The following is a 72089-nucleotide window of genomic DNA, read 5'->3' on the forward strand; positions in this document are numbered from 1 at the left end:
ACCCTTGTATCCTGAGGGCCACCCTAAGAGAATTGAGCAAGATTCTCAGAGAACTAATGTTGATGCACCTAGTCCTTCTAAAAGGAAGAAAAAGAAAAATGATAGGACTTTGCATGCTTCTAGTGAACCTGTTGTTGACACACCTGAGAATCCCAATGATATTTCTATTTCTAATGCTGAAACACAATTTGGTGATGAACATGAACCTAGTGATAATGTTAATGATGAAGTTCATGTTGATGCTCAACCTAGCAATGACAATGATGTAGAGATTGAACCTGTTGTTGATCTTGATAACCCACAATCAAAGAATCAACGTTATGATAAGAGAGACTTTGTTGCTAGGAAGCACGGTAAAGAAAGAGAACCATGGGTTCAAAAACCCATGCCTTTTCCCCCTAAACCATCCAAGAAAAAGGAGGATGAGGATTTTGAGTGCTTTGCTGAAATGATTAGACCTATCTTTTTGCGTATGCACTTGACTGATATGCTTAAAATGAATCCTTATGCTGAGTACATGAAAGATATTGTTACAAATAAAAGAAAGATACCGAAAGCTGAAATTTCTACCATGCTTGCTAATTATACTTTTAAGGGTAGAATACCAAAGAAATTAGGAGATCCAGGAGTACCAACTATACCATGCTCCATTAAAAGAAACTATGTTAGAACTGCTTTATGTGATCTTGGAGCCGGTGTTTGTGTTATGCTCTCTCTTTATATCGTAGACTTGATTTGAATAAGTTGACACCTACTAAAATATCCTTGCAATGGCTAATAAATCAACTGCTATACCTGTCGGTATTTGTGAGGATGTGCCTGTTGTGGTTGCAAACGTTACTATTTTAACGGACTTTGTTATTCTTGATATTCCCGAGGACGACAGTATGTCGATTATCCTTGGTAGACCCTTTTTGAATACTGCAGGGGTTGTTATTGATTGCAACAAAGGCAATGTCACTTTTCATGTTAATGGTAATGAGCATATGGTACACTTTCCGAGGAAACAACCTCAAGTCCATAGTATCAATTCTATTGGAAAAATTTCAACCATTACTATTGGAGGTTTTGAATTTCCTCTTCCTACTGTCAAGAAGAGATATGATATTATTATTGTTGGGGATGTGCATATCCCCGTTGAGGTAACCTAGTGCTATTCGAAAATTCTCCGGTTTCATGCGATTCGGAATGAGTTTGTTAACAAGACTTGATCAGCCTTGTTAGTGGATTCCTTTTGATGAGCATGAGATGGATGAAGTTAGAAAGCACAACCTTCTGTACCCTCCTTTTACTTTATGTTATTTAGGTTAAATAAATCAAAAATAGTATATTCTGTCTGTTTTCTGAATTATCCTTGCAATAAAAAAATACCCCGAAAATAAAAGTTCTCCAAATGTCCCGAAAATGAAATAAGATTTTTTCTAGAATATTTGAGAATATCTGGCACTGAGAACACATCAGGGGGAGCAAGCACCTGGCCACGAGGGTCCAGGGCGCGCCCACCCCCCTGGTGGCCCCCCTCCACTTATTCCAGCCACCACACACTCCTTCTTCCTCCAAAAAAAATCACCAACCAGCTCAAGCACGAGTTCTAGCTCATCTTGCTGCCATTTTCGATCTCCTTGCTCAAAGCTCCATTCACAAAACTGCTTTGGGGGATTGTTCTTGGGTATGTGACTCCTCCAATGGTCCAATTAGTTTTTGTTCTAGTGATTTATTCATTGCAAATTTTTGCTGCCTAGGTGACCCTGTTCTTGAGCTTGCATGTCAAATTTATATGGTCCCAAGTAGTTCTAATGCATGATATAGTCTCTAGGCACTTGTGGGAGTAGTTGCTATCAATTTTGTTGAGTTTGGTTCACTTTTATTTTGAGTTACTAAAATTTCCGAAATTTTTCAGAGGAAGAAATATGATATACCAAGGTGGTTCTTCAAGGAAGCAAGGACCCAGGCCCGCAATGCGTGAGCCGGACCATGAACTACCAAGAGAAGCTCAAGTGCGGCCTTCTGAATGGCCGTCAGAAGATTTCATGGTTCGGGCAGGAATTAAGGAGGAATTTGACGCATATGTGCGTAATGCTGAACTCGAGGGCTTCATGCTAGATAAGTGCCCTCAGTATTATCACCTAACTGATTCCTTTGTGAGAAGGTTCAAATTTTCATCTTCACGCAATTCTCACACTGTCCTATTTGATCTCTATGGTAAATCTTATACTATGGACTTAGAGGATTTTAACACTGCTTGTAAACTTCCGCAGTGGGATAGTGCTAGTGAACCTCGCAAATCTGAGTTTAGGGATTTTCTTGCTAGTATCACCGTGGGGGAATCAAGAGAAATAACACAAGCTACCATAGGGAGCATTCTTTTCCTGCTATACATTATTTTGCTCTCTTTATAGGTAGATGCATAAATGGTAAGGATGAGCCATGCCACATGTGTGTTCCAGATCTTAGTGTTCTCAAGAGTGTTGTTTTAGGAGATAAACAATATAACTTGGGGGCCATTGTTGCATGAAGGTTGCATAATAATGGTTTAAGTGGAGACTTGCTTGGTGGAATTTATGCAACCCGTGTGGCTAATTTTCTTGAGATACCCATACATGAAAATGATATGGAATTGCCTCCCCCTTATCTAGGTTATGAGGCTATGGTTCGCCATCAGTTTATTGAGAGGAATGAACAACCTCTCCAGTACCGACTAATGTTTGACAGGCGCCGCATTTTTCATGTTTCTCTCCCTGCTCCTACTTTCTTTGACTTTCAGACAAAAGGGAGATATATTATAACCAGGGAGGAGGCGAACGAGTATAAGAGGAGAACTGAGGCAGCTCGCCTCCAAGCTGCAGCCCACGATGCAATAGCTGCTGCTTCTCAGTACGACCCCAGCTACAATTTTGGATATCCGCCAGGCCAGCCGTGGCCCTAGACCAACTTAGGCCAAAAGCCTAAGCTTGGGGGAGTATGTATTTCTCACCGACATTACATTCATGTTCACACACTCATGCTAGTTGTCGGTGCTCATACTTTTTCATTGTACTATCCATACTAGTTTATTTTCTTTTTCTCGCTTTCTTCTTGTGTGTTTTGAAAACCTTAAGAAAAAACAAAAAAAATTAGTTGCAGCTTCTAGCTAGTTTACTTTATATGCCTGTAGTAGTAATAATTAAAAGAAAACCCAAAAAGATTTCTTGTTCTTCTTTTGCTTGTTGGGAGCTTTCCCATGTAAATAGTTTTATTTCTTTTCTTTTCTTTGGGGGTCGAGAGGAGAAGACCATAATGAAAATGTTGAAGTGGCTCTTATATGCATTATCGTTGATTTAACAAAGAGCCCATATTACCTTGTCTTCTCCTTTGTATCAGATGCTTGCAGATTCCAGCTTAGTCCAATGCACGTGCACTATTATTATTACACACATCGTTCGGTCGTGCAAGTGAAAGGCAATAATGACGATATATGATGGACTGGTTGAGAGGAGAAAAGCTGGTATGAACTCAACCTCTCTTGTTTTTGTAAATATGATTAGTTCATCGTTCCTGATTCAGCCTATTATGAATGAACAAGTTTGCAATGACAATTAGAGATTATAGTTGCTCATGCCATGCCTAATTTGCTAGGAGTTTATAATGGTTTACCTTGCATGCCAACATGCTATTAAAATGGTTGTGATGTGGTATGATAGGGTGGTATCCTCCTTTGAACGATTCGAGTGACTTGACTTGGCACATGTTCACACATGTAGTTGAAACAAAATCAACATAGCCTTCACGATATTTATGTTCATGGTGGATTATATCCTACCCATGCTTGCACTCAGTGTTGATTAATTTTAATGCATGTTCATGAGTGATGTCGCTCTCTAGTTGGTCGCTTCCCAGTCTTTTTCTAGCCTTCACTTGTACTAAGCGGGAATACTGCTTGTGCGTCCACTTCCATAAACCCCAAAATTATTCCATATGAGTCCACCATACCTTCCTATATGCGGTATCTACCTGCCGTTCCAAGTAAATTTGTATGTGCCAAACTCTAAACCTTCAAATGAAATTCTGTTTTGTATGCTCGAATAGCTCATGTATCAACTAGGGCTGTCTGTATCTTCCATGCTAGGCGGGTTATTCTCAAGAGGAGTGGACTCCGCTCCTCACTCACGAGAAAATGGCTGGTCACCGGGATGCCCAGTCCCATGCTCAAATTAAACCAAAATAATTGCAAACAAAACTCCCCCGGGACTGTTGTTAGTTGGAGGCACCCGTTGTTTCGGGCAAGCCATGGATTGATGCTTGTTGGTGGTGGGGGAGTATAAACTTTACCATTCTACTTGGGAACTGCCTATAATGTGTGCAGCATGGAAGATATCGAGATCTCTCGGTTGTTATGTTGACAATGAAAGTATGCCACTCAAAATATTATTTATCTCTATTTCAAAAATCGAGCTCTGGCACCTCTACAAATCCCTGCTTCCCTCTATGAAGGGCCTATCTATTTACTTTTATGTTCAGTCATCACCCTCTTATTAAAATGCACCAGTTGGAGAGCACCGCTGTCATTTGCATCCATTATTATTAATTTATATTGAGTATGACTATGATTGGATCTCTTTTACCATGAATCACAATGTCCAGTCAGTCCTTGATCTTTAGAGGTGCTCTGCATTTATGTTTTGCGGTCTCAGAAAGGGCTAGCGAGATACCATCTTGTTATATCATATTATGATTGTTTTGAGAAAGTGTTGTCATCCGAGATTTGCTATTATTGCTCGCTAGTTGATTATGCCATTGATATGAGTAAACATGAGACCTAAATGTTATTGTGAATATGGTTAGTTCATAATCTTTGCTGAAAACTTGAATGTTGGCTTTACATATTTGCAACAAGAAGAGCAAACAGAGTTTGTAAAAGTTTTTCTTTATCACTTTCAGTTTGTCAACTGAATTGCTTGAGGACAAGCAAAGGTTTAAGCTTGGGGGAGTTGATACGTCTCCATCGTATCTACTTTTCCAAACACTTTTTCCCTTGTTTTGGACTCTAACTTGCATGATTTGAATGGAACTAACCCGCACTGACGTTGTTTTCAGCAGAATTGCCATGGTGTTATTTATGTGCAGAAATAAAAGTTCTCGGAATGACCTGAAACTTCACGGAGAATATTTTTGGAATATATAAAAAATACTGGCAAAGAATAAAGACCAGGGGGCCCACACCCTGTCCACGAGGGTGGGGGCGCGCCCCCTGTCTCATGGGCCCCCTGAGGCTCCACCAACCTCAACTCCAACTCCATATATTCACGTATGAGGAGAACAAATTCAAAGAGAAGGATTCATCGCGTTTTACGATACGGAGCACCCGCCAAGCCCTAAACTCTCTCGGGAGGGCTGATCTGGAGTCCGTTCGGGGCTCCGGAGAGGGGAATCCGTCGCCGTCGTCATCATCAACCTTCCTCCATCACCAATTTCATGATGCTCACCGCCGTGCGTGAGTAATTCCATCGTAGGCTTGCTGGACGGTGATGGGTTGGATGAGATTTATCATGTAATCGAGTTAGTTTTGTTAGGGTTTGATCCCTAGTATCCACTATGTTCTGAGATTGATGTTGCTATGACTTTGCTATGCTTAATGCTTGTCACTAGGGCCCGAGTGCCATGAATTCAGATCTGAACCTATTATGTTTTCATGAATATATATGAGTTCTTGATCCTATCTTGCAAGTCATTAGTCACCTACTATGTGTTATGATCCGGCAACCCCGAAGTGACAATAATCGGGACCACTCCCGGTGATGACCGTAGTTTGAGGAGTTCATGTATTCACTAAGTGTTAATGCTTTGGTCTGGTACTCTATTAACAGGAGGCCTTAATATCCCTTAGTTTCCAATAGGACCCTGGTGGCACGGGAGGATAGGACAAAAGATGTCATGCAAGTTCTTTTCCATAAGCACGTATGACTATATTCGGAATACATGCCTACATTACATTGATGAACTGGAGCTAGTTCTGTGTCACCCTATGTTATAACTATTGCATGAGGAATCGCATCCGGCATAATTCTCCATCACCGATCCAATGCCTACGAGCTTTTCACATATTGCTCTTTGCTTAGTTACTTTACCGTTGCCACTTTTACAATTACTACAAAACTGCTACTGTTACTTTTGCCACCGTTACCGTTACTTCCATACTACTTTGCTACTAAATACTTTGCTGCAGATATTAAGTTATCCAGGTGTGGTTGAATTGACAACTCAACTGCTAATACTTGAGAATATTCTTTGGCTCCCCTTGTGTCGAATCAATAAGTTTGGGTTGAATACTCTACCCTCGAAAACTGTTGCGACCCCGTATACTTGTGGGTTATCAAGCGGCACTTCGTCTTTGATGCTTGAGGGGCACTGTTGGCCCCGATGTCTTGAAATACCAGGGGATTGCAAACTCTCTGTTTCCCATTGCAATAAACTCGGTCTCACCGAGATATGCGATCGGTCCCACCGAGATTGCAATGCAAACTCTCTGTTTCCTTTTCGTAACGTTTCGGTCCAACCGAGATGAGCGAATCGGTCTCACCGAGTTTGCCTGACCAACTCTCTGTTTGACTATTACCAAAATCGGTCTCACCGAGTTTGTGTAATCAGTCTCAACGAGATTACGTTATGCCCTAACCCTAATGATATCGGTCCCACCGAGTTGACATGTCGGTCCCACCGAAATGCCTAACGGTCACATTATGAACCAAATCGGTCTGACCGAGTTCTCTGAATCGGTCCCACCGAGTTTGGTGATTTGTGTGTAACGGTTAAATTTTGTGTGGAGGCTATAAAGACCCCTCCACCCGCTCTTCATTTGTGGAGAGAGCCATCAGAACATGCCTACACTTCCAATACATATTTTCTGAGAGAGAACCACCTACACTTGTGTTGACGTCAAGATATTCCATTCCAACCACATAAATCTTGATCTCTAGCCTTCCCCAAGTTGCTTTCCACTCAAATCTTCTTTCCACCAAATCCAATCCTATGAGAGAGAGTTGAGTGTTGGGGAGACTGTCATTTGAAGCACAAGAGCAAGGAGTTCATCATCAACACACCACTTGTTAATTCTTGGAGAGTGGTATCTCCTAGATTGGCTAGGTGTCACTTGGGAGCCTCCGTCAAGATTGTGGAGTTGAACCAAGGAGTTTGTAAGGGCAAGGAGATCGCCTACTTCATGAAGATCAATCCGAGTGAGGCAAGTCCTTCGTGGGCGACGGCCATGGTGGGATAGACAAGGTTGCTTCTTCGTGGACCCTTCATGGGTGGAGCCCTCCGTGGACTCACGCAACCGTTACCCTTCGTTGGTTGAAGTCTCCATCAACGTGGATGTACGATAGCACCACCTATCGGAACCACGGATAAAAAATCTCCGTGTCTCCAAATTGCGTTTGCACACTCCAATCCCTTCTCTTTACGTTCTTGCAACTTGCATGCTTTACTTTCCGCTGCTCATATACTGTTTGTATGCTTGCATGCTTGCTTGATATGTATTGTGAATGTTTAAACTTGTGCTAAAACTCCACATCAACTTAAGAGAAATTAAAAACTGCAACTTTTCTTGATTAGAGTCTATTCACCCCCCTCTAGACACCTCTTCTCGATCCTTTCAATTGGTATCAGAGCTTTGATCTCCATTGCCTTGGTTTAAACACCTTTGGAGGAAGATGGATGTGTCTACTTTGGGGAGTCTTAGACGTAGAGTGCCTATTCTTGATGGAGAGTTTTTTTATGAGTGGAAAAATGAAATGCTTGAGATTTTCAATGAATATCATTTGAACAAGTACATTACTAGCCCTTGTACACCTCATATTGATCCTTTGCATCCTACACCCGAAGAGGATCTTGACATGATTCGCAATCTTAGAACCATCAATTGTATCATTAGAGGATTGCCCAAAAATTTGATTGCTAATTTACCTACTCTTGATTGTGCCTATACTATATGGAGATTTCTTGAGGAACGATTTCCAGATTATTCCTTGAAAAATTTAGATGAAATCCTTCATAAATCAATTGCCTTGAGTAAGATGAATTCCAGTGATCCTATGTTTGGTGATTGTCTATTTGAGCTTACCAATCTCATGCGTGCCAAAGGAGATGTTGGAATCATTAGCAATATCATTTCCGAAGCCATTAGAATTCATAAAGATAACCATAAGAATGATCACTTATCTAATGAATTACCCTCTCTATGAGTTGATCAATCACAAGATGATGTTGAACATGGATACTATGATGAGGATGATGATTACAGTGACTATGATCTTGATGATGCAATGAGACACTTTGGTCTTATGGCAAATCTTCACGGCTATATGGCTGGAGGAAAGGAATGGGTCCTTGATAGTGGATGTACTGATCATATGACCGGAGATAAAGATATGTTCCGTGAGCTTGCTGAAAACGACGGCCCTCGAAAGTATGTCACCTTTGGTGATAACTCAAAGGGTAAGGTAGTTGGTCTCGGTAAGGTGGCCATCTCACATGATAGCTCCATACAAAATGTCATGCTCGTTGAATCTCTTGGGTACAATTTACTTTCAGTATCTAGACTTGTTGATTTCAGTTTCAATGTCCTATTTACTGAGGTAGATTGCCAAGTGTTTCGTAGAGACAATCGTAAAATGGTCTTTACCGGTATATGTAGAGGTGATCTTTACATTGTTGATTTCACTAAAAAGGCTCAACCTAGAACTTGCTTAATTGCCTAAGTCTTCTAAAGGCTGGTTGTGGCATAGAAGGCTAGGTCATGTGGGCATGTGAAATCTTGATAAGCTTATTAAAGGTGATCATATCCTTGGAATAAAAGATGTCATATTTGACAAGGATAGACTTTGTAGTGCTTGTAAGGCAGGAAAATAGGTTGGAGGAAGTCATCGCGCGAAGAACATCATGACCACTAGAAGACCACTCGAGCTACTTCACATGGATCTCTTTGGTCCAAATGCCTACAAGAGTCTCGGTGGTAACTCATTTGGTCTAGTCATAGTTGATGATTTTTCAAGATTTACGTGGGTGTTCTTTCTTGATGACAAATCGCAGGTCCAAAAGATCTTCAAAAACTTTGCTAGGAGGGCCCAAAATCAATTTGACGTGAAGATCAAAAAGGTTCAGAGCAACAATGGAACAGAGTTCAAGAACGCAAATGTGGATACCTTTCTTGACGAAGAAGGGATTTCACACGAGTTCTCGGCTACGTACACACCACAACAAAATGGAGTTGTTGAGAGGAAGAACCGGACTCTTATTGAGATGGCAAGAACGATGCTTGATGAGTACAAGACTCCAAAACACTTTTGGGCGGAAGCGGTTGAGACAGCTTGTCATGCAACAAATCGCTTGTATCTTCACAAGCTACTCGGCAAGACGGCATACAAGCTCCTCACCGGTAACAAACCCCAAGTTGGATACTTTTGAGTATTTGGCTCAAAGTGCTACATTCTTGATAAGCATCGTCGTTCTAAATTTGCTCCTAAATCTCATGAAGGTTTCCTACTTGGTTATGGCTCAAACTCTCACACTTACCGTGTCTACAACAATTTCACCCGAAAGGTTGAAGAGACGGTAGATGTGAAGTTTGATGAATCTAACGGCTCGCAAGTAGAGCAATTGCCAATTGATGTAGGAGACAAAGACCCTTCGGAAGCCATCCAAGACTTGTCTATTGGCAAGATTCGTCCAACGGAGGTGAAGGAGAGTACCTCGTCCGTCCAAGTGGAAGCTTCTACCTCACGACAAGGTGAACCAAGAATTGATACGGAAGCATCCACAAGTGGGACACACCAAGACGAAGAAAACGAGGAAGTACACCAAGATGAACATCAACAACCTCCTTCTCCACCACGACAAGAGAATGACAACGTCAACAATGAAGAAGGCCAAGAAGAAGAACAAGATGAAGAAGATGTTCCACCCCGAGCCAAGCCAAAGCTCCCACGAGTTCGAGCAAGAATCGCCAAAGATCATCCCGTCGAGCAAATCTACGATGATATCCAAACCGGGAGAATCACTCGCTCTAAAACTCGATTGGCAAATTTTTGTGAACATTACTCATTCATCTCTAGAATTGAACCTATGAAGGTTGAAGAAGCATTGGAAGATCCGGATTGGATAAATGCTATGCATGAAGAGCTACACAACTTTGAGAGAAACAAAGTATGGACATTGGTCGAGAAGCCCGACAACAACCACAACATCATTGGTACCAAATGGGTGTTTCGCAACAAGCAAGGTGAAGATGGTCAAGTCGTCCGCAACAAAGCACGCAAGTCGAAGGTATGGACTATCGTGAGACATATGCTCCCGTTGCTAGACTTGACTCCATTCGCATCTTACTTGCTTATGCTAATCACCATGATATCACCTTGTACCAAATGGACATTAAAAGTGCTTTTCTAAATGGTGAAATTGAGGAGGAAGTTTATGTTAAGCAACCTCCCGGCTTTGTCAATCCTAAGAAACCTAATCATGTTTACAAACTTCACAAAGCCCTTTATGGTCTTAAACAAGCTCCTAGAGCGTGGTATAAATGCTTGACCAAGTTCCTTATTGAAAAAGGCTTTGAAATTGGTAAAATTGATTCTACTTTTTTTACTAAAAGGGTTAATGGAGAACTATTTGTGTGCCAAATTTATGTTGATGATATTATATTTGGTTCAACTAACCCTCATTTTAGTGAGAAGTTTGGAAAGCTAATGTCAGAGAAGTTTGAGATGTCTATGATGAGTGAACTCAAATTCTTTCTTGGTTTGCAAATCAAGCAAACTAAGGAAGGTACCTTTGTTTCTCAAACAAAGTACACCAAGGACTTATTCAAGAAGTTCAATATGCAAGAATGCAAAGGTATGTCTACACCCATGCCTACTAGTGGACATCTTGATTTGACCAAAGATGGTGAACCGGTTGATCAAAAGGTTTACCGCTCTATGATTGGTTCATTGTTATATCTTTGTGCCTCCTGTCCTGACATTATGCTAAGTGTGTGCATGTGTGCACGATATCAAGCGGCCCCTAAAGAGTGTCATCTTAAGGCTATGGAAAGGATAGTGAGATACTTAATACACACACCAAATTTTGGCATTTGGTATCCTAAGAGGTCTTCTTTCGATATTGTTGGTTACTCCGATTCGGACTATGCCGGAGACAAGGTTGATAGAAAGTCCACTTCGGGTACTTGTCAATTTCTTGGTAGATCTCTTGTGTCTTGGTCCTCCAAGAAACAAAACTCGGTATCCTTATCCACCGCCAAAGCGAAATACATTACCGCTGGATCATGTTGTGCTCAATTACTTTGGATGACCCAAACTCTTAAAGATTATGGAATATATGTGAAACATGTTCCATTGCTTTGTGAAAATGAAAGTGCTATCAAGATTGCTCACAATCCCGTGCAACACTCTCGAACTAAGCATATTGAGGTTCGTCATCATTTCATTCGAGATCATGTTGCCAAAGGGGACATTGATCTTAAGCATGTTCGCACCGATAAGCAATTAGCGGATATATTTACCAAACCACTTGATGAGAAAGTCTTTTGCCGTTTGAGAGGTGAATTGAACATCATTGATGCTTCAAACATGGAGTAGGAACTCCATTTGGATACATGCAAGGCATGAGCCTTTGACTAATCCTTGATATTTCTTTCATGATGCTATCTATATGTCTTGGATATTTTTGCACCCTTGCATGCTATCTAAACCTTGTAGGTACTTGGATGAATCTAAATCCATGAGATTGCAACTCACTCACATCTTGAGCAATCTCTACATCATCAAGTCTCTACACAATGGTGGTTGAAGACAAGGAAGCACAAAACTCTTCAAACATATCCTTTGACAAATTCTACATTAAGATTTATGATTGTCATTTTGGATACACAAGTGCTCTTCCTTGCAAAGCTAACCCATGTAGGAAAATGAACTCAAATTCCAAGTGGTGCTCCCAACTCTTGATGAGCTAAATCAACCCTGAGCAACCCACACAAGTTCAACTACATGATCAAGATCAACACCACCACCCAAGGTACGTTATTCCATCTTAGAGAAGCTTTACTCCAAATCATGGGGCAAAGCAACTCAACAAGATGTGAATACATCAAGATGCTTAAACGAAAAATGGTAACCCCATTTTTGAGCTTAAACGATGAGTATGACCAAAGATCAAGTGACCTCATTTGACTCTTATGTCAATATACTCTAACATAGGTGACTTTGTCACCGCCCAATTCTAGATGAAGTTCTCTTGTGTTTCCTCTTGCACTTGTCTCATGCATATGTGTTTCCCCTTTCAAAAAAAACTTCATCTAGATCTTTTCATTTCTTCTTGTTCTGCATTCAATTCTTTGCAAATCTTTCAGCAAATTCCTTGCAAATCCTTGTGAGATCTTAAGTGCCTAGTGAGCTGAGGTGACAAGTGTTCTCTCTGTGATGGACTCGGTCACACCGGTTTGTTTCTTTCGGTCCAACCGAATTCTCTCGGTGCCACCGAAGCACACAACTCGGTGCTATCGATTTCACTACAGGAAAGACAACTTGCCACTTATTCCTGCAGTCTTTTTGCTCCAGCTCCACTAAATGACTCTTGTCCTCTACCAGCATCACATTTGACTTGCTTTGTGACTCAAGGGCCAAACCCTTTTGTAATAAAAATCCAGAAGAGCCCTTCTTGGAAATTGATGTCAAAGGGGGAGAGAGAGATCACATCAAAGCTTAAAGAGAGATCACATCAAAGGGGGAGAGGATACTCAGGGGGAGTGTGTAAGAAACCCTAGATGCTTGGTGTTCAAGAGGAGAGAAGTTACATGTCTTTAAGAGGGGAAAGACATGTTCATATTTGATCATATTTGATTGCTTGCTTTAGCTCTGTTGTCTTTTCTTTTGCTCTGATTTTCTATTCCCTATCTTCTCCCAATATCCCACGCAAGATTCAGGGGGAGCAAGACATCTAAGGGAAGGAAATCTCTGATTTTTTTGCACATCTTTACTTTTGGGGACATGTCTATATCAAACAGAGTACTCAGTACTCACTCTCTACATGTCATCCCAGTCTTGGTACTCTTGTGATTTCTTTTGTTTGCTTTGGCTAGTAGATGTATCTATGTTATCTAACCTTGTTTACTCAGGTTCATTTCTTCCTAAGCCAACTCAAGATCACAAGGTAAGTATATGCATCATAGTCATGTGTATGTGGATCTCTTGCTGTTGTACATACTGTTTGCAAGAAGGACTCATGAACATGAAGATATATTTCCTATATTTACATCATTTGCTCTGATGCATATAGCCAAGATACATGTAACACATGGTTTACTCTGTCATTCTTATGCATTCACATGCTCCTATGTTCCATATTTATATGATTACATACATGTAGGGGGAGCCTATGCATGTTACATGTCTTTCCAAAGCTTTACTTGTTGCTCTCTATATATCTTTATCTAAAGCTTTGATTTATGTTGTCATCAATTACCAAAAAGGGGGAGATTGAAAGCACAAGTGCTCCCTGGGTGATTTTGGTAATTAATGTCAACATATCTCTTGTTGGACTAATGTTTCTACCTAGTATGTTTTAGATAAGTTCAACAATGGAGTGGCATGGACTAGAGGATGTGGAACCCCTTCAATATGCTAAGGACAAAGGATTGGCTCAAGCTCAAAGCTCGGGACTCTACATTTTCTATTTTAGTGATCCAAGATCACATTGAGTCCATAGGAAAGCCAATACTATTAAGAAGGGATAAGGTGTTGCTTAATGGCTTGCTTGCTCAAAGTGCTTAGTGATATGCTCCAAAGCCCTCAACCACTTCCTCACTTCCAAATATGTCCCAAACCACAAGTCAAACTCGGACCCACCGAAACTTTCTATCCGGCACCACCGAGTTCAGTTGACATAGCCACTGCCAGAAACCCTAGTCTTTTCGGTCTCACCGATAGGGATCTCGGTCTCACCGAGATGGGATTGCAAACTCTCTGTTTCCCATTGCAATAAACTCAGTCTCACCGAGATATGCGATCGGTCCCACCAAGATTGCAATGCAAACTCTCTGTTTCCTTTTCGTAACGTTTCGGTCCAACCGAGATGAGCGAATCGGTCCCACCGAGTTTGCCTGACCAACTCTCTGTTTGACTATTACCAAAATCGGTCTCACCGAGTTTGTGTAATCGGTCTCACCGAGATTACGTTATGCCCTAACCCTAATGATATCGGTCCCATCGAGTTGACATGTCGGTCCCACCGAAATGCCTAACGGTCACATTATGAACCAAATCGGTCTGACCGAGTTCTCTGAATCGGTCCCACCGAGTTTTGTGATTTGTGTGTAATGGTTAGATTTTGTGTGGAGGCTATAAATACCCCTCCACCCACTCTTCATTCGTGGAGTGAGCCATCAGAACATGCCTACACTTCCAATACATATTTTCTGAGAGAGAACCACCTACACTTGTGTTGAGGTCAAGATATTCCATTCCAACCACATAAATCTTGATCTCTAGCCTTCCCCAAGTTGCTTTCCACTCAAATCTTCTTTCCACCAAATCCAATCCTATGAGAGAGAGTTGAGTGTTGGGGAGACTATCATTTGAAGCACAAGAGCAAGGAGTTCATCATCAACACACCATTTGTTACTTCTTGAAGAGTGGTGTCTCCTAGATTGGCTAGGTGTCACTTGGGAGCCTCCGTCAAGATTGTGGAGTTGAACCAAGGAGTTTGTCAGGGCAAGGAGATCGCCTACTTCGTGAAGATCTACCCGAGTGAGGCAAGTCCTTCGTGGGCGACGGCCATGGTGGGATAGACAAGGTTGCTTCTTCGTGGGTGGAGCCCTCCGTGGACTCGCGCAACCGTTACCCTTCGTGGGTTGAAGTCTCCATCAACGTGGATGTACGATAGCACCACCTATCGGAACCATGGATAAAAAATTTCCGTGTCTCCAAATTGCGTTTGCACACTCCAATCCCTTCTCTTTACATTCTTGCAACTTGCATGCTTTACTTTCCGCTGCTCATATACTCTTTGTATGCTTGCATGCTTGCTTGATATGTATTGTGAATGTTTAAACTTGTGCTAAAACTCCACATCAACTTAAGAGAAATTAAAAATTGCAACTTTTCTTGATTAGAGTCTATTCACCCCCTCTAGACACGTCTTCTCGATCCTTTCACAAGCTTTCACTTCCATCAATGTGACTTTATCATTGCAAAGAACAAAACAATGTTAACGTATACAATAATAATGCAAAATACTTTACACTTACATTTGTAGATGACCCCCTTGCTTCATTTAGAAAACCATATGACTTGCTATTCCAGATGTGAAGCTTGTTATAAGACCATACATGAATATACTCAATTAGCAAACCATGTCTTTAGTTCCTATTTCCCAAAATTCCAGGAGAGAGAGTTTCCACAAAGTATATTTCCCTCCGCGTGAATAATTGAATAACAAGAGTGACATTATAATATTCCAGTGAGCCGAATATCCTTACAAAGAAAAAACACTTCCAGACAATAGGCTTGCGGTTATTTGGTATGATATTAAGTTCCCAAACTATGATCTTCCTCATTTGAGTTTATTCCTTCCAAACTATGCTCTTCCTCATTTGGCAGATATATTTCTAGCACATTTCTTTGAATTGGTGATGTCATGCACGTGCACACGGTTGAGTTGTAGCCTTATTGAAGCAAGAGTATCAATCCCACAGAGAGCTTAGTAAAAGGTCATTGCGTCTTGTAGACTTGTATTGTAAAGTGTTTGCATGTTATTTGCGATTCAAAGAAAAAGCAACACGAAAGTGGAAACATTGTAATAGAATTTAAACTATACTCAAAATGCGCAAAAAAAGTAATGAAGAACAAGATATTAATGGAAAGTGATGAAACAAGGGAGTCCAGTTTCATCAATAATATGTATGTTACTCAGTTGTGCGAAAGCACAATTCTAGGTTCAAATATCTAATCCCTGTTATATTTTTTGCGTGCGGGCGAAGCCAAATAAATATACATATATACTGCCGCAACTCTCAATTGCGCACATCACCACCATCCCCCCCCCCCCCCCCCCGCGCGGTTGGAAGCAAGGATCTTGCTGTAGGTGCGACATAAGGCTTTCGAGTCTCCGTTATTCCCCTCATCAAAGGTTCGCAAAGGAGGAAGATTTGCTTTCATCACCACAACACCTCTGCATCTCCCTGCGTCGCAATGTTAGTAACATCCTTCAAGTACATTTGTGGTCTGCATCGACGACATCTGGAAGACGGAACGTGTGCTGGGCTCGTGGTTCGTGGATGGCAGGTATATTTTCCTCCTTCGGCATCTTAGTCGTGGTGGGGTGCCAGATCTGGAGTTCGATGGAGTGTCCGGGGTGTTGCCCCGGTCTGATTCGTTCAACAGCAAGGGCTTCACTTTTGGTGAGCCACCTTGGAGGTCCGTAAAGCTACATATCAGCAATGGAGCCGCGTCGAGCTCGTGTGAGGAGGTGATTGTCATTCTTTTCTTCGATGGCTGCTGTGGTGGAGCCGGAGACAGGTGACGAGCGTTGGTGTCAAGCTCGGAGATGTTCTGCTATCCTTTTAGTTTTGTCATGTCGTTCTTTACGTGACTTGTATTTTGATCTTTATGATATAAATGAGACATGTATTACCATGCAAAAAAGTACATTAAGACTAGTGTGCGATCGACATTCACAGAACATCATGAAGAATAATAAACACAAACATATAAAGGGAATCATATATCTTTTCGACATGCAATTCATACACATACAAAGATTCCTCTATTTCCCCGAGAACTATGGATCTACTCGGACATGGAGATAATAGACATCATCATGGCGTCCATGATAATAACAAATGAATGATTGATGTAACATGTGTATGGCCATGTGGGGGTGTGGTGGTTGGCGTTTCGACCTTCTGTGGCGGTGTTTGGCTGTGATCCATGTGTCTGGCCACACCTGTATCGAAGGCGGAGTATGCTTGCTGGGGTGAAAACTCTGTCTGGTTTCGGCCAGACCGACGAAGGTGGCGTTTGTGGGCGTCGTCGGCTTCTTGAAGTCTCCATTGCAGTTACTCCCTCCCTTTGTTGTGCTCCGGATGAAAATCTGATCTTTGGATTGGACGGTGCCGTGTCCTTCCTGAAGGCATCGTTTTGGAGCGCACGGTTTCGTCAAATCACAACTTCAACTCTTCATGATTTCTTCATCGGAAGGACGCCGGAGGCTCCGTAGTGATGCTTGTTGCCTTCACTTGTAGTCTATGTGAGTCTTTCGGTGTGTTGTGGTTGTAGCCCTTTGGCACCTATGTATCTGGCCCTGAGTGTGTGGGTTTTGAGTGGTGTGTTCTAGTTTGTATAGGTTCAAATGTTGATGGTCGTTGCTTTATATATACAGCGGGCGAAAGGCATTTTTTGGTAACATGCTATGAGTCCATACCGGGTGTGATGTTGGTTTTCTTGTTCACTTCCACTCGAAGTGCTATTGTTTTAACTGACTGATTATTACTGAAAGTGCTAATTCAAGCAGGGAGGAATTCACTTCCCATTCTTGCCGTTTGCACTGCGCTACCAAACCAACCATGGCACGTGCATCCATCAGACATGTGAGCTAGCTTTCGCCCTTGGCCTCCGACTTAACAAGAATAAGTAACAACATTGTAATAATGCACACAACATAACAAATTACAATACCAAGTTAAGATTCCCATATACCTCCGCTCTACTCTGCTACGGGCCGGATTGGAATCAGCGTCTCAACCACACACACCTCATGTCACTGTACTTCGCGGATGCCGGCGCTCCATGGCACTTTCCTGCGTGCGCAATGCAGTTCCATCCTGTCATGCACGCATGCGGGGCTGGAGCGGCTAGCAGCTAGCGTTCACCACTGGTACTTGGCCTTGACGAGGACGTCCTCGTAGAGCTTGGCGGCGTGCTCCCAGCTGAAGTCCTGCGACATGCCGCGCTCCTGGAGGGCCCTCCAGCTCTCCTTGAAGTCCCGGTAGGTGCGGAGGCAGTGCCCGAGCGCCTCGATCAGCTTGTGCGCCTCGGCGCGGTCGAACGTCCACCCGAGCCCGGAGTGGTTGAAGGGGTCGAACGGCGGCACGGTGTCCCTGAGGCCGCCGACGGCGTGCACGACGGGGACGGTGCCGTAGGCCATGGCGTAGAGCTGGTTCAGCCCGCACGGCTCGAACCGGGAGGGCATGAGGAGCGCGTCCGCCCCCGCCGTGATCCGGTGCGCCAGGCGCACGGAGAACCCCACCCACCCGCGCACCTTGTCGTGGTGCTCCCGCTCGAAGTGCCGCAGCATGCTCTCCAGGTCGTGGCGCCCGGTGCCCAGCATCACCAGCTGCACGTCCTGGCTCACGATCCAGGGCATGGCGTCCGCGATGATCTCCACGCCCTTCTGCCCGTCCAGGCGGCCGATGAAGCCGAGCAGCGGCACGTCGGCGCGGACCTGCAGGCCCAGCTCGCGCTGCAGGGCCTCCTTGCACTGCCGCTTGCCGGAGTCCAGCGTCCTCAGGGAGAAGTTGGTGTAGCCGTCCGACTTGAGGTGGGCGTCCACCTCGGGGTTCCACTCCATGTTGTCGATGCCGTTGACGATGCCGCGGGTCTTCCAGTCGTTCTGCCGTATGATGTCGTGAAGCCCCCAGCCGCCCTCCACCGTCTTCAGCTCCCACAGGTACCCGGGGCTCACCACGACAACCTGGTCCGCCATCTTCAGGCCGGCGGCGAAGTAGTTGGCGTGTTCACCACCCACGGGGTCGTACAGTCTGAAGTGTTCCAGGTAGTGCTCAGGCAACTCGGTGAACGGGAATTCATCTACAGGGCCACGGCCCTGCATGCAACATGAAGAGAAAGAATTAGCCCAACGGAGTACCGAAGAATGGAATAACTGACCAAAGCATGTAATTCGGCATGTCAGTGTTGTATATAACTTTGAGGTAAAAATGCACCGGTGGTGCTTAAACTTGCCACGGATGTTCTCATTTTTTTTTCGAACCATGCAGGAGAACTGTATGTGATCATTATGGAGGAGAATTTTTTTCTACTTAGTCCAGAAAGTTCAGGTTACATTACTAAAAACACATAACAACAAAATACAAATTGAGCAAAAGCGACCCCAAGCGCTTAGCACAGAGCGGGATGGCAAGCGACCTAGCCAAATAGTGACTCCAAGCAACTAGCAACGGCATTGTACCAGTAGGATTCATCACACTTGATCCGTCTAATAACTTGATCGAAGGAATTAGCTTTGCCTTCAAAGACTGTTGTTGTGTTCCTTCCAAATCAACCAAGCAGTTAAGACGACCAAACTACGCAACTTCTTGTCCGAAGGTGGCACCCTGTTCCTAGCTGAAACCCACCATTCAGAGAACAAGGCATCTATGGCTGGGGCGACCATGGAGAGACAGATGTTTGAAATGGCACAACTCGTAATAAGATCACAAGTGTCTTCGGGAAGAGCGGATCAAAAAACTCAATGTTCATTGTGCGGAAGACCTTGTCTAGCGCGTCTGCCCGTGATCCAAATCCTCTTGCGCAGAGCGAGCCATATGAAAAATTTGCTACGCAAATGGCGTTAGCTGGACCAAAGGCAAGTCATTGAAGTGAGCTACATATGCGGATTTAGACGAGAAGCGACCTGAGAAATTCAGTGTACACGACCAAGTGTCTCTGATCTAGGGGAGATGGAAATCATGAAGCGCTTCGCAAATGTTAAGAATTTGAATGAACATTGCAATATTTATGAGATCCTTTATGTCCCTCATCCAATACCTAGTAGTCATAGCACAAGCAACTGACCTCACCACTTCAATATGGTTCGGCACCGAATTGGCAATGTCGGAGGCAATAGCTTCTATTGGGGTGTCTTTGAGCCACCCACCGCACCAGAAAAGAATGGACTCACCATGTTCACTTTGGTTCGGCATATGTACACTTTGATGCTCGCAGTTGTAAAATACAGAAAACTGGTGCAAAAACCTGGCTCTGGCTCTCGCATGCAGTATGATGCACTTTCCATTCGTAAACGCTCACGTGACACCATATCCGTTGTTTGTAGCCGTTAAGACTGCTGACATGGCTTGCCGACGTGGCACCAACAAGCTCATGTTCTCTCTCTGGCTAAGTACTGTGTGTGGGTCCCACTTATCAACGGGCAGGAGAAAGAAAGGGCTTAGTGTGGCGTGTGGGTCCCACTTATCAGTAGACAGGAGAAAGAAATAGCCATTGAACCGATGACCCAAGGGATACAAATAAGTCCGTCTTATATTATGACGCGACACGGCTTGGGGGGAATAGAGGAACAGTGCGACGCCGTCGGGATGACCTCTCCGGCGTTAGTTCTATGATGATTCGGTTCACATGGATGAACATGCGGTGATCCTCGCCAGGCCACGTGTGGAATGGGAGGTCGAGGAGATGTCGCCGAGGCCACGGGAACGAGGTCTGGATCAGAGTTGAGGCGGCAGGCAACTGCAGCCGACGTAGGGAGCTCGCGAGGGGCTCCCCAACTTGCAATTGGTGAGGGGAAAAGGTGCTAGGCTTAGAGGAGGACCTCCTAGTGCGAGCAATTGGGGAATAGGGCCATGGCCAACTCGGCATGTATTGCAGCTTCGCGGCGGGGGAAACGGCCAGAGTGGGAGAAGGAGAGGAGAAGTTGGTTTGCGATGGCGGCACGATCTATGGGGAAAGAGGAGGATGTGCAGGGAGGTATGGGCTCCCAAGTAGGCTTCTATAACGGTCCGGCTAGGTCGGGCTCTATGAGGCGACGCAGGCGATGGTCACAACTTGTGCAGCTCCAAGGGTTATCAAGACATGTTTGGGTACGAGGGGAAAGGACAAGAGGGGCATGCTCACTATTTGAGGATGTTGAGGATTTTGTGTGTTGGGTTGGTGGATGGTCATGACAACGACGTTGCCGCTTTGAGCGATGGTGCGGAGCACCTGGGCCATCATGAAGGCGCTGGCCGTGTTGAAGCGGAGGTGGGCTTGTTGAGGATGGTAGCCTTGGAGCAAAGGATATAAGCATACATACCCCCCCCTCCCCACACAGACACACACATACACAAGACATGAAGTGCATAGGGGATTAATGATTAGGGCGTGCTGGCTACCAGCATACCTGCGAGGTCCCATTTTCAAGACCCCAGGCCATCATTTTTATTATAAATTTCCATTTATTTATGTCATAGGTTGACAAGTGGGGCCCACATGTAAATAGAGAGTGTGTGGGCCCAATGGCGACGTAGGCACGGTCTAACAGCTATAGACGGGAATACAATGCCCACATAGGCAACGTTTGACTCCTACATACGGAAAATGCACCGTATGGCACACAACAGCAAGTTTTTGCACCCGTTTTTCATAGTCTACAACTGTAAGCACCAAAGTGAACACGCGTGACAAGTTCAAGCACCACTGGTGCATTTACCTCTATAAGACTATAACTTTCATAAGCCATCATAATTTTGCAACCCGTTTAGTTTCCTCAAACAATGTGGAGTAAATAGTAGAGACTAGAGAAAAATCAAGATTAGGAGAAAAGGAACCTGGTGAGCGATGTTATGTATCACCATAATGGACCGAGTGTACTGCATCAAACCATGGTCCCTGTAATATGCTTTCAGATAGACAGGCAGGAGTGCCGTGTGCCAATCATTTGCAATAAACACCAGATTTCCATCCCCATAAGGGACACCGCCGCATGGAACGTGCCATGGAACCTGCAAATTATAGAGGAATAAAAATGATGGACCAATAATATTTAATGGGATGATATGCCAAGTACGAAAATATCTAAATTGGATGAAAGTAGGAGTGTATATTATTGTTTGTGGCAGGTGGAAATGCTATTTCCAAATCAATTCGCGGTGAAGAGAACATGGAAACATAACGATGAAGTAACAAGGATCATCAAGATAATTGTTCATCAGTGCAATAGATTATCAGAAGTTAAATCATAACGCTTGACCAAATGTGCATGTAAGGTATTGAAATGTTATTAGTATATATGCACTTCACAAGAGATTATGTATCTGTTGAAATACATGCATACACATAATTGTATAGTGGTAATAGGTTGTCAATTGAGTTGGAGAGATACCTCAACAGCGGCCTTGCAGAACAAAATCATGCGCTTCATAATTTCCTGAAAAAATAAAATGTGTAATCATATGCCAGTCAGTAGGCCTTGGCTTGTTCTCAGTTTATCAGTGCAATCAAACACCAACATATAGAAGATTAACCTGTCTGCTGCCCCCATAAATGTCTTCCTGACGGTGTCGGAAGAGAGGAGCGTCAATGAACACAAAATCAACTCCATCGATATAAGCATGGAAATAATTCACTTCCATATCCTGCAGGACAAAAAAAACACTTAAAAATTGATTTATTATGATAATAAGCAATAAAATTTCAGCTCCCCTTCGATTGCATTTTTGCTTACCTGTCCAGCAGCCTTGTAGTATTTTCGGACTCCGACATCGTAGGCTTCTTCATAGTCCCCATACCTTGGTACCACAACCTAAGATAGAAAGGATCATTTCTCAATTATCATCAAATTTAAAATTTCAGATTATCAAAGTCTAGCCAAGTCCATGATTCTAGATTTTGAATAATATATGGTTTATATGATACCATAACTATTTTCCACTTCTAATTTCTACAGAATAATTGGGATGCCTGCAGAAAATAGTTTACTCTTTACTGGAACTAGTAAGAGCGTCTCTAACTGAATCCCGAAAGTTAACTCCCCAAAACCCTCTCTCACAAGCCAACTCCCAAAAATTCTGGGGTTTTGATGGCTCTAACCGAACCGCGAAACTAGCTCCCAATCAAAATTGCATTGAAATGAAAGCTCGACAACATACATTTATCCATCATCTACATTACAAACATCTACTGTTTACTAACAATTACAGTGAATATGATAGAAACCATTAACCGGAAATGTTGATAAATTGATCATCCAGTAGTATAAATACACACACGGGCGCTGGCGATATTTGGTACCTAATTGAAGATAGGAACTACTTATTCGGATCTATAGAGCGGGTAAACCCGACGTTGGGCAAAACGGTCGATCGGGTACCCGACATTCATTCCTTCACTGATGGTGTGGTTATCAGCCTCCTTCTTTGTGAAATCTGGCTGCTAACCACCACTTGTTTCAAACCCCCTCCCCCACCCAGTAGGCCTCAGCAACCTAACCTCCAGGGTTGGCTATGAAATACTCTACTCTGTCTGTAAACTACTATAAGAGCGTTTAGATCACTAAAGTAGTAATCTAAACGCTCTTATATTAATTTACGGAGGGAGTATGACAGAAGAACACTTTCATGTCTTGCACTTAATAACATTATACTACTCACTGATATTATTCGAACATATGGACCCAACAGAGTTAAATGAAAGCTTGTAGTACCATAACACGATGTCCTCTCTTTGCCAAAGCCTTGGGCAGAGCACCCGCAACATCTCCCAGACCACCTATGCAACACAATGTTTGTTCTTATGAGTAATTCGAGCAAAGTTTTATGAACAACAGGAAGAGAGACTGAAGAGGTAATGTCCATGCCTGTTTTGCACCAGGGAGAACACTCAGCAGCCACGACGACCACGTTCATGACATTCTCCCCTGCCAAAGGTCCGGAGTCGTGATTCTGGTGGTGTTCAAAGGAGCCCGCATCATCTGCGACAGCCCGGCCATCATCCTTGGCCTCCACGGGCTCCTCGAAACCAATGTATTTCTTGAAATCCCAAAGGTCTTCTTGTACAGCGGGGGCTGCAGGCGGCGAAAGAGCCTTTGGCTTTGGAGCTTCTTCGACAACGACCGCACCCTTCTTCAGTTCTTGTTCCACGTCGCTGACAGTGTCAGACCCGGGAGCAGAGGCCGAGGACTCGAAATTTGAGCCGGACGACGGCGGCGTCTTCTCAGCTGGGACAACGGACTCCGGCGCCTTGTCGCTGATGGAAATGGTAGCTGCGGAATCCGAAGCCGCGGCCTCGGCTATGCTCGTCGGCGGCGAGGCGACGTTAGCTTTGTTTTCACCGTTCACCGGTGCTCTGTTCTGGGTCGACGGATGGGGCGCGCGTGCGGGCGTGGGCAGCCCGCTGTCTTTAGTCGCGCCGCCGCCGCCGGTAGATTTGTTCTCGCCGTTCACCGGCATGCCGTTCATACTCGGCGGACGGGCGGCGTCCTGCCTCGCTGCCGGCGGGGACGGCCCGCCGCCTTCCGCGGCGTCGCGGTCGAGCGTCTTGACGGGATCCCTTCGCTCCGCGACCTGCACACGCGGGCGTGCGTTTTGTATAAATAAACAATTCGTGAGCGAGACGACGATGATCTCGAGGCGCGCGCACGCGTCATAACTTGGTCATAACTAACTACCTTGGTGGCGGCGCCACCGCGGAGTGCGCGGGGCTGCCTCGCGGACGCGGCGGCGTCGTCGATCCCCGCGTCCTTCTTCCCGGCGGCGAGCGCCGCCACAGCTCCGTCGCGAGCCGTGCGCTGCGGCGGCCACGGCGGCCAGTGCAACCTGCCGGCCCCGGCGTGGGGTGGCTGCGCGCTCACCCTCGCCCGCCTGCGTGATCTCCCGGGGGAGGCTGACGCGAGCGCGAGGAAGGATGCGGCGGACGCGACCGCCGACGACATGGATCGGGGCGGGAGATGGTACGGTTCGCGGGTTGGTCCGCCCAGAGCGCGGCGCAGGCGGAGGTGGTGGCAGTGGGAGTGGAGAGTAGCGCGGTGGCAGTGGGCTGGACTGGACTGGAGTGTGCTCTGTGTGGGGGTAAACGAACGGGGTCAGGCCGAAGAAATGGCCGCGAGCGGGGGACGGCGACGACGGCGGCGGCTTTACACGAGGGGCGGGTACGTACGAACGGCCCCCTGGCGGCTGGCGTGTTGGGTCTGCGGTTTGCGGGCGAGCACGCTGGAAAGCGGGCCCGGTGCCGTTGCGGCGTGCCACGCGAGCAGCACACGAGGGCGGCAGCCGTTCCGTTGCCCCGCTCGGTCTCCAGCTGCGGCACAACGAGCGGCAGGCTCCTCACCAGCTGACAGCCTGGTCCTACCCTGCGCCGGCCCCTCCTGTCGGTGCCCGCTAGAGAAGCGAACGGACGAGCCGTGGGTTTCGCAAGGGGCGAGCGGAGGCCCCGTTCCGCCCACGGGGCCAGTTGTCAGAGAGGAAGCGTCCGTGGTGACAAGCTGCTGGAAGGAAGTTGCAAAATCCACGTGAAGACCGAGGACGGAACGGGGCTCGCGGCGAAGGAGGAGGCCCGCGTTGATTGCGTATATGTAGATAGAGCACTGCAACTGCACTGTTTCGTTTGTTGGTTTGTGCATGCATGCGTTGCGTGACGCGGTGCGGCACATGCGTTCGTGCGTGCTAGGGGATAAACCGAACGAGAAGCATTGCAGTTTGCTTGCTTGAGTGACGGCGTCTGACATGTGACGACTTGTCTTCTTGCTGCGGAGCGGAAGCACACTGCTTTGCTTCTTCTGCTGTCCAGGTTGTTTAGCGCGCAATGAGACCAACAACCAAGGACGAACGTGGTTTGGATAATTTCTGTCTTCCGAATCTTTTTCTTTTCGCGGCAGTAGTGGGTTGTTTGGTGGTCCTGGAATCTCAGTGTAATGTTTATAATGTTCGAGATGCTTTGTACTTCTGCTGAACTTTGCTAATAGATTTGGATTATTTTTGCAAAAAAAAAAATCTATTTATGTTGGATATAATGATCAGTCTTGCTAAAACTCATTCAGCTGAGAATTCTTTTGGTCTCATTCACTTTTTCCACCATAGGATCCAATCACGTCGCGATTCATATTTTGTCGAGGGGAGAGCTTCGTAGCGAACAAAGCGCAGCCCATGTGTTTCGGCTCTCAGCCCGTTTCCTTTTTTTTGTCGCACCATTTTTCTTTTCTCTCGCTGGGCATGTGTGAGCTTGTGACGTTGGGTCCGTTCTATTTTTTCTTTTTGTCCTACGCTACCGGGGTGCACGGGAGATAATAAGGGAACAAGTGACGTTTTTTTCTTCTGCATTTCGTTTTTCTTTGATGTTTTATTTTTTATCCATTATTCCTATTTAACTTTCTATTTTACCTTCCTTTTTCTATTTTTTTTTGTTTTCATATTTTGGGTGGGAGAGAAAATGTAAAGTTTTTCCTAGACTAATTTCTACTCAGATGAGATTGGGTTAATTTTTTTAAATGTACTAGAAGATAAATTTTTAGACCTTTATTTTGTGTTCCCGGTTTTTTCTCTCTCATTTCTGTTTTCTTTTTTATGCTTATCATATTCTTATTTTAGAGTCTAGAATTGAAGAGAGCGCGAATGGAAGTAGTGGTTCCATCGGTTTTCTTTATCTCCTCTGATTGCATTACAAAGGGATCGGAGGAGTAGTCGTTCTAGATTTTCTTTTTCTGTTTTCCGTTGATTTTTTTTGGATTTTTTATGTTGTTCTAATTTTTTGCAAGTTCATATTTTTACTCATGCTTCCCTTTCTTATTTTATTTTTTATTTTCTCATTTTGTCATTTTCTTCTTGATGTTTTTTCTTCTTCATCTAGTTAAAAAGTTCTTCTGTTTCCTACTATGTGTAAGCAGCATGCATACAACTGCAAGCATCGCACCACACACGCAATAACAAGCCTGGCAAGATGCATGTAGTTGTAAGCGTCACGCCTCGAGCAAAACTGCAAGCACCGTCACACATGAGTAACTATGAGAAATTCTTCTTTTGTCACTATACATGTAACGACCGATTGCAACTGCACGAGCACAAAGAGAATGCAACTGGGGTCGAGAGGGAGGTTGTCGGGGCGAGTTACATGTCCGTCACTAGCATGCAACGGCAAGTGTTGTAACCCGACAACAACTCCATTTCCACAAAGAGACTGCAACCGACGTCGAGTGGGGTTTGTTAGGCCAGTTGCATGTCCATCACTAGACATGCAACTGCACGAGGACAAAATGACTACAACTAGGGATGACTCGAGAGTTATCGGGGCCATTTGCATGTCCACCACTAGACATGCAACTGCAAGTGTTGTAACCCAACTTCAGCTGCACGAGCACAATATGACTACACAAGTAGGGCAGGGAGGGGTTCTTGGGCTAGTCCCATGTCCAAAACTACACATGAAACTGCAAGTGTTTGTAACCCGACTTAAACGGAAGTAGGAGGAGAGTTGTCGGGGACAGTTGCATGTCCACCACTAGACACGCAACTACAAGTGTTGTATCTCATCGGCAACTACACGGGCATAAAGCGACTACAACTTGGGTTAGAAGGGAAGTTGTCGAGGCAACTTGCTTTGTCCACCACTATACATGCAACTGCAAGCGTTGTAACCCTACTACAACTACACGGGCACGAAGCGGCTGCAATTGGGGTCGACAGTAGAAGTGTCGGTGGGCCAGTTGCATGTCCACCACAAGACATGCAACTGCAAGTATTGTAACCCTAATTCAACTACACGGGCACCAAGCGGCTGCAATTGGGGTCGGCAATAGAGGTGTCGGGGGCTAGTTGCATGTCCACCACAAGACATGCAACTGCAAGCGTTGTAACCCGACTGCAACTTCAACTCATCAAAGTCAAGCGCATTTGCAAGACATAATGTGACCGCAACCGGGGGTCGGGAGGAGAATTGTCGGCGCTGGCGAAGTCTTTTTCATTTTAATTATTTTGTTGTAGTTACAACGGCCCCAACCCGATGTAATTGCAACTCATCACACCCAAGCACAACTGCAAGATCTATAATGTGACTGCAACCGAGGGGGTCAGGGGGAGGGTCGTCCTCGCCGATGAAGTTTTTCTCTCTTTAAAAAAATTATAGTAGGTGCAGACAACCCAAACTCGATTGCAACTGCAACTCATCACACCCAAGTGCAACTACAAGACATATAATGTGACCGCAACCGGGGGTCGGGGGGAGGGTTGTCGGTACCGACGAAGTCTTTCATTTTAGTTTTTTATAGTTGCGGCCGCCCCAACTCGAGTGCAACTGCAACTCATCACACGCAAAGCAACTGCAAGACGTATAATGTGACCGTAACTAGGGGTCGGAGGGAGGTTTGTCGGCGTCGACGAAGTCTTTTCATTAAAAAAAATTAGTAGTTGCAGCCGCTTCAACCTGAGTGCAACTGCAGCTCGTCACTCCCAAGTGCAACTGCAAAACATATAATGTGGCCGCAACTGGGGGTTGGGAGGAGGTTTGTCAGTGCCAGTGAAGTCTTCTCATTTATTTTTTTGTTGTATTAGTTGCAACCGCCCCACCCAACCGCAACTGCAAGACGTATAATATGACCGCAATCAGGGGTCGGGGGCAACAAAGTTTTTCTCTTTTTTATATTTTTTTGTTGTAGTTGTAGTCGCCCCAACCTGCAAATGCAACTTTTTCCAAGTACATGGTGAATACATGGTGTCAAACTCTTTCCAAATACTTGGTGCACTTTTTTGATACCTGACATTTTCTAAAAAATACACGGTGAATATATTTATGCAATAAACTTTTTTATGTACTTACATATTTCCGTATTTTTCACAGTATGTTTTTCCTTTTCCAGCTGTTTAGCATTTCCTTTTTAGAAGATTTGTTTGAAAAAAGTTAATAATATCTGGCACAAAACCAGGCACGACCCATGGCGGAGGCTCCTCCTAGCGATTGCTGTTGAACAAAAAAACTAAAGACAACAATGGGAAAACGCTCACAAAACCAGGGTACGGGCTTAGCTGCTCCATGTTTCTAGGCTCCCTCGTCAACGTCAAACAATAAAGAACTTTTGTCGTTGTACACGGGCCCAAGAAAAAAAACTAAAATAGGCTCACAAGTCACAACCCACAGACAACCGCACAGACAAACAAACTAAAGTAGCCCACACGAAGGCACGATGATCAGCCCGCCAACATTGGCCCATTAACAAACAAACTATGGTTCGGCCTGAAACAAAAACGACATGGAACAACAAACAGTGATGTCATCTACACGTCGATCATTTTAAATATCATCTAGATGAGTTTTAGGCACTCCCTATAATGATAGCTTGTTGACATCCGAACGCAATATGTTCGAGATGCTTTGTACTTTCACTGAACTTTGACAATAAATTTGAATCAGGGTTTGATCCCAGGATCTCCTCGTTCCAGCGTAGCGCTACTAGCCATCAACTTACGCTAGTAGGGGGCTACCAACTTAAGGAAAAGAGTCGGCTTACCACTGCCTTTCCCTTTTTTTATTTGTTTTCCTGGTTTGTCATCGCTTTTTCTTTGTTTCTTATTTTTACTAGTTTATTTTCTCCTTTTCTTTCCCTTTTCTTTGTTTTTCTCCGGTTCTTTGTTTCTTTCTTGGTTTTCAATGGTTTTTCTTTTCTTTTCCTTCATTTTTTTGGTTTGTTTGTTTCTTTCTCGTTTTCATTTGTTTTTCTTTTGTTTAACCTCGGGTTTTCATTGTTATTTTACATACACTTTCGGTATATATCTAATACATGATTAACATGTTTCAAATACAAGTTTAAGATTTTTTAAATACATGGTTAACTTTTTTTCTATACACCTTTTTAACAACTTTTAAATGCTTGATTACAATTTTCAAATACAAGATTAAAATTTTCTGGATACATTATCAACGTTTTTTCTATACATTCTAAGCATTTTTCTAAATGCTTGATTAAAATTTTCAATACATGGTCAACATTTTTTCTATACACATTTAACATTTTTAAATCCTTGACTAACTTTAAAAAATATATTTGTTAACATTTTTTAAATGCTTGATTATTTTTTAAATACATGATTATTTTTTAGCATTTTTTGATACATGTTACATTTTCATCTTACACGCTTAACATTTTTCAAATGCTTGATTAACATTTTTATAATACTTGTTTTTTTTCAAATGCTAGATTTAAATAAGTGATAAAAAATCATACATTTTTCGTATACTTGATAAACATTTTATCTATACACATTTAACATTTTTCAAATGCTTGGTTAATATTTTTTAATTATTTTATTTAGAGTGTTTTTGCAATATCTATATATATTTAGAATATTTGAAAATATTAACAAAATTTAAAAATAAAGGGAAAAAATGAAAATAGAAAACGTGGAAAAAATGAGGCTGTGGCCTCGCGTGCGCCTGGTCCAGCTCATCTGTGGTCCCCTTCACAAGAGGGTTGCCTAGGTCTCGCTTTAAGCTAGACATAGGGGCACCCCAAGGAGGGAGCCAGGGATCAATTCCTTTCTAGTCAGTTTGTGCACGTCGAAAAAGAAGAACTGATTGTTCCTTCTGATTCGTTCCTTGGTTAGTATGTGCACGTCGAGAAAAAATGAACTGGTTGTGGCCGCCGAAGCATCGCTTCTTCGCGACTGTGCGTTCGGTGTTCCTTTTTCATTTTTTGCTAAATCGTTTTACCTTGCTAATTTAGATCGCTCGTCGATTTCAATTCCCTGGCTGCCCTCGCAACCCCGCTTTGCTCTCTGTCCATTGACGGTTCGACCATTCGAGGTACATCATAGTTATGTTTTGGTTCCTAGTCTCCTAAATGAATAGCCGGCACATCAGCACCGTCTTAACATCCCCTTCACGCGAAGTTTAAAAAGAAAATCTCAAAGAAATATTATGTCTTAAGAGTGTGATGTTTTATTAGTATGTGAAATTTCAAAGTTCAAATACATTTACCATTTACGAGGTAAAAAAAGACAAAAGCAACAATGAATAGTGTCAAACAGTAAACGTCACAATTCATGACATAATTTGTTTTTCATAGCTCGTAAATGGTACTACCGTGTTTTTACTTAAAATTTCACATGCCAATAGACATCAACGTCTTAATAGTGGTCTCTTAAGAGTTAAGATAGATGCATGACCTGGCTTGCTGTTCTCTCAAACTCGAAAATTTCATATCCAGGACACGTACATGCATCTATTCTCCATCACATTCCTTGGACACCATCATCCTAATCTGGTTACAATCCAAGCACACATAATATTAAGACAACACACACGACAGCGCCCATGCATGTGGAAGCGTACGCATTTTGGTGAGTGGCGTCGCGCTAGCTGGAGGTGGTGTTGGCAACGACGGTGATGTTGAGCCTCCTGAGCGTCTCGAGGGCGATGAGCTCGTTGGCCCTGTCGGTGGGGTGGTACTCGTCCCAGAACACGTACTTGCTGCGGTCCTTGCAAAGCGTGGAGAGCGGGGTGCACGTCAGCGTCGGCCGCACCTTCCCGAGAGTGCAGCAGGGCGCGTGGGAGTTGTTGAAGCCGTGCATGTAGGGCCGGTCGATGATGTCCTGGAAGTAGTCGTAGACGTCCCCGAACTGGAACGTCGCGTTGGGCAGCGACGCCGCCAGCTGCTTGATCACCGCGCCGGCCTGCTTGTTGAAGCTGAGGGCGAGCTTGTTGGTGGACTCCTTTTTTTTTGAGAAATACTTGTTGGTGGACTCCTGGCACGCCGTGGAGGACCTCTGCAGGAGCCGCTGCAGCGGGATGCAGCCCATGGGCCCTAGCCCGAAGAAGGTGACCCGGCGCGCGCCCAGCCCGTGCAGGAGCCGGAGCTGGGCCTCCAGGGTGGTGACCATGTACTTGACGAAGGTCTCGCCGTTGTAGGTCCACGAGTCGGAGTAGACGGGGAGCAGGTAGTTGTTGATGAAGTCGTTGGCGCCCATGGCCACCACGTAGTATGCCTCGCCGAACAGCTTGACCGCCGCCGCCCGCCCGATCTTCTCCCGCATGAAGGCCTGCGTCCCCTGGAACAGCTCGATCTGCTTGTACAGCGAGAACCTCTGGATCTGCAAATGCATTGTCAGATGATCGAACCGGAGCGTCTCTTAAGAGTTAAGATAGATGCATGATCCTGGCTTGCTGTTCTCTCAGACACAAAAAATTTCATATCCAGGGAGCGTGTACATGCATCTATTCTCCATCCCATTCCATGGACAAAATCGTCCCAAATTGGTTACAATCGACGGAAGCAGACACATAATTAAGATCACACACAGCACGCAGCACCCATGCATGTGAAAGCATATGCATTTTGGTGAGCGGCGTGCGTGTCAGGCAGGCAGGCTAGGTGGAGGTGGTGTTGGCGACGACGGTGATGTTGAGCCTCTTGAGCGTCTCGAGGGCGATGAGCTCGTTGGCCCTGTCGGTGGGTGGTACTCGTCCCAGAACACGTACTTGCTGCGGTCCTTGCAGAGCGTGGAGAGCGGGGTGCACGTCAGCGTCGGCCGCACCTTCCCGAGAGTGCAGCAGGGCGCGTGGGATTTGTTGAAGCCGTGCATGTAGGGCCGGTCGATGGTGTCCTGGAAGTAGTCGTAGACGTCCCCGAACTGGAACGTCGCGTTGGGCAGCGACGCCGCCAGCTGCTTGATCACCGCGCCGGCCTGCTTGTTGAAGCTGAGGGCGAGCTTGTTGGTGGACTCCTGGCACGCCGTGGAGGACCTCTGCAGGAGCCGCTGCAGCGGGATGCAGCCCATGGGCCCTAGCCCGAAGAAGGTGACTCGGCGCGCCCCAGCCCGTGCAGGAGCCGGAGCTGGGCCTCCAGGGTGGTGACCATGTACTTGACGAAGGTCTCGCCGTTGTAGGTCCACGAGTCGGAGTAGACGGGGAGCAGGTAGTTGTTGTTGAAGTCGTTGGCGCCCATGGCCACCACGTAGTATGCCTCGCCGAACAGCTTGTCCGCCGCCGCCCGCTCGATCTTCTCCCGCATGAAGGCCTGCGTCCCCTGGAACAGCTCGATCTGCTTGTACAGCGAGAACCTCTGGATCTGCAAATGCATTGTCAGATGATCGAACCGGAGCGTCTCTTAAGAGTTAAGATAGATGCATGATCCTGGCTTGCTGTTCTCTCAGACACAAAAAATTTCATATCCAGGGAGCGTGTACATGCATCTATTCTCCATCCCATTCCATGGACAAAATCGTCCCAAATTGGTTACAATCGACGGAAGCAGACACATAATTAAGATCACACACAGCACGCAGCACCCATGCATGTGAAAGCATATGCATTTTGGTGAGCGGCGTGCGTGTCAGGCAGGCAGGCTAGGTGGAGGTGGTGTTGGCGACGACGGTGATGTTGAGCCTCTTGAGCGTCTCGAGGGCGATGAGCTCGTTGGCCCTGTCGGTGGGGTGGTACTCGTCCCAGAACACGTACTTGCTGCGGTCCTTGCAGAGCGTGGAGAGCGGGGTGCACGTCAGCGTCGGCCGCACCTTCCCGAGAGTGCAGCAGGGCGCGTGGGATTTGTTGAAGCCGTGCATGTAGGGCCGGTCGATGGTGTCCTGGAAGTAGTCGTAGACGTCCCCGAACTGGAACGTCGCGTTGGGCAGCGACGCCGCCAGCTGCTTGATCACCGCGCCGGCCTGCTTGTTGAAGCTGAGGGCGAGCTTGTTGGTGGACTCCTGGCACGCCGTGGAGGACCTCTGCAGGAGCCGCTGCAGCGGGATGCAGCCCATGGGCCCTAGCCCGAAGAAGGTGACTCGGCGCGCCCCAGCCCGTGCAGGAGCCGGAGCTGGGCCTCCAGGGTGGTGACCATGTACTTGACGAAGGTCTCGCCGTTGTAGGTCCACGAGTCGGAGTGGACGGGGAGCAGGTAGTTGTTGATGAAGTCGTTGGCGCCCATGGCCACCATGTAGTATGCCTCGCCGAACAGCTTGTCCGCCGCCGCCCGCCCGATCTTCTCCCGCATGAAGGCCTGCGTCCCCTGGAACAGCTCGATCTGCTTGTACAGCGAGAACCTCTGGATCTGCAAATGCATTGTCAGATGATCGAACCGGAGCGTCTCTTAAGAGTTAAGATAGATGCATGATCCTGGCTTGCTGTTCTCTCAGACACAAAAAATTTCATATCCAGGGCGCGTGTACATGCATCTATTCTCCATCCCATCCCTTGAACAAAATCGTCCCAAATTGGTTACAATCGACGGAAGCAGACACATAATTAAGACCACACACAGCACGCAGCACCCATGCATGTGAAGCGTATGCATTTTGGTGAGCGGCGTGCGTGTCAGGCAGGCAGGCTAGGTGGAGGTGGTGTTGGCGACGACGGTGATGTTGAGCCTCTTGAGCGTCTCGAGGGCGATGAGCTCGTTGGCCCTGTCGGTGGGGTGGTACTCGTCCCAGAACACGTACTTGCTGCGGTCCTTGCAGAGCGTGGAGAGCGGGGTGCACGTCAGCGTCGGCCGCACCTTTCCGAGAGTGCAGCAGGGCGCGTGGGAGTTGTTGAAGCCGTGTACGTAGGGCCGGTCGATGATGTCCTGGAAGTAGTCGTAGACGTCCCCGAACTGGAACGTCGCGTTGGGCAGCGACGCCGCCAGCTGCTTGATCACCGCGCCGGCCTGCTTGTTGAAGCTGAGGGCGAGCTTGTTGGTGGACTCCTGGCACGCCGTGGAGGACCTCTGCAGGAGCCGCTGCAGCGGGATGCAGCCCATGGGCCCTAGCCCGAAGAAGGTGACCCGGCGCGCGCCCAGCCCGTGCAGGAGCCGGAGCTGGGCCTCCAGGGTGGTGACCATGTACTTGACGAAGGTCTCGCCATTGTAGGTCCACGAGTCGGAGTAGACGGGGAGCAGGTAATTGTTGATGAAGTCGTTGGCGCCCATGGCCACCACGTAGTATGCCTCGCCGAACAGCTTGTCCGCCGCCGCCCGCCCGATCTTCTCCCGCATGAAGGCCTGCGTCCCCTGAAACAGCTCGATCTGCTTGTACAGCGAGAACCTTTGGATCTGCAAATGCATTGTGAGATGATGGAACCGGAGCGTTATCTCATGATACCATGGTGCCTACGAGAAGTTGGTGAAGTGATGGATGGGTGTCTTACGAAGAGGGACGAGGTCTCGTTGAGGATGCCGCCGCCGCCGGACGCGTAGTTGAGGCCGCTCTTGGCGATGACGGTCTCGTCCACCGACGGGTCCAGGAAGGCCGGCGGCCGCGGGAGGCCCATCTTGTCGCCGATGATGTCCGCGACGGTGCGGCCGTTGCAGAACCTGCCGTTGGGCATGCCGCTGCCGAAGTCGATGCCGTACCAAGGCAGCGCGGCGCGCGCGAGGCTCTTGGTCAGGTAGTTGTTGTTGCCCACGTCCGACAGCGAGTCGCCGAAGATGAACTGCACCACGTCGCCGTGGGCGAGGCCCAGGAGCAGGGCCAGTGCCAGAGCAATGCCCAGCGGCTTCCTCTCACAACCCATCTCGATCTCACGTGCTAGTTCAGGCCTCTTACTCTACTAATTAAGTCCTGGTTGATCAGGAATGGACTGGATTTGCATATATAGATGGGGATGTGCGGCCGGGGAGTTGGGGATGGATGCACCTACCTACCTGCGAAGCGTGGGGAGGGGAACTTTTCAGCAAGCTTAATTCGGTGGCAAGCGGAGGAGTTGGCCTAACCTGGTCGTTTACTGATGTGGCGGATGTCAGCCGGCGGCAGGTGATCCTCCTCGCATACAAAAATATTTTTGGGGTGATTGCCAGGCGTCAGCCGTCTGAAAACACAGAAAAACCCGCCATTTTCCCGACCGTAAAGGTGACATATGTTACGGTCTTCAACCGTCCGATCCATGCATTAAAAAACTCCTACATAGTACTCCCTCCATTTCGAAATATTTGTCTTTCTAGACATTTCAAATGGACTACAACATACGGATGTATGTGGACATATTTGAGAGTACAGATTCACTCATTTTACTCCGTATATAGTCACTTGATGAAATCTCTAGAAAGACAAATATTTAGGAACAGATGAAGTACATTGTTAAAGACAAGCACATCTGCTTGTGCGTTGCAACGATAGAATTAGAACCCTGTTTAAAAAAAAACCTAAATACTTAAAAGTGCAGCTGCACTTTTTTGGGCTCCCGAGCGCACGCTCATGGACCGAACGATGCAACAAACTGATTCCAGATTTGGTAAATTGTCCACCCACTTATTCTATACATGGAAAGATTCTTCAACTATAGTGCGCTGATTTTTCTTCACCTCGTCAGACCAACCGTGTCAACTCAATGATGACGTGACGTGCATTAATTCTGGTACAAGAAAAATAAAGAAACTATAACTTTCACGCTGCGTGTCGGAATGATTCCGTTTTCACCGCTGGATTCCTTGTGACGAGCTCTTCAAAACTAGATCCCGTATGAATATGTTTTGATGATTGTTTTTAAAAAGCAACTTTGATGCTAGATGAGGCAAGTTTAGTGCTAAATATGAGCAACTCCGATGCTAGAAGAATTGCACCATGTGTATAAGTGAATTCACCTAGTAGCCTCCTACTTAGTTGTGTGTAATAGGTAATAGGTGGTTACATACTTCGTTGCCTACCATACTGTGAAAGTTGCTGACCGCAAAGTGGGAAGTTGTTTAACATGGTTTCTTAGTTGTCTGCCTCAGAAACCAAGTTACCTACATCGCTACGAAGTTTTCCACGGGTGATCCGCAATTGCCTAAAATACTATGAAAGTTGTCCATTAGGGGACCTAAGTTGCCAACGCTACTGAGCGCATGTTGTTGGCTAGTCAGGTCGCGGTGTTAGATGAGAAGTTGCATAGGGGGTTATCAGAAATTTCATAGCGAGGCGGATCAGACAATTGCCTATAAACCTAAGCAAATTCTTATTTTTTGGTCGAGTTGCCTGCAAAAATCATTGAAATCTTCAAATATAATGATGGAAAACACACACGAGTTGGCTAGTCAAGTCGCGACGAGCTTTTCAAAACTAAACTCCACATGAATGTGTTTCTTTAATATTTTTAGAAGCAACTTTGATGCTAGATGAGGCAACTTTAATGCTAAACAGAAGCAACTTCACTCCATTAAAAACAACTAATTAGCAACAATAAGCATCTAACTAATGATACAAAACAACTAACAAAGGTAGATAACATCACAACTTTCCTTCTACAAGAGGCAACTTCAGTGCTAAAAGCAGGCAACTTCACTACATTATGTGTCCCAGCTAATTTTGTCTAATTTTCTCCTAACTTCCTCGCCCGTACCTCTAAGTTGCCTATTGTTCATGCTAGTATGTCGTTGTTTCTAAATTTCCTATAATACTATGAAGTCATCTACCAGTGATGCTCTTGTGTCTACTATTGCTAGTTATGGTAGGCAACATGATGGTGAATCTTGGCCACTTCAGAGTGTTTGTAGGCAACTTAGAAAATAATGATAAATAACTTCATAGTATTGTAGGCAACTATTTTGAAAAGTTAGGCAACTGTGCAGCAATTGTAGGTAACTAATTACCAATAGCAGACAACTTTGCATCAATGGTAGGCAATCTATAGCATGTATAGGCAATTGAACATCAAGTGTAGGAACTGACCATCAATAATAGGCAATTGAGCAGTCATGATACACAATTGACATAATGTTAACAAAATTCACAGATACACACAGTGCAGTGAAATTTCTTTGTATGTAGCACTAAAGTTGCCTTATGTTTTGTGTGTTTTTTCTCAGTTTTTACACAAACCAACCTAATAGTCATTCCTACTAGGCCAAAAAGAAAAGTTGCTTTCCTATAGCACTATAGTTTCCTCCATCGCACACAAAGTTGCCCTTGAAAAAGAGTTTGACGAAACCTACTCATATAGGATCTAGTTTTGAAGAACTCGTCTTGAGAAACCTGACGGTGAAAACGGAATTGAATTTCGATGCTTGAATCAAAAGTTATGGCTTTTACAAGTTTTTAAACCCCTAAATAAATGCACGTGGGACATGATTTAGGCTGATTCCATCGATAGCCATGTGCGTACGGGGTGTGGCCAAACAATTTCCTTTTCTAGTGTAGACAGTTGAACATAAGGACATGTAATTACTATATACGGTTGTGCGCTTCAGGCAACAAACGAGTGCCCCTGCGCTTGATACGTCTCCAACGTATCTATAATTTTTTATTGTTCCATGCTATTATATATTCTGTTTTGGTTGTTTAATGGGTTTATTTATACACTTTCATATTATTTTAGGACTAACCTATTAACCGGAGGCCCAACCCAAATTGCTGTTTTTTTTGCCTATTTCAGTGTTTCGCAGAAAAAGAATATCAAACGGAGTCCAAACGGAATGAAACCTTCGGGAGCGTGATTTTTGGAACAATCGTGATCCAGAGGACTTGGAGTGGACGTCAAGCAACCAACGAGGAGGCCACGAGGGAGGGGGGGCGCGCCCTCCACCCTCGTGGGCCCCTCGTGGCTCCACCGACCTACTTCTTCCTCCTATATATACCTACGTACCCCCAAACCATCTAGGAGCACCACGAAAACCGAATTCCACCGCCGCAACCTTCTGTACCCGTGAGATCCCATCTTGGGGCCTTTTCCGGCGTCCTGCCGGAGGGGGCATTGATCACGGAGGGCTTCTACATCAACACCATAGCCTCTCCGATGATGTGTGAGTAGTTTACCTCAGACCTTCGGGTCCATAGTTATTAGCTAGATGGCTTCTTATCTCTCTTTGGATCTCAATACAAAGTTCTCCTCGATTCTCTTGGAGATCTATTCGATGTAATCTTCTTTTGCGGTGTGTTTGTCGAGATCCGATGAATTGTGGGTTTATGATCAAGATTATCTATGAACAATATTTGAATCTTCTCTGAATTCTTTTATGTATGATTGGTTATCTTTGCAAGTCTCTTCGAATTATCAGTTTGGCTTGGCCTACTAGATTGATCTTTCTTGCAATGGGAGAAGTGCTTAGCTTTGGGTTCAATCTTGCGGTGCTCGATCCCAGTGACAGTAGGGGAAACGACACGTATTGTATTATTGCCATCGAGGATAAAAAGACGGGGTTTATATCATATTGCATGAGTTTATCCCTCTACATCATGTCATCTTGCTTAAAGCGTTACTCCGTTCTTATGAACTTAATACTCTAGATGCATGCTGGATAGCGGTCGATGTGTGGAGTAATAGTAGTAGATGCAGGCAGGAGTCGGTCTACTTGTCACGGACGTTATGCCTATATACATGATCATACCTAGATATTCTCATAACTATGCTCAATTCTATCAATTGCTCGACAGCAATTTGTTCACCCACCGTAATACTTATGCTATCTTGAGAGAAGCCACTAGTGAAACCTATGGCCCCCGGGTCTATTCTCCATCATATTAATCTTCCGTCAACAAGCTATTTCTATCTCTGTTTACTTTGCAATCTTTACTTTTAATCTTTATCATAAAAATACCAAAAATATTATCTTATCATCTCTATCAGATCTCACTTTTGCAAGTGGCAGTGAAGGGATTGACAACCCCTTTATCGCGTTGGTTGCAAGGTTCTTATTTGTTTGTGTAGGTGCAAGGGACTTGAGCGTGGCCTCCTACTGGATTGATACATTGGTTCTCAAAAACTGAGGGAAATACTTACGCTACTTTGCTGCATCACCCTTTCCTCTTCAAGGGAAAACCAACGCAGTGCTCAAGAGGTAGCAAGAAGGATTTTCGGCGCCGTTGCCGGGGAGTCTATGCACAAGTCAAGACATACCAAGTACCCATCACAAACTCTTATCCCTCGCATTACATTATTTGCCATTTGCCTCTCGTTTTCCTCTCCCCCACTTCACCTTTGCCGTTTTATTTGCCCCTCTTCCGTTCGTCTCTTTCGTTTGCTTGTGTTGCCATGTGCCTTCTGTGTGCTTGCATCTTTGCTTGCTAAAAATCTATTGATATGGATCCACTTAAAGTGTTCTACTTGGATCATCTTCGATCCTTATGCGCTCGTGCTGAAACCCCAACTAGCCTAGTTGATGGGAAATCTTTAGATGAGCATGCTCATTTTGTGCATCACCGTTTGTCTGAAAAAGGGAGACTCTTATGAGATCAAATAAACAGACTGCTGTGTTATGCTTGGAATCTTTGTGAAATTTGTGATATTACTTGTTGCTCTAAGAACCCTAAAAAACACCTCCCCTACCTATGTGAGTTTAATGAAAATAAAATCTTATCTTCTTATGCAAAGGGTGTTTATAGTTACTATGATATCGAACAAATTGAAGAATTTGTTGCTTTTATGGGTGCTTATGAAGTTGCTTCTTTGATTGAAAAGTATGATATTACTCTTAACGAATCTGAAAATTTTGACATACTTGAATATTGCTATGAAAACTATGCTCATAATGTCTATGTCAAAGAATTTTTTGAAAGAATGACCGTTTCTTCTAAAGAAAATAATGATATGCATGAATCTATAGATAAAGATGATTCCGATGATTTGATTGAAATATCCCTTGATGAACATGATGCTTGCTATTCTTATGGCCATGATGCCAATATTTATAAAGATGAATTTGCTATAGTTCCTTATGTTAAACATGAGATCGTTGCTATTGCACCCATACTTGATAATTCCTCCGATGAAAAGCATGATTGCAATGATTTTACTATAAATTCTCTTGATGTCAATTGTGATAATAATATGCAAAACCCTAAGCTTGGGGATGCTAGTTTTGCTATGACTACTATTTGTTGCAATGATCATGATTGGGGTGATTCTTCTTGTGATCTTGAAAATTTATTTAAGCCCCATGATGAATACGAGATTGATAATAGTGTTTGCAATATTATTGAAAGTGGGTTTGGAAGAGTGTCAACTTTAGATCCCACATATTTGGAGAATGTTCAATCTTATGGTATTTTTGATAAAAGTGGGTTTGGAGAAGTCATGACTTCAGTTAATGTTCATCCCACTATTTTGGAAGAATGTCAACTTTGCATGCATGTGGATCATGTTGAGAATATGTTATATGATAGCTATTTTGTTGAATTTGCCTGTGATCCTACATGTAATTATTATGAGAGAGGAAAATATGGTTGTAGAAATCTTTATCTTACTAAATTACCTCTCGTCATGTTGAGATTGCTATTGTTTCTTTCCACTTTCTTGCATATGCTAGTTTTTGCTTGTCTTGATAATTTGTTTGCTTATAAAATGCCTATGCATAGAAAGTATGTTAGACTTAGATGTGTTTATCACGTGTTCTTTGATGCTCTCTTTGTGCTTCAATTCTTGTCTTTTATGTGAGCATCATTGAATTTATCAATGCCTAGCTAGGGGTGTTAAACGATAGCGCTTGTTGGGAGGCAACCCAATTTTATTTTTATTTTTTTGCTTTTTGGTTCTTTTTAGGAATAAATAATCCATCTATCTTCTGTTTAGATGTGGTTTTGTGTTTTAATTAGTGTTTGTGCCAAGTTAAACCTATAGGATCTTCTTGGATGATAGTTATTTGATCTTGCTGAAAATTCCAGAAACTTTCTGTTCATGAAAACAATTGTTAGAAATTACCAGAACGTGATATAATACTGATTCCAATTGCAGCAGATCAACAAACAAATTATCTAGGTCGTCCTATTTTGGTAGAATTTTTAGAGTTCCAGAAGTTTGCGTTAGTTACAGATTACTAGAGACTGTTCTATTTTTGACAGATTCTGTTTTTCGCGTGTTGTTTGCTTATTTTAATGAATCTATGGCTAGTAATGGAGTTTATGAACCATAGAAAAGTTGGAATACAGTAGGTTTAACACCAATATAAATACAGAATGAGTTCATTACAGCACCTTGAAGTGGTGTTTTGTTTTCTTTCGCTAACGGAACTCATGAGATTTTCTGTTAAGTTTTGTGTTGTGAAGTTCTCAAGTTTTGGGTAAAGATTTGATGGATTATGGAACAAGGATTGGCAAGAGCCTAAGCTTGGGGATGCCCATGGCACCCCAAGGTAAAATTCAAGGATAACCAAAAGCTTAAGCTTGGGTATGCCCCGGAAGGCATCCCCTCTTTCGTCTTCGTCCATCGGTAACTTTACTTGGAGCTATATTTTTATTCACCACATGATATGTGTTTTGCTTGGAGCGTCTTGTATGATTTGAGTCTTTGCTTTTTAGTTTGTCACAATCATCCTCGCTGTACACACCTTTTGAGAGAGACACATGATTCAGAATTTGTTAGAATACTCTATGTGCTTCACTTATATCTTTTGAGCTATATAGTTTTTGCTCTAGTGCTTCACTTATATCTTTTAGAGCACGGTGGTGGTTGTATTTTATAGCACTACAAAAAAATACACTTCCGTGATGATACGTGTTTGTCACAGTAGGTCGCATTTTTTGTCATGCATGTACATCCATGACAATTTTATGACAGAATCAAGATAGTCATACCTGTGCTGTCGTAGAAGTGTTCCATGACATTACCAAAATTATCATCACGGAAGTGTCCACTTCCATGACGATAAATCGCGCGTCACAGAAGTGCTTTCGTTAAGGGTGACCGACACGTGGCATCCACCGTAACGGAACGCCGTTAAGCTATCGGGTCCAGTTTTGGATCCGATAACCCGCTAACAGCCCCGACCAATAGGGATTTTCCACGTGTAAAATCATCATTGGCTGGAGGAAACACGTGTCGGCTCACCGTTGGGACAGATGTCATCCACTCATTGGAACGAAGGCGCCTATGATACGTCGACACGTGGCACGGCCGAACAGAGGCCCATTCCTGTGAAAAGGCCGGCCCGTTTGACTTGGTCAAAAGGTGGCGGGCCGGCCCACGGAAAGCCTGTTAACGACCTGTTCGCATATAGCCCACTTACAGCCCGCTAACCCAGGGCCCGTTATGACCTATCCGAATTAGGCCCAGTAGCGTCATCTGGGCCCTCCAATATGATTCCAGCCCATTTTAAGTTCCGACCCATGTATGGCCCATGACGTCTTTCAGCCCATATGAGGCCCTTTGTAACTCTTGGCCCATTAACGACCCGTGGTGAAACTGGCCCGTAATGAACAGTGTATCACTTTATACCCATTAACAGCCCATTAATCCATTGGGCCATTTGCAGCCCATGTTATCTTTCGGCCTTCTCAGGGCCCATTTATTCTTGGGCTCATTTCCAGCATTCGGTTACTTACGGCCCGTTACTGCCATTTTCTGCTTGTGGGCCAAATTCAGCCCGTGGTTACAGTCGGCCCGTTTGTGGCCCGTTAATACGTTGGACCGTTTTCATAGCGTCATCAAATACGGCCTATTAACGACGACCCGTTATGGTCGGCCCATGAACGGACGACTCCAACTCTAGCCCGTTTACGGCCATAATGCGGTCTATTTTTGGCCCATGTTTGGCCAATCCACCATACGGCCCGTCTAAGGCCCATTGATGATACGGCCCGTAGAAGGCCCATTGTTTCTATGGACCGTAGAAGGACCATTGTTTCTACGGCCCATAGGAAGCCTAGTGTCACTACAGTAAATATGTAGCCCATGGCCTGTTAAAGGAGGGAAACTACTATAGGTTTAGACCAGCTAATGGCCCAAGATGATTATAGGCCCATGTTTTGGCCCATATAAGTAACGGGCCGGCCTGAAGACCGACAACACTGAGATCCACTAAACCTCCCGGCCTAAATTACAGCATACCGACCAAAGAATAAACCTAGACTATACAACAAAGAAATTACGGCATATTACATCCACTGGGAATCAAAGTTCGCTACCGGTGATAATAAAGCGCAACATGACCGTGGATTACATACACTGGGCATCAAAGGTCGCCACCAGTGCATATAAACGCGCCGATAAGAGAATATACAAAACTGAGAGCACTTCAGAAGGCACTAGACCTGGCAAGCTCGGGCCCCGCAAGCAGCCGAGCAAGCTGATGAGACCTCAGTTGTGTCAACGATAGATGCTTCATCCCTAGCTGTATGGCACCATAGTGCGCAAGGCAGTCCCCTGACATCTTCATTACATCTTTGACTTCAAGTCGGAGCTGAGCTAAAGCAAGCCTTCCCGCTTTAAGTTGAGACTGAAGAAGTTGAACTGATTGAGGCAGCGACTGCACAGAGGTTGTCTCACACCTGCTGGTGAGTAGCTTCAACTCACTGTCTTCATCAAGACAGGACCTTGGGGTCATCTCGCTGTCCCCAAGATGGTTTGGCTCACTATCTTTCCTAAAGTTCTGCCTGGCATAAGAGATACGACTCTAAAAGAGAAACAAGGAGACACGTAACAGGTTTCACAATTATATAAGCAAATAAATGGATCTGTTCTGCATAAGGAACATGTTTTTACAACTACAGTTTAAAACTGGTAGTTGTTGCAAACATCCAATCAGATGTAAACAGCAGTGGAGGAAATGATGCCTATCCAAATCTATACTAGAACAAAGTTTGAAGGCTTGAGAAGGATGAACTTACATTACATGTTAACACAGGCTGGACAAAGCCCTTCTCCATGTTGATGGAAAGATAATTCAATAAATTCCCCAAAGAAAATTCTTTATAAGCGTTGCCATTATTCTACATTTTGCAAAGAGTAAATATAGATCAAATAATATTGGAAGAAATAGAGGATAATGAAGCTCAGGTGCAGACTGATGATACATAATCAAATAGCAATTAATTAAGTACAGCGTTACAAGGCAAAAGGTACTGACAAGAGGAATGCAGACATCAACGTGTGCAGTGGAATTGGCTTTATTCAACATTTTGGTAAGAGTAAATGTAGATATGATAATTTGGAGAAAGTGGAGGGCAGGGTAGATAAGATGCAGAGTAATGCTAGACAATCAACTATCTCGCGATGCATGTACAGTAATACCACCACCATCCGTTATTAGTTGTCGCTCAAATGGATGTATCTAGCACTATTAAGTTCTAAATACATCCAATTGATCAACAATTAATTCGATACAGAGGGAGCACATGACAACATGTACTTACATGAGCAATCCAAAACTTCATAACCATTGTGTTAATTCTAGATTTATCTAAGAGTAAATATAGATCTTATAATTTCAAGCAAAGGGAGGATAAAGAAGCGAACATTTACAGTGATGCTACATAATCAAACAACAATGAGTGTAAGTATGCTGACAAAGGGAAAGAGGTACTGACAAGAGCAATGCAGAGCCCAGTATTGTCGTGAGATCCTATGATCCTTTGAGCAAGGAGATTCATCTGAAATTAGTTTTCATACAAGAGAAAAGGTAACACACATGCAGAAATTTAGGAGTTCAAATTTTGAATTGATATCATAGACAGTACCTGACGCTGGGCTGTCAGCAGTTCTAATAGGGGTTTGGCCACTAGAGTAGGGGTAAAGTCTGTTACAGTTGGTCCTGTGTTTTCTGTGGCTGCTGATCTATCTGATTTAACAGGTATCACTACCTTTTCCAAATACCTAGTTTGTACTCCTTGAGGATCTCCAATCACCCTCTTCCTTTTAGACATCTATTACGAAAGAACAACATTTGACTGGAAAAACATAGTATGACGACACATGGAATAGGTACAGAAAATGGATAGGTATGGCATATACTCATATATGATGCTTAAACTAAGCAGATGGTGTAACAAAGTAGAAGTAATGCAAGAGGTCAGATGCAAAATATGTGCGACCAATACAACCTTGCCAAGTTAGAGCATGCACCTTGATGGGTGAATAAGATAGGCCATCCTCCACCATGCCAAGTTTGTTAGCCAGTGGATTGTTCCGCAATATTCCTCTCGTGCGCGCATTCTCATATTCATTTTGATAATGTTCAATACCTGACATGCATGAAAACATAAAAACAAGTGAGATTATCTTTGTAATGCTGAAGTGATTCTAATCCAATACTTCCTCCCTGTAAACCCCTTTGTGCTATCTCTGCAATTCTTCTAAGAGGTGCCATGCATGCTGTAATTTGGTGTGTGCATTAATATAATGTGGCCTACTACTCAAAATATGAGAGCTCCAGAAGTGATGATACTTCGCAGATGATAGCTTCAAGGCCCAGCCGCCTCTCCTCCTCCTCCCTCCCAACCCTAGCTGCCCCTCCTCCTCCCTAGCCGCCCCTCCTCCTCTTTCTTTCCTCGCCGCCGCCTGAGGCAGCCGCCGGGCAAGCCAGGGGCACCAAGGATGGTGGCGGCGGGGCCTCGGTTGCCCTGCCTCTGCATGGGGAATCCCAGATCTGGAGCGGCGGCTTCATTTGCAAGGCACGGCCGGCTAGCAGCCGTGCGGGCGGTGGATCTGGCGTCCCGGCCGCGCGGGCGGCGGGATCCGGTGGTCATTGGCGGCCGGCGGCGGTTTCTGCGGTGACCGGTGCACGCGATCTGGCGCCTCCCCTCCTCCCCTGTTTGGCGTGCGGGCCAACCTCGTCGGGCCGCGCTTCCTTGGGTCGCCGGTTCTGTACAGGAGGCGCTTGGTGGCGGGGATCTAGTTCGGGAGAAATCCCTGGTCGGCCATGGTTGGCCGCGTCGACGGCGACGCCTGAGGGCGCCGTTCCCCTCCTTGGAGGCGTCGGTAGGGACTGATCCCCTCACTTCCCCTTCCCCAAGGTGTCCCGGGCGAAAACCCTAACTTTGTTGGGCGGCGACGGTGCTCACAGCGCCGTTCCCTTCTTGAAGGCGCCGCTTTGGGAACCTTGGGGCTAGGTGGCGCTTGTGGGTGGTGGGCGACGGCAGTGGTGCGGCCCTATCCTAGCATGGATCTGCGTCTGTTGCTTGGAGATGGACTCACGTAGGTGGAGGTCGTCGTTTGGCATCATGGTGGCGTCGATGGCGGAGGCACCTACCAAGGTTGGCACCTCAATCTGCTCTGAAGATGGACTAGTGGAAGATGGCGGCGACGACACATGTGAGTGCGTCAGACCGGTTTGTGCCCCAGACCCGGTATGTGGCTCGGTCGGGGCCTCCGGCTTTAGATGTTAGGCTTAGGTGAGAGGTCTGGGTATTTGCCCCAGCTTGCACCCCTTCATCATATGGATTGGAGTAGCGGCAGATGTTGCCAAGATGGCGGATTCAGGCATATTGTTGTACTACTTTGTAAGGTCCTCGAGAATAATCAATAAAATGGCCGTATGCATCTCCCAGATGCAGAGGCCCGGGGTCATCCTCCTTTTCTAAAAAAAGATGATAGCTTCAACATATAGTAAAGAAGAACAAGTCGACCTGACCTGACAGATTCAAAATATACTAAGGGAGAATAACTCGACCTGACCAGTCGACCGCAAGAGAAGAGGATCATCTTAAGGAAGAGCAGAAGAGCAAGCAGATTGAAGATATTACAAGTCTTTCTATACAATGTCGGTTGGCCACCCATGATGAACCAGAGCGCACAGAGAAATACTATTCCTTCCGGTCTCTCCATATGTGGCTCACATGCATTTCGAAACTAAAGTAGGAACATTTAGCTAACCAATTAAACATCTCTCAGTTTTACTAATATCAGCACAATATCAGATTTGAATTTGTATAAGCTTGTTTAGCTCGATGGGTGGAGCAGTGCTATTACGACACGAACCACGTAGGCCGATCGTGGTCATCATAAAATGGGAAAACCGTAAGCATGATGAGTATAGTGTTGACCGTGGCAGTGGGATGGCAGATCTGAAGCTGCAAACCGCGCAAAGGGTAGTTAGCAACCGATATTTGCTTTGAAATAACAACTAAGATTTGGTATGACAAGAAAGTATAGTCAACAAGTGACAAACAAATGCAATTCTGCTGTCTCTCTATATGTCGCGACATGCATTTGGAAACTCAAGTGGGACCTTTAGCTAACCAATTAAATGTGTTTGTTAACTAATACCAATATCATATCACAATCATATTTGAACAACTAAGCTTTGGAATTTTGAGTGTTGTGTTGTTTAGCTTGAAGGGTGGAGTAATGCTAGTATGACAGAAAGCACCTACGCAGATCATAGTAGAGTAGATAAAAGGGGAAAACCCTAAGCACCAAGAGTAAAATCAGGAAAGTGGAACTAGCTGGACCAGTGGGTGGCGCACATGCTTTTCGAAATGAATATAGGAACATTAGGTGACCAATTAAACGTTCTCTGTTTTAGTAATATGAGCATCATATCAGATTCGTATTTCAACACGTAAACTTGGAATTATGAGTGGCATGTTGTTTCGCTTGATGGGTTGAGGTCTTGAGGAGCAGTGCTAGCACGACACGAAGCAGTGAAGCACCTACGATGATGGTAGTGAATATAAAGGGGGGAAACCATAAGCTTTACGAGTATAGTGACCGTGACATGGCGGATCTGAAGGTGCAATCCGGACAAAGCTACTTCGCAACCAATGTTTGCATTCAACTAGCCACTACGATTTGGTACGGACAAGAAAAGTACAGTAAACAATTTAAGATGTATTTTCCGGGTGAGATCAATAACTTAAGCACATATGGAAGAGTACCACCTCTCTTGCGACGCCGTGTAGGCCCCTGCTAATACGTTGAGGGTGCTGCAGGTGCGATGGCTGTCGGCGGCGGGGAAGAAGACTTTAGATTGCAGACGACCGGGTTGGGGGATAAATCCTGTTGCCGTGGACGAGGCGGTCGTAGGAGCGGCAACGGCAAAGTGGACGACGGCGCCGATGAAGCGAGATGACGCGATGAAAGGATCCTGGTCCAGCGCCGTGGATGAGAGACGTCCATCTCTTGCAGTGGACGACGGGTAGGGGTAGCGGCTCCGGCAAGGTGGAGGATGTTGGGGATCGTTGCAGAAATTAATTTTTTTCTACGCATCACCAAGATCAATCTATGGAGCTTACTAGCAACGAGACGGGAGTGCATCTTCATACCTTTGAAGATCGCGATGCGGAAGCGTTGCAAGAACGCGGTCGGTGGAGTCGTACACGAAGCGATTCAGATCGCGACCGAATCCGATCTAAGCACCGAACAACGGTGCCTCCGCATTCAACACACGTGCAGCCCGGTGACGTCTCCCGCGCCTTGATCCATCAAGGAGAGAGGGAGAGGTTGGGGAAGACTCCGTCCAGCAGTAGCACGATGGCGTGGTGGTGGTGGAGGAGCGTGGCACTCCAGCAGGGCTTCGCCAAGCACTGCGAGAGACGAGGTGGGAGAGGGGTAGGGCTGCGCCAAGAGAGAGGGAGACTCGTGTCTCTGGCAGCCCCAAAACCCCCACTATATATAGGGGGAGGGGAGGGGCTGCGCCCCCATCTAGGGTTCCCCCCTAGGGGTGGCGGCTAGCCCTAGATGCATCTGGGGGGGGGGGGGTGGCCAGAGGGGGAGAGAGGGGGGGCGCACCCTAGGTGGGCCTTAGGCCCATCTGAGCCTAGGGTTTCCCCCTTCCCCCCTTCCCTGCGCCTTGGGCCTCTTGTGGGAGGCGCACCAGCCCACCTAGGGGCTGGTCCCTTCCCACACTTGGCCCACGCAGGCCTCCGGGGCTGGTGGCCCCTCCCGGTGGACCCCCGAACCCTTCCGGTGGTCCCTGTACGTTACCGATAACGCCCAGAACACTTTCGGTGTCCAAAACGGGACTTCCCATATATAAATCTTTACCTCCGGACCATTCCGGAACTCCTCGTGACGTCCGGGATCTCATCCGGGACTCCGAAAAACATTTGGTAACCACGCAAATCTATTCCCTATAACCCTAGCGTCATCGAACCTTAATTGTGTAGACCCAACGGGTTTGAGAACTATACAGACATGACCGAGACATCTCTCCAGCCAATAACCAACAGCGGGATCTGGATACCCATGTTGGCTCCCACATGTTCCACGATGATCTCATCGGATGAACCACGATGTCAAGGATTCAATCAATCCCGTATACGATTCCCTTTGTCTACCGGTATAGCACTTGCCCGAGATTCGATCGTCGGTATACCGATACCTTGTTCAATCTCGTTATGGCAAGTCTCTTTACTCATTCCATAACACATCATCCCGTGATCAACTCCTTGGTCACATTGTGCTCATTATGATGATGTCTTACCGAGTGGGCCCAGAGATACCTCTCCGTCATACGGAGTGACAAATCCCAGTCTCGATTCGTGCCAACCCAACAGATACTTTCGGGGATACCCGTAGTGTACCTTTATAGCCACCCAGTTATGTTGTGACGTTTGGCACACCCAAAGTACTCCTACGGTATCCGGGAGTTGCACAATCTCATGGTCTAGGGAAAAGATACTTGACATTAGAAAAGCTGTAGCAGACGAACTACACGATCTTGTGCTATGCTTAGGATTGGGTCTTGTCCATCAAATCATTCTCCTAATGATGTGATCCCGTTATCAATGACATCCAATGTCCATGGTCAGGAAACTGTAACCATATATTGATCAACGAGCTAGTCAACTAGAGGCTCACTAGGGACATGTTGTGGTCTATGTATTCACACATGTATTACGATTTCCGGATAACACAATTATGGCATGAACAATAGACAATTATCATGAACAAGGAAGTATAATAATAACTATTTTATTATTGCCTCTAGGGCATATTTCCAACAGTCTCCCACTTGCACTAGAGTCAATAATCTAGTTACATTGTGATGAGTCGAACACCCATAGAGTTCTGGTGTTGATCATGTTTTGCTTGTGGAAGAGGTTTAGTCAACGGATCTGCGACATTCAGGTCCGTATGCAGTTTACAAATCTCTATGTCTCCATCTTGAACATTTTCACGAATGGAGTTGAAACGACGCTTGATATGCCTGGTCTTCTTGTGAAACCTGGGCTCCTTGGCAAGGGAAATAGCTCCAGTGTTGTCACAGAAGAGAGTCATCGGGCCCGACGCATTGGGAATAACTCCTAGGTCGGTAATGAACTCCTTCATCCAGATTGCTTCATGTGCTGCCTCCGAGGCTGCCATGTACTCCGCTTCACATGTAGATCCCGCCACGACGCTTTGCTTGCAACTGCACCAGCTGACTGCCCCACCATTCAAAATATACACGTATCCGGTTTGTGACTTGGAGTCATCCAGATCTGTGTCGAAGCTAGCATCGACGTAACCCTTTACGACGAGCTCTTCGTCACCTCCATAAACGAGAAACATATCCTTAGTTCTTTTCAGGTACTTCAGGATATTCTTGACCGCTGACCAGTGTTCCATGCCGGGATTACTTTGGTACCTTCCTACCAAACTTATGGCAAGGTTTACATCAGGTCTGGTACATAGCATGGCATACATAATAGACCCTATGGCCGAGGCATAGGGGATGACACTCATCTTTTCTCTATCTTCTGCCGTGGTCGGGCATTGAGCCGTTGAAAGAACATGCGGTGCCCCCATGTTTGGTTTTGGTAATTGATGACAATCTCTATGGACTAATGGTTGCCTTGAGTTATATTTGAAGGATTTGTCCATAGGCATTTCTTGAAGTCCATGTGTTGGTTTCAAGGAGTTTATGTGGTGACCAAGGTGTTATTAAGGAATTATCCAAAGATTGGTCATGTGAGAGTTGAGCTTATTGCAAGCATGTCTTGAAGAAGAAGATTGTGTGATCATTCATGTTTACCTTCAAGACATCATCCAAATGAAGAGAGTTGGAAAGAGTCAAGGTTGATCAAGACTAAGTCAAGAGTGAATCAAGTTGATCAACACACAAAGCGCACAAGATGTATCGAGAGGGATCAAGCGATCCCATGGTGTGGTGAGCATTGTCAATTGTGCTTTGTGTACTAACCCATGATCTTCGTGAGAGTTCTTTGTGGGGTTAGGTTGCAGTGTGCAAGTTCAAGTGAAGCATCATGAAGAGATCAAATGCTTGAAGCTTGCCGTCCATTGTGGTGACAATGGACTTGTGAAGATGTTGCGGTGTGCAAGTTCAAGTGAAGCATCATGAAGAGATCAAATGCTTGAAGCTTGCCGTCCATTGTGGTGACAATGGACTTGTGAAGATGTGCGGAAGAGTGGCTCACCCATAGTGGAGCATGGGGGAGCAATCAACTAGTCTTCATCGAGCCAACGCAACCAAGAAAGGTGGTCCAACTTGAGGGAGTCAAGATCGTCATCATCTAGCTCAAGTGGACCATGTGCAAGGCAAAGGTTTGCTCTTGACAGGTTTTCTATTTTACCGGTCTCATGATGGTAGGAGGGAGACCGGGTTATAGGATCGATTGCCGTACTATCAAGGGGGCTCTCGATGAGTAGCTTGATCGTATCGTTCATAGAGAGCTCAAACCATTGCATCCTTGCATCATCTTTATTGGTTCTTGTTTGGTTCTTCTCTTTGTGAGTTTTGGAGCTTATGGTCATCTTGATGACAAGCTCGAGTTCATCGAAAACGGAGTTCACTCGCATCTTCTATGATGTTTTCGATGTTGGAGGTTATGCCGGTTCTTCTCGGTTGGAGGTTTCACTCCTCTATTTGTTGGCATACCTCCCCTGCCTCTTCTTACTATAACCAGTCGCTTTTTTGATGCTACTCGTCTTCCTCTATCCAACAAGCTTGAGTTTGCTCAATTCGGAGCTCATATGCAGAAGTTATGGCAGTTTTTGTTTCCTAGCGGCAGTACCGCGGGCCGGAGCGGTAGTACCGCTTGGGTGCTACAAGCGGTAGTACCGCTGGTAGCCCCCAGCCGTAGTACCGCTGCGGTCTCGTGCTAGTACCGCCTCGATTCGAGGGATCTTTTTTCGTGTTGGGTTTTATGGTACTAGCCACGGCAGTGGGGGCCGTTGTACCGCTCGTATGCGGTAGTACCGCCCTGCCACCGCGGTATTACCGCTCTGGGCCCAGCGGCAGTACCGCGAGGGGGAGCGGTAGTACCACTTATAGGGGCAAGCAGTAGTACCGCTGGCCAAGCGGTAGTACCGCTCTCTGCGGGGCTGAAGTGGGGGTAACGGTTGGATTGTTCCCCCCACTATATAAGGGGGTCTTCTTCCCCATTCTACTTCATCTCTTGAGCTCGTGTTCTTCCCCCATTGTTGACCTTCTTCGAGCTTGCTAACTCTCAATCCCTCCATGGATTCTTGCTAGTTTTTGAGGGAAAAGAGAGAGGAGATCTAGATCCACATTTCCACCAATCACTTTCTCCTCTATGTGAAGGGAACCCATTGGATCTAGATCTTGGAGTTCTTGGTGTTCTCCTTCTTGTTCTTCCTCTCATTTTCCTCCCTAGCATTAGTTGCTTCGGTGGGATTTGAGAGAGAAGGACTTGGGCACTCCGTGTTCCCTTGCCATTGCATTTGGTGCATTGGTTTGAGTTCTCCACGGTGATACGTGGAAGTTACAAGTTGAGAATCTTATTACTCTTGGGTGCTTGGTGCCCTTGAGCTTGTTCCTCTTGGGTGCTTGGGCGCCCTAGATGGTTGGTGGTGTTCGGAGCTCAATCATTGTGGTGTAAAGCTCCGGGCAAGCGTCGGGGTCTCCAATTAGGTTGTGGAGATCGCCCCGAGCAATTTGCCGGGTTCCGGTGACCGCCCCCAAGGGTTGCCAAAGTGTACGGGTTCGGTGACCGCCCCCAAGGGTTGCCATTTGTACGGGTTCGGTGACCGCCCTCAAGGGTCCCTTAGTGGAATCACGGCATCTTGCATTGTGCGAGGGCGTGAGGAGATTACGATGGCCCTAGTGGCTTCTTGGGGAGCATTGTGCCTCCACACCGCTCCAAACGGAGATTAACATCTGCAAGGGTGTGAACTTCGGGATACATCGTCGTCTCCGCGTGCCTCGGTTATCTCTTACCCGAACCCTTTACTTATGCACTTTACTTTGTGATAGCCATATTGTTTCTTGTCATATATCTTGCTATCACTTAGTTGTTTATCTTGCTTAGCATAAGTTGTTGGTGCACATAGGTGAGCCTAGTTGTTGTAGGTTTTGTGCTTGTCATATTAACCGCTAGGTTTATTCCGCATTTGTTCAAGCCTAAACCGTAATTATTTTGAAGCGCCTATTCACCCCCCTCTAGGCGACATCCACGATCTTTCAGCCGTGCTCAATCTCACACCTTGCAATACAGGCAAGAACCCCTTCTTGGACTGATCCATATTGAACTTCTTCAATATCTTGTCAAGGTACGTGCTTTGTGAAATACCAATGAGGCGTCTCGATCTATCTCTATAGATCTTGATGCCTAATATATAAGCAGCTTCTCCAAGGTCCTTCATTGAAAAACATTTATTCAAGTAGGCCTTTATGCTTTCCAAGAATTCTATATCATTTCCCATCAATAGTATGTCATCCACATATAATATGAGAAATGCTACAGAGCTCCCACTCACTTTCTTGTAAACACAGGCTTCTCCAGAAATCTGCGTAAACCCAAACGCTTTGATCATCTCATCAAAACTAATGTTCCAACTCCGAGATGCTTGCACCAGCCCATAGATCGAGCGTTGGAGCTTGCATACCTTGTCAGCATTCTTAGGATCAACAAAACCTTCCGGCTGCATCATATACAATTCTTCCTTAAGGAAACCATTAAGGAATGCCGTTTTGACGTCCATTTGCCATATCTCATAATCATAGAATGCGGCAATTGCTAACATGATTCGGACGGACTTCAGCTTCGCTACGGGTGAGAAGGTCTCATCGTAGTCAACCCCTTGAACTTGTAAATAACCCTTAGCGACAAGCCGAGCTTTATAGATGGTCACATTGCCATCCACGTCCGTCTTCTTCTTAAAGATCCATTTATTTTCTATGGCTCGCCGATCACCGGGCAAGTCTATCAAAGTCCATACTTTGTTTTCATACATGGATCCTATCTCGGATTTCATGGCTTCAAGCCATTTGTTGGAATCTGGGCCCGCCATCGCTTCTTCATAGTTCGAAGGTTCACCGTTGTCTAACAACATTATTTCTAGCACAGGGTTGCCATACCATTCTGGCGTGGAACGTGTCCTTGTGGACCTACGAAGTTCAGTAGTAACTTGATCCGAAGTTCCTTGATCATCATCACTAACTTCCTCTCTAGTCGGTGCAGGCACCACAGAAACATTTTCTTGAGCTGCGCTACTTTCCGGTTCAAGAGGCAGTACTTCATCAATTTCTACTTTCCTCCCACTTACTTCTTTCGAGAGAAACTCTTTCTCTAGAAAGGATCCATTCTTGGCAACAAAGATCTTGCCTTAGGATCTGAGGTAGAAGGTATACCCAATAGTTTCCTTAGGGTATCCTATGAAGATGCATTTTTCCGACTTGGGTTCGAGCTTTTCAGGTAGAAGTTTCTTGACATAAGCATCGCATCCCCAAACTTTTAGAAACGACGGCTTAGGTTTCTTCCCAAACCATAATTCATACGGTGTCGTCTCAACGGATTTCGACGGAGCCCTTTTTAAAGTGAATGCGGCAGTCTCTAAAGCATATCCCCAAAATGATAGCGGTAGGTCGGTAAGAGACATCGTAGATCGCACCATGTCCAACAGAGTGCGATTACGACGTTCGGACACACCATTACGCTGAGGTGTTCCAGGCGGCGTGAGTTGTGAAACAATTCCGTATTTCCTTAAGTGCGTGCCAAATTCGTGAATCAAATATTCTCCCCCACGATCTGATCGTAAGAACTTTATTTTCCTGTCACGTTGATTCTCAACCTCACTCTAAAATTCCTTGAATTTTTCAAAGGTCTTAGACTTGTGTTTCATTAAGTAGACATACCCATATCTACTTAAGTCATCAGTGAGGGTGAGAACATAACGATAACCACCACGAGCCTCAACGCTCATTGGACCGCACACATCAGTATGTATGATTTCCAATAAGTTGGTTGCTCGCTCCATTGTTCCGGAGAACGGAGTCTTGGTCATTTTGCCCATGAGGCATGGTTCACACTTGTCAAATGATTCATAATCAAGAGACTACAAAAGTCCATCTGCATGGAGTTTCTTCATGCGTTTGACACCAATGTGACCAAGGCGGCAGTGCCACAAGTATGTGGGACTATCATTATCAACCTTACATGTTTTGGCATTCACACTATGAATATGTGTAACATCACGTTCGAGGTTAAATAAGAATAAACCATTGACCAGCGGGGCATGGCCATAAAACATATTGATACGTCCATTTTGCATCATGCTTTTATATCGATATTTATTGCATTATGGGCTGTTATTACACATTATGTCACAATACTTATGCCTATTCTCTCTTATTTTACAAGGTTTACATAAGGAGGGAGAATGCCGGCGGCTGGAATTCTGGGCTGGAAAAGGAGCAAATATTAGAGACCTATTCTGCACAACTCCAAAAGTCCTGAAACTCCATGAAAGTTATTTTTGGAAATAATAAAAAGTACTGGAAGAAGAATCCATGTCAGGGGGCCTCCACCTGGCCACGAGGGTGGGGGTGCGCCCTACCCCCTGGGCGCGCCCCCTGCCTCGTGGGCCCCTGTTAGCCCTCCGGTGCCCATCTTCTGCTATATGAAGTCTTTCGTCTGAAGAAAAATCATAAGCAAGCTTTCAGGACGAGACTCCGCCGCCACGAGGCGGAACCTTGGCGGAACCAATCTAAGGCTCCGGCAGAGCTGTTCTGCCGGGGACACTTCCCTCCGGGAGGGGGAAATCATCGCCATCGTCATCACCAACGCTCCTCTCATCGGGAGAGGGCAATCTTCATCAACATCTTCACCAGCACCATCTCCTCTCAAACCCTAGTTCATCTCTTGTATCCAATTCTTGTCTCCAAGTCTGGGATTGGTACCTGTAGGTTGCTAGTAGTGTTGATTACTCCTTGTAGTTGATGCTAGTTGGTTTATTTGGTGGAAGATCATATGTTCAGATCCTTTATGCATATTAATACTCCTCTGATTATGAACATGAATATGCTTTGTGAGTAGTTACGTTTGTTCCTGAGGACATGGGAGAAGTCTTGCTATTAGTAGTCATGTGAATTTGGTATTCGTTTGATATTATGATGAGATGTATGTTGTCTCTCCTCTAGTGGTGTTATGTGAACGTCGACTACATGACACTTCACCATTATTTGGGCCTAGAGGAAGGCATTGGTAAGTAATAAGTAGATGATGGGTTGCTAGAGTGACAGAAGCTTAAACCCTAGTTTATGCATTGCTTCGTAAGGGACTGATTTGGATCCACTTGTTTCATGCTATGGTTAGGTTTACCTTAATACTTCTTTTGTAGTTGCGGATGCTTGCAATAGGGGTTAATCATAAGTGGGATGCTTGTCCAAGTAAGGGCAGCACCCAAGCACCGGTCCACCCACATATCAAATTATCAAAGTACCGAACGCGAATCATATGAACGTGATGAAAACTAGCTTGACGATAATTCCCATGTGTCCTCGGGAGCACTTTTCTCTATATAAGAGTTTGTCCAGGCTTTTCCTTTGCTACAAAAAGGATTGGGCCACCTTGCTGCACTTTATTTACTTTTGTTACTTGTTGCTCATTACAAATTATCTTATCACAAAACTATCTGTTACCTATAATTTCAGTGCTTGCAGAGAATACCTTGCTGAAAACCGCTTATCATTTCCTTCTGCTCCTCGTTGGGTTCGACACTCTTACTTATCGAAAGGACTACGATAGATCCCCTATACTTGTGGGTCATCAAGACTCTTTTCTGGCGCCGTTGCCGGGGAGTGAAGCTCCTTTGGTAGGTGGAATTTGGTAAGGAAAAATTTACGTAGTGTGTTGAAATTTACTGTCACTTGTTACTATGGAAAGTAATCCTCTGAGGGGCTTGTTTGGGGTATCTTCACCCCGGCCAGTAGAGCAAAGAGTTGCTCCTCAACCTACTGAACCTACTGAAAATGAAAATGTCTACATTGAAATTCCTTCGGGTATGTTAGAAAAACTGCTAGCTAAATCCTTTTGCAGGAGACGGAACAAAGCATCCCGATGAGCACCTAATATATGTGGATGAAGTTTGTGGATTATTTAAGCTTCCAGGTGTGCCCGATGATGTTATTAAGAAGAAGGTCTTCCCTTTATCTTTGAAGGGAGATGCATTGACATGGTATAGGCTATGTGATGATATGGGATCATGGAGCTACAAACGATTGAAATTGAAATTTCACCAGAAGTTTTATCCTATGCATCTTGTTCATCGTGATCGCAATTATATATATAATATTTGGCCTCGCGAAGGAGAAAGCATCGCTCAAGCTTGGGGGAGGCTTAAATCAATGTTATATTCATGCCCCAATCATGAGCTCTCAAGAGAAATGATTATTCAAAATCTTTATGCTCGGCTTTCTGATAACAATCGCACCATGCTCGATACTTCTTGGGCTGGCTCTTTTATGATGAAGACTATTGAATTCAAATGGGATTTATTGGAAAGAATTAAACGCAACTCTGAAGATTGGGATCTCGATGAAGGTAAGGAGTCAGGTATGACACCTAAGTTTGATTGTGTTAAATCTTTTATGGATACCGATGTTTTCCGTAAATTTAGCACTAAATATGGACTTGACTCTGAGATAGTAGCGTCTTTCTGTGAATCTTTTGCTGCTCATGTTGATCTCCCTAAGGAGAAGTGGTTTAAATATCATCCTCCCATAGAAGTAAAAGTAGCTGCACCTATTAAAGTTGAAGAAAAGACTATCACTTATAATGATCCTGTTGTTCCTACTGCTTATGTTGAGAAACCACCTTTCCCTGTTAGGATAAAGGATCATGCTAAAGCTTCAACCGTGGTTCGTAAAAGCAATATTAGAACTTATACACCTCCTGAGCAAGTTAAAGTTGAACCTAATATTGCTATTGTTAAAGATCTCTTGTCTGATAATATTGATGGGCATGTTATTCATTTCCGTGATGAAACTGCTAGAATTGCCAGACCTTGTGCTAAAGATAAACATATACATGTGGTAGGCATGCCTGTTATTTCTGTTAAAATAGGAGATCATTGCTATCATGGCTTATGTGATATGGGTGCTAGTGCTAGTGCAATACCTATTGGCTTATACAAAGAAATTATGCATGATATTGCACCTACTGAGTTAGAAGATATTGATGTCACAATTAAACTTGCCAATAGAGATACTATTTCACCAATGGGAATTGTTAGAGATGTTGAAGTCTTGTGCGGGAAAACTAAATATCCAGCTGATTTTCTTGTTCTTGGTTCCCCACAAGATAACTTTTGTCCCATTATTTTTGGTAGACCATTCTTGAACACAGTTAATGCTAAGATAGATTGCGAAAAGGATGTTGTTACTATTGGTCTAGGTGATATGTCTCATGAGTTTAACTTTTCTAAATTTCGTACACAACACCATGAAGAGGAATTGCCTAGTAAAGATGAAATTATTGGTCTTGCTTCTATTGCCGTACCTCCTAGTGATCCTTTAGAACAATATTTGCTAGACCATGAAAATGATATGTTTATGAATGAAAGAAGGGAAATAGATGAAGTATTCTTTAAACAGGAACCCATCCTGAAACACAATTTGCCAGTTGAAATCCTAGGGGATCGTCTTCCACCCAAGGGTGATCCCGTGTTTGGGCTTAAACCATTGCCTGATACTAAATATGCTTATCTTGATGAGAAAAATATATATCCTGTTATTATTAGTGCTAACCTTTCAGAGCATGAAGAAGAGAGATTATTGAAAACTCTGAAGAAGCACCGCGCCGCTGTTGGATATAGTCTTGATGATCTTAAGGGCATTAGTCCCACTCTATGTCAACACAAAATAAATTTGGTGAAAGATGCCAAACCAGTTCATGATCACCAACGACGGCTGAATCCTAAGATGAAAGAAGTGGTAAGAAAGGAAATACTAAAGCTCCTTGACGCAGGTATAATTTATCCCGTTGCTGATAGTTAGTGGGTAAGTCCTGTCCATTGTGTCCCTAAGAAGGGAGGCATTACTGTCTTTCCTAATGATAAAGATGAATTGATTCCACAAAGAATTATTACAGGTTATAGGATGGTAATTGATTTCTGCAAATTAAATAAGGCTACTAAAAAGGATCATTACCCCTTACCTTTTATCGATCAAATGCTAGAAAGATTATCCAAACATACACATTTTTGCTTTCTAGATGGTTATTCTGGTTTCTCTCAAATACCTATGTTAGCTGATGATCAATCAAAGACCACTTTTACTTGCCCTTTTGGTACTTTTGCTTATAGACGTATGCCTTTTGGTTTATGTAATGCACCTGCTACCTTTCAAAGATGCATGGTGGCTATATTCTCAGACTTTTGTGAAAAGATTTTTGAAGTTTTCATGGACGATTTCTCCGTTTATGGATCCTCTTTTGATGATTGCTTAAGCAACCTTGATCGAGTTTTGCAGAGATGTGAAGAAACTAACGTTGTCTTGAATTGGGAAAAGTGCCACTTTATGGTTAATGAAGGTATTGTCTTGGGGCATAAAGTTTCTGAAAGAGGTATTGAGGTTGATAAAGTCAAGGTTGATGCTATTGAAAAGATGCCATGTCCCAAGGACATCAAAGGTATAAGAAGTTTCCTTGGTCACGCCGGTTTTTATAGGAGGTTCATTAAGGACTTCTCAAAAATTTCTCGGCCTCTGACTAATTTATTACAAAAAGATATACCATTTGTCTTTGATGATGATTGTGTAGAAGCATTTGAAATACTTAAGAAAGCATTGATCTCTGCACCTATTGTTCAGCCACCTGATTGGAATTTACCTTTTGAAATTATGTGTGATGCCAGTGATTATGCTGTAGGTGCTGTTCTAGGGCAAAGAGTTGATAAGAAATTAAATGTTATTCAATATGCTAGTAAAACACTAGACAATGCCCAGAGAAATTATGCTACTACTGAAAAATAATTCTTAGCAGTTGTATTTGCTTGTGATAAGTTCAGACCTTATATTGTTGATTCTAAAGTAACTATTCACACGGATCATGCTGCTATTAAATATCTTATGGAAAAGAAAGATGCTAAACCTAGACTTATTAGATGGTTTCTCTTGCTGCAAGAATTTGATTTTCATATTATTGATAGAAAGGGAGCTGAGAACCCCGCTACAGACAACTTGTCTAGGTTAGAAAATGTTCTTGATGACCCACTACCTATTGATGATAGCTTTCCTGATGAACAATTAAATGTCATAAACGCTTCTCGAACTACTCCATGGTATGCTGATTATGCTAATTATATTGTTGCTAAATTTATACCACCTAGTTTCACATACCAGCAAAAGAAAAAGTTTTTCTATGATTTGAGACATTACTTTTGGGATGACCCACATCTTTATAAAGAAGTAGTAGATGGTGTTATTAGACATTGTGTACGTGAGCATGAACAGGAACAGATCCTACGCAAGTGTCACTCCAAAGCTTATGGAGGACACTACGCTGGAGATAGGACTGCACATAAGGTATTGCAATCCGGTTTTTATTGGCCTACTCTCTTCAAGGATGCCCGTAAGTTTGTCTTATCTTGTGATGAATGTCAAAGAATTGGTAATATTAGTAGACGTCAAGAAATGCCTATGAACTATTCACTTGTTATTGAACCATTTGATGTTTGGGGCTTTGATTATATGGGACCTTTTCCTGCCTCTAATGGATACACACATATTTTAGTTGCGGTTGATTACGTTACTAAGTGGGTAGAAGCTATTCCAACTAGTAGTGCTGATCATAACACTTCTATTAAGATGGTTAAAGAAGTTATTTTTCCGAGGTTTGGAGTCCCTAGATATTTAATGACTGATGGTGGTTCACATTTTATTCATGGTGCTTTTCGTAAAATGCTTGCTAAGTATGATGTTAATCATAGAATTGCGTCTCCTTATCACCCATAGTCTAGTGGTCAAGTAGAATTGAGTAATAGAGAGCTCAAATTAATTTTGCAAAAGACTGTTAATAGATCTAGAAAGAATTGGTCCAAGAAACTTGATGATGCATTATGGGCCTATAGAACTGCATACAAAAATCCTATGGGTATGTCTCCGTATAAAATGGTTTATGGAAAAACATGTCACTTACCTCTCGAACTAGAACATAAGGCTTATTGGGCTATTAAAGAGCTCAATTATGATTTCAAACTTGCCGGTGAGAAGAGGTTATTTGACATTAGCTCGCTTGATGAATGGAGAACCCAAGCTTATGAGAATGCCAAGTTGTTTAAAAAAAAGTTAAAAGATGGCATGACAAAAGAATACAAAAGCATGAGTTTAATGTAGGTGATTATGTATTGTTATACAACTCTCGTTTAAGATTTTTTGCAGGAAAACTTCTTTCTAAATGGGAAGGTCCTTACGTTATCGAGGAGGTCTATCGTTCCAGTGCCATAAAAATCAACAACTTCGAGGGCACAAATCTGAAGGTGGTGAACGGTCAAAGAATCAAACATTACATCTCAGGTAATCCTATAAATGTTGAAACCAATGTTATTGAAACCGTAACCCTGGAGGAATATATAAGGGACACTTTCCGGAACGTTTCAGACTCCGAAAAGGAACAGGGTATGTGGTACGGTAAGTAACTGACTCCAAAACAGTTCTAAAGGCAATTTTTCTCCGTTTTGGAATATTTAGAAAAATAGAAAAATAAGAAGCAGTCCGGGAAGGACACGAGGGCTCCATGAGGGTGGAGGGCGCGCCCTACCCCCTGGGCGCGCCCCCTGCCTCGTGGGCACCTCGTGCGCTCTCCGGACTCCGTTTTCTTGCACGATACGTATTTTGGTCGGTAAAAATTCATTATATAATCTCCCGAAGGTTTTGACTCCTGTATGATGTAATTGTCCTCTATTTTTGTTTCGAGCAGTTTTTCTGGCAGATCTAGATCATCATGACGTCTCCAAGCGCCCCCAAGGACAAGTTCTTCGAGAAGGTCATCAACCCTTACCTCGCGGAGGTGCTGCAACACCCTCAAACCATTGAGATGCGTGATGGGTTTCTGCACATCCGCGATGTTGAGGGACCAAAGGGGACCGAAAGCGTGGAGACGAGGCTTGAATCAATGGAGCAAAAAGTTTTCAAGTGCCAGGGGATGGTGGAACATGGACTCAACTCCAACCACATGATGATCGCGGAGTTCACCAACAACCACAAGCTGGATGCCAAGAACATTGGGGAGACCATCTTCAAGCTTCACGAGAAGATCGAGCACCTTCAAGCCCAAATCTATGAATTGCAAAAGCAAAACTGTGAGTATGAATATAGATTCAAAAGGATGAGTTGGCTGCAGATTTGAGGATCCCGGAGACTCGATCATCCTTCTATGATGGTGAGCCTATGCCTTGGTAGATGAACGACAAGCCCACATCATCAACAACTCCGCCACCTTCCTCACCAACAAAGGAGACATAATCACATGGATATGGGCACTCCCCTTGGCAACTTCCAAGCTTGGGGGAGGTGCCCCGGTATCGTATCACCATCACCCTCCTATCTTTACCGTTTTTCTTAGTTCGATCCTTTTAGTAGTATCTTGATCTAGTAGAATAAAGTTTTAGTATGATTTAGTTTTGAGTTTTGCCTTATGATCCCTCTATGTAATCGAGTCCGTGAGCTATATAATAAAGACTAGTGCTGAGTCAAGGGCTTGATTATTTTGCTATGATCTTGAGGGAATAAAAGAAAAGAAAAAGAATAAAAAGAAATAAAAAGATCATATTAATCTTATTGAGAGTAGTGACTTCACATAGAAAGAGTATGATGATTAAAAGTTGTTGGGAGTTGGCAAACATAGCTTTGGTCATCGTTGCAATTAATAGGAAGTAATAAAGAAAGAGAGGTTTCACATATAAATATACTATCTTGGACATCTTTTATGATTGGGAGCACTCATTAAAATATGACATGCTAAAGAGCTGATGTTGGACAAGGAAGACAACGTAATGGGTTATGTTTTCTTATATCTGAGATAAAGTATATTGTCATGGATCATCCAACATGTTGAGCTTGCCTTTCCCCCTCATGCTAGCCAAATTCTTTGCACCAAGTAGAGATACTACTTCTGCTTCCAAATACCCTTAAACCAGTTTTGCCATGAGAGTCCACCATATCTACCTATGGATTGAGTAAGATCCTTCAAGTAAGTTGTCATCGGTGCAAGCAATAAAAATTCCTCTCTAAATATGTATGATTGATTGGTGTGGAGGAAATAAGCTTTATACGATCTTGTGATGTGGAAGAAATAAAAGCGACGGACTGCATAATAAAGGTCTATGTCACAAGTGGCAATATAAAGTGACGTTCTTTCGCATTAAGATTTTGTGCATCCAACCCTGAAAGCGCAGGGCAACCTCTGCTTCCCTCTGCGAAGGGCCTATCTTTTATTATTACCTTCTACCTTATGCAAGAGTCATGGTGATCTTCACCTCTCCTTTTTACATTTTATCCTTTGGCAAGCACAGGATGTTGGAAAGATCCTGATATATATATATATATCTAATTGGATGAGGGTTAGCATGAATTATTATTGTTGACGTTACCCTTGAGGTAAAAGGTTGGGAGGCGAAACTATAAGCCCGTATCTTTCTCTGTGTCCGATTAAAACTCTGTAACCACAAGTATTGCGTGAGTGTTAGCAATTATGAAAGACTAAATGATAGTTGAGTATGTGGACTTGCTAGAAAGCTCTGACATAGACTCTTTCTGATGTTATGATAAATTGCAATTGCTTCAATGACCGAGATTATAGTTTGTGAGTTCTCAATAAAGTTTCTGATTCATACTTTGCATTGTGAATAGATTATTACTTGAGCATAAGAAATCATATGACATTATCCGTATATGTTGCTGTTATAAGATTATCATGATGCCCTCATGTCCGTATTTTATTTTATCGACACCTCTACCTCTAAACATGTGGACATATTTATCGTTATCGGCTTCCGCTTGAGGACAAGCGAGGTCTAAGCTTGGGGGAGTTGATACGTCCATTTTGCATCATGCTTTTATATCGATATTTATTGCATTATGGGCTGTTATTACACATTATGTCACAATACTTATGCCTATTCTCTCTTATTTTACAAGGTTTACATACGGAGGGAGAATGCCGGCGGCTGGAATTCTGGGCTGGAAAAGGAGCAAATATTAGAGACCTATTCCGCACAACTCCAAAAGTCCTGAAACTCCATGAAAGTTATTTTTGGAAATAATAAAAAATACTAGAAGAAGAATCCACGTCAGGGGGCCTCCACCTGGCCACGAGGGTGGGGGGGGGGCGCCCTACCCCCCTGGGCGCCCCCTTGCCTCGTGGGCCCCCTGTTGGCCCTCCGGTGCCCATGTTCTGCTATATGAAGTCTTTCGTCCGAAGAAAAATCATAAGCAAGCTTTCGGGACGAGACTCCGCCGCCACGAGGCGGAACCTTGGTGGAACCAATCTAGGGCTCCGGCAGAGCTGTTCTGCCGGGGACACTTCCCTCCGAGAGGGCAAATCATTGCCATCATCATCACCAACGCTCCTCTCATCGGGAGAGGGCAATCTTCATCAACATCTTCACCAGCACCATCTCCTCTCAAACCCTAGTTCATCTCTTGTATCCAATTCTTGTCTCCATGTCTGGGATTGGTACCTGTAGGTTGCTAGTAGTGTTGATTACTCCTTGTAGTTGATGCTAGTTGGTTTATTTGGTGGAAGATCATATGTTCAGATCCTTTATGCATATTAATACTCCTCTGATTATGAACATGAATATGCTTTGTGAGTAGTTACGTTTGTTCCTGAGGACATGGGAGAAGTCTTGCTATTAGTAGTCATGTGAATTTGGTATTCGTTTGATATTTTGATGAGATGTATGTTGTCTCTCCTCTAGTGGTGTTATGTGAACGTCAACTACATGACACTTCACCATTATTTGGGCCTAGAGGAAGGCATTGGGAAGTAATAAGTAGATGATGGGTTGCTAGAGTGACAGAAGCTTAAACCCTAGTTTATGCGTTGCTTCGTAAGGGACTGATTTGGATCCACTTGTTTCATGCTATGGTTAGGTTTACCTTAATACTTCTTTTGTAGTTGCGGATGCTTGCAATAGGGGTTAATCATAAGTGGGATGCTTGTCCAAGTAAGGGCAGCACCCAAGCACCGGTCCACCCACATATCAAATTATCAAAGTACCGAACGCGAATCATATGAATGTGATGAAAACTAGCTTGACGATAATTCCCATGTGTCCTCGGGAGCGCTTTTCTCTATATAAGAGTTTGTCCAGGCTTGTCCTTTGCTACAAAAAGGATTGGGCCACCTTGCTGCACTTTATTTACTTTTGTTACTTGTTGCTCATTACAAATTATCTTATCACAAAACTACCTGTTACCTATAATTTCAGTGCTTGCAGAGAATACCTTGCTGAAAACCGCTTATCATTTCCTTCTGCTCCTCATTGGGTTCGACACTCTTACTTATCGAAAGGACTACGATAGATCCCCTATACTTGTGGGTCATCACATATCTTTCATATAAATAGAACAACCATTATTCTCAGATTTAAATGAGTAGCCATCTCGCATTAAGCGAGATCCAGATACAATGTTCATGCTCAAAGCTGGCACTAAATAACAATTATTGAGGTTTAAAACTAATCCCGTAGGTGAATGTAGAGGTAGCGTGCCGACGGCGATCACATCAACCTTGGAACCATTCCCGACGCGCATCGTCACCTCGTCCTTCGCCAGTCTCCGATTATTCTGCAGCTCCTGTTTTGAGTTACAAATATGAGCAACCGCACCGGTATCAAATACCCAGGAGCTACTACGAGCGCTGGTTAGGTACACATCAATAACATGTATATCACATATACCTTTGGTATTGCCGGCCTTCTTATCCGCTAGGTACTTGGGGCAGTTCCGCTTCCAGTGACCTTTTCCCTTGCAATAAAAGCACTCAGTCTCAGGCTTGGGTCCATTCTTTGGCTTCTTCCCGGCAGCTTGCTTACCGGGCGCGGCAACTCCCTTGCCGTCCTTCTTGAAGTTATTTTTACCCTTGCCTTTCTTGAACTTAGTGGTTTTATTCACCATCAACACTTGATGTTCCTTTTTGATCTCCACCTCCGCTGATTTCAACATTGAATATACCTCAGGAATGGTCTTTTCCATCCCCTGCATATTGAATTTCATCACAAAGCTCTTGTAGCTAGGTGGAAGTGACTGAAGGATTCTGTCAACGACCGCGTCATCCGGGGGATTGACTCCTAGCTGAGACAAGCGGTTGTGCAACCCAGACATCTTGAGTATGTGCTCGCTGACAGAACTGTTCTCCTCCATCTTACAACTATAGAACTTGTCGGAGACTTCATATCTCTTGACTCAGGCATGAGCTTGGAAAACCATTTTCAGCTCTTGGAACATCTCATATGCTCCGTGTTGCTCAAAACGCTTTTGGAGCCCCAGTTCTAAGCTGTAAAGCATGCCACACTGAACCAGGGAGTAATCATCACTACGCGACTGCCAGTCGTTCATAATGTCTTGAGTTGCTAGGAAAACTGGTGCGTCACCTAGCGGTGCTTCAATGACATATGCTTTCTTGGCAGCTATGAGGATAATCCTCAGGTTACGGACCCAGTCCGTGTAGTTGCTACCATCGTCTTTCAGCTTGGTTTTCTCTAGGAACGCGTTGAAGTTGAGGGCAACATTAGCGTGGGCCATTCGATCTACAAGACATATTGCAAAGCTTTTAGACTATGTTCATGATAATTAAGTTCATCTAATCAAATTATTTAATGAACTCCCACTCAGATTGACATCCCTCTAGTCATCTAAGTGATATATGATCCGAGTCAACTAGGCCGTGTCCAATCATCACGTGAGACGGACTAGTCATCATCGGTGACCATCTTCATGTTGATCGTATCTTCTACACGACTCATGTTCGACCTTTCGGTCTTCCGTGTTCCGAGGCCATGTCTATACATGCTAGGCTCGTCAAGTCAACCTAAGTGTATTGCGTGTGTAAATCTTGCTTACACCCGTTGTATTCGAACGTTAGAATCTATCACACCCGATCATCATGTGGTGCTTCGAAACAACGAACCTTCGCAACGGTACACAGTTAGGGGGAACACTTTCTTGAAATTATTGTGAGGGATCATCTTATTTAAGCTGCCGTCGTTCTAAGCAAATAAGATGTAAAACATGATAAACATCACATGCAATCAAATAGTGACATGATATGGCCAATATCATTTTGCTCCTTTTGATGTCCATCTTCGGGGCGCCATGATCATCATCATCACCGGCATGACACCATGATCTCCATCATCGTGTCTTCATGAAGCTGTCTCGCCAACTATTACTTCTACTACTATGGCTAACGGATAAAGTAAAGTAATTACATGACGTTTATGTTGACACGCAGGTCATAAATAAATTAAGACAACTCCTATGGCTCCTGCCGGTTGTCATACTCATCGACATGCAAGTCGTGATTCCTATTACAAGAACATGATCAATCTCATACATCACATATATCATTCATCATATCCTTTTGGCCATATCACATCACACGCCATATGCTGCAAAAACAAGTTAGACGTCCTCTAATTGTTGTTGCAAATTTTTACGTGGCTGCTATAGGTTTCTTAGCAAGAACGTTTCTTACCTACGCCAAAACCACAACGTGATATGCCAATTTCTATTTACCCTTCATAAGGACCCTTTTCATCGAATTCGATCCGACTAAAGGGGGAGAGACAAACACCCGCTAGCCACCTTATGCAACTAGTGCATGTCAGTCGGTGGAACCTGTCTCACGTAAGCGTACGTGTAAGGTCGGTCCGGGCCGCTTCATCCCACGATGCCGCCGAATCAACATAAGACTAGTAACGGAAAGTAAATTGACAAAATCGACACCCACAACAACTTGTGTTCTACTCGGGCATAAAAACTACGCATAGACCTAGCTCATGATGCCACTGTTGGGGATCGTTGCAGAAATTATTATTTTTTCTACGCATCACCAAGATCAATCTATGGAGCTTACTAGCAACGAGAGAGGAGTGCATCTTCATACCTTTGAAGATCGTGAAGCAGAAGCGTTGCAAGAATGCGGTCGGTGGAGTCGTACACGAAGCGATTCAGATCGCGGCCGAATCCGATCTAAGCACCGAACAACGGTGCCTCCGCGTTCAACACACGTGCAGCCCGGTGACGTCTCCCGCGCCTTGATCCAGCAAGGAGAGATGGATAGGTTGGGGAAGACTCCGTCCAGTAGCAGCACGATGGCATGGTGGTGGTGGAGGAGCGTGGCACTCCAGCAGGGCTTCGCCAAGCACTGCGAGAGACGAGGTGGGAAAGGGGTAGGGCTGCGCCAAGAGAGAGGGAGACTCGTGTCTCTGGCAGCCCCAAAACCCCCGCTATATATAGGGGGAGGGGAGGGGCTGCGCCCCCATCTAGGGTTCCCCCCTAGGGGTGGCGGCAAGCCCTGGATGCATCTGGGGGGGCGGCCAGAGGGGGAGAGAGGGGGGCGCACCCTAGGTGGGCCTTTGGCCCATCTGAGCCTAGGGTTTCCCCCTTCCCCCTTCCCTGCGCCTTGGGCCTCTTGTGGGAGGCGCACCAGCCCACCTAGGGGCTGGTCCCTTCCCACACTTGGCCCACGCAGGCCTCCGGGGCTGGTGGCCCCTCCCGGTGGACCCCCGAACCCTTCCGGTGGTCCCGGTACGTTACCGATAACGCCCAGAACACTTTTGGTGTCCAAAATGGGACTTCCCATATATAAATCTTTACCTCCGGACCATTCCGGAACTCCTCGTGACGTCCGGGATCTCATCCAGGACTCCGAAAAACATTCGGTAACCACGTACATCTATTCCCTATAACCCTAGTGTCATCGAACCTTAAGTGTGTAGACCCTACGGGTTCGGGAACTATGCAGACATGACCGAGACATCTCTCCGGCCAATAACCAACAGCGGGATCTGGATACCCATGTTGGCTCCCACATGTTCCACGATGATCTCATCGGATGAACCACGATGCCAAGGATTCAATCAATCCCGTATACGATTCCCTTTGTCTACCGGTATAGCACTTGCCCGAGATTCGATCGTCGGTATACCGATACCTTGTTCAATCTCGTTACGGCTAGTCTCTTTACTCGTTCCGTAACACATCATCCCGTGATCAATTCCTTGGTCACACTGAGCTCATTACGATGATGTCTTACCGAGTGGGCCCAGAGATACCTCTCCGTCATACGGAGTAACAAATCCCAGTCTCGATTCGTGCCAACCCAACAGATACTTTCGGGGATACCCGTAGTGTACCTTTATAGCCACCCAGTTACGTTGTGACGTTTGGCACACCCAAAGTACTCCTACGGTATCCGGGAGTTGCACAATGTCATGGTCTAGGGAAAAGATACTTGACATTAGAAAAGCTTTAGCAGACGAACTACACGATCTTGTGCTATGCTTAGGATTGGGTCTTGTCCATCACATCATTCTCCTAATGATGTGATCCCGTTATCAATGACATCCAATGTCCATGGTCAGGAAACCGTGACCATCTATTAATCAACGAGCTAGTCAACTAGAGGCTCACTAGGGACATGTTGTGGTCTATGTATTCACACATGTATTACGATTTCCGGATAACATAATTGTAGCATGAACAATAGACAATTATCATGAACAAGGAAATATAATAATAACCATTTTATTATTGCCTCTAGGGCATATTTCCAACAGAGGATGGGGTGGTGGACGGAGGAGGCTGGCCGCAGTGGGGAGGTTGTCGTGGCGCCGACGGTGTATGAATGGGGAAATGGAGGGGGAGGGGGGATCTCAAACTTTGGGACGCGCTTGTCTGAAATGTGGCAAAGTTACGAACTTATCCCCCGTTTAAAATTTCGGACATCACGTCGGTTGGGGATAGGACGGTAATCTCGCATCTCCCAAATATTTGCCGGTAATGATTTCGGGCAAGGAGAGGGTGTTTTGCCGCCCACGGTTGGCGCCCAGTATGAACGGGGCTGACACGTAGGGCGGTTGTGTCACGTCTGAGGGAAGTTACACATCTGCCCCTATTTAAAATTTTAGCCTACATCGATTTTGGACGAGGAGAGTTTGTTTTGCCGCCCACCATGGATGAATGGGGAAATGGAGGGAGAGACACATGTCTTTCGGACAAGCTTGAATCAAATGTGTTTTGCTGTGCATGTTTGGTGCCCACCGTGTCTGAATGGGCTCAGAGGCCGTCGTGTCACGTCTGATTGAAGTTACTAGTCTACCCCTATCGACAACAGTGTAAATCCGGTCGATAAGGATGTCAAGTGTCAGGGGTAGACAGTAATTTCCATCTTGCAAACACTTGCTTCGGGCAGCCCACAAATGATAGTGGGTGTTTAGCCGCTTCGTTCAAAACTTGGGAGAATTAGCATTCACGTTTGCCCTGGGCCCTGGCAACTAAATCCAAATCCAATTTTTATTCGATTACGAATATCCACAGATAATTCTACGTTTTGTTATTTATTTCTTCAAAACCACAACAAAGATTTATTCCACCTTTATATATGATTATGATTTAGAAATGTCGTGATCTTTGAATTCAGTAGGTTTCATCCAATACAATATGCTCACACGAAAAACAGTTCACATTATGTCAATCATACAAGTACTGAGGATTACCTCACCTAAAAAATTCGGATCATTACAACACATGGACAACATAGGGGGTATTACAACATAATCCATTCAGAGACATGACACAACATGAAAGTACAATAATCTAATGACAATTTCAACTGCTATCTAAAGAAGAACTGGGATTACCCTGGGCTTCAGATAGCAGAAGCAGCAGGACCTCCTCCGTCTTCAAATGCAACATTCTTACTTCCTCCAATTCTTGGGTTGCTTGCATAATGCGTGCAGCTAATTGCATAATTTCCATCTTCAAGATCGAGATTACCTCATTCATGGTAGCCACACCATCTCTTTCTGCCTCTAGTAGAGCCTCAAGAACTATAATATCTGTGCTCAGACTGCTCTCCAGCAGTGTTGCCTCTGAACTGCTACCATCTGGTAACATGGATGGCGCACTGCTTCCACAAATAGATTCTGGGGTTGTACATTATGTCCTAGTGTGAACGGCATCCTGAAAGGTTTCCGCTGGACATAAGTAAGAGATAGTTATCGCATGATCCAGGCAGTAAGCTTACATGGTAAACGACATACGAATTATTGCTGAGCATGGCAAGCTATATTTAAATGGTTCAAAGCAGCATCAGCCGAAAAGAAATTAAAATGGTAAGATGAAACTAGGGATGTAAGTGGCAAATAAACGACATCTGCCAGTCCCATCTAGTTAGTTTTTGCTAGCTCCCTGGTTCATTTTCCTCAAAAAACAAAAACTCTTTTGAACTATCATACCACTAGTGGACTTTAATCGGGATTAAACGAGACCCAGTTGACATCCCTAGTTGAAAGGGAGTGTACCACCGCTATATTTAAGTTGCCAAGGCATCTAAGCAGTTGAAATAATCTGAGAAAGCACTTAACAATGTGGCC

The 72089-nt window shown here is 44.7% G+C and overlaps 4 protein-coding genes and 1 pseudogene across 4 annotated transcripts; all 5 read right to left on the reverse strand.

Annotated features, from left to right (window-relative positions):
- Positions 1-17651: 17651 nt before the first annotated feature.
- Positions 17652-24865, reverse strand: LOC109760168 (soluble starch synthase 2-2, chloroplastic/amyloplastic). Its single transcript, XM_020318999.4, has 8 exons — positions 24400-24865; positions 23590-24295; positions 23437-23501; positions 22459-22536; positions 22259-22369; positions 22117-22161; positions 21563-21736; positions 17652-18846 (listed from the first exon to the last, which is right to left on the reverse strand). The coding sequence occupies exons 1-8, from the start codon at positions 24661-24663 to the stop codon at positions 17890-17892; spliced, it is 2400 nt and encodes a 799-aa protein (XP_020174588.1). The 5' UTR covers positions 24664-24865; the 3' UTR covers positions 17652-17889.
- A 6201-nt stretch (positions 24866-31066) lies between these two features.
- Positions 31067-31883, reverse strand: LOC109760166 (GDSL esterase/lipase At1g74460-like). The gene has a single exon (XM_073505643.1). It carries the CDS (start codon positions 31811-31813, stop codon positions 31067-31069), a length of 747 nt encoding a protein of 248 aa, XP_073361744.1. The 5' UTR covers positions 31814-31883.
- Positions 31884-32078: 195 nt separating this feature from the next.
- On the reverse strand, positions 32079-33053 carry LOC141027958 (GDSL esterase/lipase At1g74460-like; annotated as a pseudogene).
- A 2-nt stretch (positions 33054-33055) lies between these two features.
- On the reverse strand, positions 33056-33466 carry LOC109760164 (GDSL esterase/lipase At1g74460-like). The gene has a single exon (XM_020318995.4). It carries the CDS (start codon positions 33464-33466, stop codon positions 33056-33058), a length of 411 nt encoding a protein of 136 aa, XP_020174584.3.
- A 301-nt stretch (positions 33467-33767) lies between these two features.
- On the reverse strand, positions 33768-35253 carry LOC109760165 (GDSL esterase/lipase At1g74460). The gene is made up of 2 exons (XM_020318996.4): positions 34830-35253; positions 33768-34734 (listed from the first exon to the last, which is right to left on the reverse strand). The coding sequence occupies exons 1-2, from the start codon at positions 35193-35195 to the stop codon at positions 34033-34035; spliced, it is 1068 nt and encodes a 355-aa protein (XP_020174585.1). The 5' UTR covers positions 35196-35253; the 3' UTR covers positions 33768-34032.
- Positions 35254-72089: the final 36836 nt, after the last annotated feature.

The sequence above is a fragment of the Aegilops tauschii genome, chromosome 7, assembly GCF_002575655.3.
Source record: "Aegilops tauschii subsp. strangulata cultivar AL8/78 chromosome 7, Aet v6.0, whole genome shotgun sequence".
Taxonomy (NCBI): Eukaryota; Viridiplantae; Streptophyta; class Magnoliopsida; order Poales; family Poaceae; genus Aegilops; species Aegilops tauschii.

What these genes read in the sequence shown, in the direction of transcription:
- LOC109760168 (XM_020318999.4), bottom strand. Translation starts at nt 24,663, where the DNA reads ATGTCGTCGGCGGTCGCGTCCGCCGCATCCTTCCTCGCGCTCGCGTCA. An exon ending in ACTACAAGGCTGCTGGACAG is followed by an intron (nt 22,370 to 22,458) that starts GTAAGCAAAAAT and finishes TTTGTCCTGCAG; the next exon opens with GATATGGAAGTGAATTATTT. An exon ending in TTTATGGGGGCAGCAGACAG is followed by an intron (nt 22,162 to 22,258) that starts GTTAATCTTCTA and finishes TTATTTTTTCAG; the next exon opens with GAAATTATGAAGCGCATGAT.
- LOC109760166 (XM_073505643.1), bottom strand. Translation starts at nt 31,813, where the DNA reads ATGCATTTGCAGATCCAGAGGTTCTCGCTGTACAAGCAGATCGAGCTG.
- LOC109760164 (XM_020318995.4), bottom strand. Translation starts at nt 33,466, where the DNA reads ATGGGCTGCATCCCGCTGCAGCGGCTCCTGCAGAGGTCCTCCACGGCG.
- LOC109760165 (XM_020318996.4), bottom strand. Translation starts at nt 35,195, where the DNA reads ATGGGTTGTGAGAGGAAGCCGCTGGGCATTGCTCTGGCACTGGCCCTG. An exon ending in ACGAGACCTCGTCCCTCTTC is followed by an intron (nt 34,735 to 34,829) that starts GTAAGACACCCA and finishes ATGCATTTGCAG; the next exon opens with ATCCAAAGGTTCTCGCTGTA.